This window comes from Coffea arabica, chromosome 6c (genome assembly GCF_036785885.1).
Source record: "Coffea arabica cultivar ET-39 chromosome 6c, Coffea Arabica ET-39 HiFi, whole genome shotgun sequence".
Taxonomy (NCBI): Eukaryota; Viridiplantae; Streptophyta; class Magnoliopsida; order Gentianales; family Rubiaceae; genus Coffea; species Coffea arabica.
Window position 1 is genome coordinate 61,927,624 of NC_092320.1, and position 72,089 is coordinate 61,999,712.

General features: G+C 33.1%; 2 protein-coding genes, 3 long non-coding RNA genes and 1 pseudogene across 7 annotated transcripts; 4 read left to right on the forward strand and 2 right to left on the reverse strand.

Moving 5' to 3' along the window:
• Nucleotides 1–17,317: 17,317 nt before the first annotated feature.
• LOC113692466 (cycloartenol Synthase) lies at nt 17,318–34,913 on the forward strand. Of its 2 annotated transcripts, XM_072053996.1 has the most exons (19): nt 17,318–17,445; nt 17,664–17,898; nt 21,126–21,311; nt 21,501–21,590; nt 21,771–21,965; nt 22,067–22,151; nt 22,795–22,961; nt 24,344–24,532; nt 24,890–25,003; nt 25,231–25,353; nt 25,476–25,598; nt 25,677–25,775; nt 27,757–27,813; nt 28,919–28,965; nt 29,170–29,313; nt 29,958–30,135; nt 30,967–31,047; nt 32,136–32,219; nt 34,607–34,913. In XM_072053996.1, exons 2-19 carry the CDS (start codon nt 17,698–17,700, stop codon nt 34,718–34,720), a joined length of 2,277 nt encoding a protein of 758 aa, XP_071910097.1. In that variant the 5' UTR covers nt 17,318–17,445; nt 17,664–17,697; the 3' UTR covers nt 34,721–34,913. The 2 variants fall into 2 exon arrangements, with proteins under 2 accessions (XP_071910097.1, XP_071910098.1); XM_072053997.1 differs by lacking the exon at nt 30,967–31,047.
• Nucleotides 33,674–34,005, forward strand: LOC140008943 (uncharacterized). The gene is made up of 2 exons (XR_011816282.1): nt 33,674–33,778; nt 33,911–34,005. It is a non-coding gene; the product is annotated as an uncharacterized lncRNA (long non-coding RNA).
• Nucleotides 34,914–39,716: 4,803 nt separating the features above from the next.
• LOC113692413 (beta-amyrin 28-monooxygenase-like) lies at nt 39,717–42,705 on the forward strand. The gene is made up of 3 exons (XM_027210826.2): nt 39,717–40,659; nt 40,768–40,955; nt 42,379–42,705. The coding sequence occupies exons 1-3, from the start codon at nt 39,717–39,719 to the stop codon at nt 42,670–42,672; spliced, it is 1,425 nt and encodes a 474-aa protein (XP_027066627.2). The 3' UTR covers nt 42,673–42,705.
• A 10,019-nt stretch (nt 42,706–52,724) lies between these two features.
• LOC113691733 (zeatin O-xylosyltransferase-like) lies at nt 52,725–54,198 on the reverse strand (annotated as a pseudogene).
• A 4,694-nt stretch (nt 54,199–58,892) lies between these two features.
• LOC140008161 (uncharacterized) lies at nt 58,893–61,667 on the forward strand. Of its 2 annotated transcripts, XR_011815563.1 has the most exons (4): nt 58,893–59,180; nt 59,403–59,449; nt 60,654–60,731; nt 61,478–61,667. It is a non-coding gene; the product is annotated as an uncharacterized lncRNA (long non-coding RNA). The 2 variants fall into 2 exon arrangements; XR_011815562.1 differs by lacking the exon at nt 59,403–59,449 and having other exon boundaries at nt 58,897–59,180.
• Nucleotides 61,668–67,019: 5,352 nt separating this feature from the next.
• LOC140008162 (uncharacterized) lies at nt 67,020–68,629 on the reverse strand. Its single transcript, XR_011815564.1, has 2 exons — nt 68,436–68,629; nt 67,020–67,237 (listed from the first exon to the last, which is right to left on the reverse strand). It is a non-coding gene; the product is annotated as an uncharacterized lncRNA (long non-coding RNA).
• Nucleotides 68,630–72,089: the final 3,460 nt, after the last annotated feature.

The window sequence follows — 72,089 nt, forward strand, 5'->3', positions numbered from 1 at the left end:
GTGTGCAGCTAATAGAAAAAATATTATATTATTTAATGTTTTGAATATATAGTTAGAGTTCCTAAGGAAAAGGATTTTCTTTAGAAGGTTTATTTGCACTAGCGTTCAAGGCACATACTAGTATATGTGCAACTAATAGGAAAAAAATTATTTAATGTTGTGAATATATTTGATGAATCCTTTTCAGCAGAATTGGTTTTATATATTTTGACAATATAAATAGGAAAAAATCCGCCAAAATAATGTATAAATTGATAGTTAATTGATAGTAATATATAAGACTATAATTATAATTGGTAGCTAACAATATAAATTATGATTTTTTTAAATAAGTTCAAAATTAAAATAACAAAAAAAATATGGTACTTGGAAAGAGGAAATATAATAGTGGGTGGTTACTAAAAGCAATTTAGGATGAACATAAAATGACACAAAATTGTTTACACCAAAATCCCTCTCCCCGCTTTATATCGTGACAAATTATAGTAAAACATGGTCGCCCAAAATCTCCCTTTAGATGTGTTCTCTCCACATCTTTATGCAAATTGTTGTAAAAAGTTTAGGCACAAACTTAGATAGACCTGATCATGTAGATCTAGTGGTCCAAATTTTGTTACATTTTCAATATTTGAATGGTGAGATGATGTGGCAAATTTTGAATCACTAGATCTATATAGATCGAATCTATTCAAGTCTTTGCAAAAAGTTTATTGCTGAAACAAACTTTAATCTTTTAAAAATTTTTAAATAATTTTATATTAATAATTAAATATTTAGGAGTAATAATGTTGAAAACACATGCTTAATAGTTAAAAGTAAAAATTGATCATGCATTTTTTTTTGAAATAGGCCATGGGTAGTTATCTTTTACAACATGTGTGTAGGTCTGAAACAAACTTTAATCTTTTAAATTTTTTTCATAAAATAATTTTATATTGGTAGTTATAATATTTAGGAGTGGTTATGCTGAAAACATGTGTACCTTTAAAACAGGTGTATAGGTAGTTAAAATAAAAGTAGTTTTCATGAAGACAAAAATGAAGTTTATAAAGTGACAAGTAATAACAAACGTTTACTCCAAACTCCACCCTCTTCCTTTATGTGTAGTATAGATAGATATCTAATTCTGTACTATATGTTAAAGGAAAGGGAGGGATTGGTGTAAACAATTTTGTACTCCGTCACATTCTTTCTAAACTACCATTGATAACTATCCAGTTCCAGCTTCCATTATATCCTTCTTCCAACTAATATTTATTTTTTATTATTTTGTTTTTCAACTTATTTAGTAAACCTTAATTTTTATTAGCAACTATCAATTATGATTATGAATTATTACCAAATAATTTTTTGTTTATAATTTTATTTACTGAATTTTCTACATATCTACTATTACAACATAAAACTAATTCTCTTGAAAATGATTTCAAATATACTCAAAAAATTTGGCACAAATTTCTTTTATCGGCTGCATATATATATATATATATATATATGTATTATATTCATATGCACTTTGAACACCACCACTAAATATAAAGGGATAGAGGAGGGGTTGGTGTAAACTTTTTATGTCATTTTTTATAATTTCTATTTTACTTTTCAAATAAATGGCAAAATGATACTGTTATCTCCCAAACAAAAAAAAAAAAACACATACACGCAACCCCATTTTTCTAGCCTAATATAACTACCAATAGAGCAATGACCACTAACAACTTTCCATCCAAACAAAAAAAATGGAAAAAGAAAAACACAATTCTTCCATCCATATTTCTAAAAAAAAATTCCTTTTAAAATTTTTTCCTTCTAGATTTGCACATACATAGGGTGTGCCATTCTCACTAGTATAGTATAGACATAGATGCTATCCCAATCACCATCTGAACCAATCTATCTCTTTCACACCCTCCCAACTTGTCTAGTCTTATCCATCTGGATATCTATAACTTGCAACTTCCCACTTCTATTTGGGTTTTGGATTCTATATACGATTGTTAGTGCACTTTTTTTTTTTTGTGTTACATCCATATTACATAATGTTAAGGCAGAAATTCGTGTTGATCATGAATCCACTAAATTTAGTAAAAGAATACGAGTGTTAACCTAGAATATGGTATAACATAAGTGTAACATCAAAAAGTATAACGGGATTTCAAAAACTCTTCAACAGTTTGAAACTTGGATGCAACCAGATTGGCATGTATAACAGGGAAGGTATAATAAACAGAGTGGGGACAATGGCAACCATTAGATTGGTGTCACACTTAAATTGCTCTCTTTCTGCCTAAAATTTGTGATCATCCAAAGTCCAAGTAAATTTATTGCATCATTCTATCTTAACCACTAAATTTGTGTCGGCACTAGAGGTGGCAAATCAACCCACTTAATTAAATTTACCCATACCCGCCCATAAATAGATGGGTATGGGTATCTTAAATTTTTGTATATGGGTATAAATGGGTTACCCAATAATACCCATTTATTAAATGGGTATTATTGGGTAACCCATCAAACCCAATTAACCCATTTAAAATTCTCTTCCCCCCAAGTCTCTTCTTTTCTCCCACCCATTTTTTTTCAAAATTTTCATTTTGTCATGTTGTTAACTACTTTTGTTTCATTATTATTATTATTATTATTATTATTGTTTGTTGGTATTATCTTATTATTTTATTTTCTCTTAGTTTGTTAACTTGCTTATTTTTCAGCATTACTGATTTATGATAAATTTTAGCCTATTTTCTTATCTTTCTAAAATGAAATTTTAAATTTATATATGAAAAAAATGTTAAGGGTTCAAAATTTTTGGATTAAGTTTTTATATTAATTTTTATAGTACTTAGTTCAAATTTTTATATTCTTATTATTCAATTATTAAATAATAGGTAATTTTGTGACATAGAGTATAAATGAAAAAAATTGGTAATTAAGTTTATTGAACATTATAAATAAATATTTAAAACTAATGATGGATACAAAGAGTGGTATAAATTGATAACTTAGTTTGCAAAAATGAATTTAAATGAGTTTACAAAAAGTTAAAATAAATGGGTTATAAATGGGTAATTGGGTTATCCAATTCACTTTTTGACTTACCCATTTATACCCATCTAATTAAATGGGTATAAATGAGTTGACTCACTTATACCCATTACCCATTTTACCCAACTCAAACCCGCCCAAGTCACCCATTTTGACACCTCTAGTCGGCACTATCAGTCAACCACTTTGTGTTAAGCGTGTTCAATCTGCAGTTGTTAGGATAAGTATGTTTGAGGTTCTTGTACTTTTGAACATGAGAAATTGAATTGGTTTAGCATCTCAAATATGCGTTTAGATTGTTAGTTTAAGTGTTAAAAATTAGGCATACCAACAAGAAGTGTCCATTGAGTATCCATTAAAAGATCATCCTTCACAGTATTCTCCTCGACTCTAGTATCATAGTCAATTAATTTTTGTAGATATTTGTTATATAGGTTTGAAAACCTTGCCCGGCAATTACTACATTTTTTTCTGATGACTAATTTCGCCATCAGAAAAGGGACCATGCAAAATTGGAATGAGTAATGCTCGCGGGATGTATGGACATTGGCAAAAGAGGCACCCTTTGGTCCTAGAATCTAGTACATACATAGTCAAGATTGGAGTCTAGGAGGGACTGGCGGGACTAAAGAGTCACCCTTTGGTCCTAAAATCTAGGGTAAAAAATAAAAAAGTCCTTTGTGATAAATCTAATACATAGAAAATCTCTCCATGATTTCAAAATATACTACACGATCTCTCATGTTTTGAATTAAACTGTAAAGGTGACGGAATCCGTTAAACTTAACGGAAATGGACGAAATGATCAAAATGCTCTGATATAATTAAGCAAAAGGTAACTCAAAAAATCATTTGTTTTATTCTCTAAATAGAGAAAATTGAGGGTTAAGGGATAGAATAGATATATTTGATAAAAATTAGGTATAAAATTTTTTTTTTAGATTCCAATAAGTCACGTCCGTTAAGTTTAACGGATTCCGTCACTTTTACAATTTAATTCAAAGTATGAAGTATCATATTATATATTTTGAAATCATATGAAACTTTTCTGTATATTAGACTTACCACATGAGATTTTTTTGTTTTTTACCCTAAAATCTAGTACATATAGGTTGACGTTGGCTTTTGAAGGCCAGGCCTACCCAATTTTGGCCGTACATATATAGTCAAGATTGGAGTCTAGGAGGGGACTACGGAGGAAAATGGATTAGCACTTAGCAGATATTAGACAGGGATAGATGAAAATGAGAAGATTCAATGCACACTACGAATATTATATGCATGTTTCGGAGCTTTGGACCCGACCAGTGGCTAGGCTAAACTGTCTTTCTTTTCTTGTGTCTGTTCAGATGATCTGAGAAGTACCCCTCAAATCAGCTGGCGCTGCCACTTGGGATCTTGTTTAAATAATGACGAAAACCTGGCATTTGAACATCACGTTCTGCATTTGCTGCCTATTAATGTCTCAGATTACAAATCTGAAACTTACAGGTATATTTGTCATCAGAAGCTAATTCTTTTTTTTTTTTTTACCAACATATTGTCCATCTCACCTACCATGCTTGTACAGGCCCGTCATGCGGACGGTATTGCTCTCTTAATATATTTCCCTTTAAGGGCTTAGGGAGGACAGAAGGGGAATCACAATTTGTTGAACTTCTGTTCTGAAAAAACAAAAAATACTTTCATAGGGATTTGAAGGGCACTCTCATATTCGCATGTTCATGGGATGGATTTGTTTTGGAACAATTGTAAATTAATCAATGGTTATGATAACTCATGATCTTGCCCCGGAAGCAAGTCTTTTTCTGAGGAAGTTCATACCTGTTCTAGTAGTGCTCAAACATAAACAATTTTTTATTTTTTTTTGTCGATGCGATAGCTTTTCTTATTCTATATTAAGAGGGAGTCGATAGACTCAAATGAGTCAAAAGAGAAAATTCGAAAGGAATTGAATAACTTTCGGATCAAATGAATACTTTTACACTTATTGATAAAATTTTTAAAAAATTCTGAAAATAAATACAAATAAAAAAATTGGATCCCTTGACCCGCACTTTAAGGAGAGCCTTTCTCTCAACCACTCTTAAGGTGGTAAACTTGTCTTGTTTTCTTGTATGGTGTGCAAGAAATGCATTGTTTTAGTACTACACTCCACTACTTGACGGCATCTTGTTCCCAAAATATGTTTTCTATTCCTTAGTGCCAGTCTTTCAGTTCAATCAAATGAACTGACTTGATGATGCGTGTACGACATTTGTTTGACCGCAATGAAAAAGTTGTTCTAATTTTTTTTTTTTTTTTGTTGAAACGATAGGTTTCCTATAACCTAAACTAGCCTATTCTAGGGGAAGGGGACTTAACGTGAGTAGAAACTCCATCGAAGAAGGCCAAAGAAGACCGTCACACATTGTGACAAATTTTTTAGGGAGGCAGAGTTCAAACCTATAACCTCTTTGCATCACCAAACCTTAGAAGATTTGGGATGATCACTGGACCAAAGGCCCAATCGCAGAAAAAGTTGTTCTAATCTGATTGGTAAGTTTCAAACATTTTGAAAAAGAGTGGACAGGGTAACAAATCTACCACACATGGATTGCGTAACTCTATGTCGTGGCAAAATGTGGAAGGTAATGGATGCAAGAGGTACATAGGAATTTAGTACTGCCTCAAATTCTTGAATTCAAAATTCTATTCTACATGTTCCTCGTAAATTCAAAAAATCCGTTTATACGTGATCCTCAAGTCTCACAAACATTTCATGCATTTGGTAACTACAAATAAGTCTTTTTTTAATTCCTTGGTTACCTGTTGAAAAAAATTCGAAATGTACATAGGAAAATGATGACCTTGTTACTTGAGCCAACCATCTGTTTCAGTATCAGAATTCTAAATTAAATTTATTTCTATTTCATAGGGACTAAGGACTGACGAGTGCGAACTCGAAAACTTCAAACGGGTACAGTTGGAAAATCTTTAATTTAAGGGCAAATTGCATTTTACCCTCCAATGATTTAGTATTTTTGTACATAACTCTCCTATGGTTTTAAAAGTCATACATAACTCTCTCATGATTTGAATTAAAGCGTCAAAATGAAAAAAATGATCATTCGTAATGGAACCTTTAAAAATGTCGAAATTACACTTATTTAAAAATTAAAATGGTTGAAATGACTAAAATATATAACTATAATATACATGACGCACTAATCCCGTATGATTTTATGTTTTACCATATAATCCCCTTATAATTTAATATTTTACCATATAACCCCCTTATAATTTTTAAAATATACACATAACCCTCTGTAGTTAATAAATAATTTTCAACTTTACAGAAGGGTATTTTTGATATTTTAGGTGACTCCATTATGGATTGCAAATTTTGTTATTTTGACACTTTAATTTAAATCATGAGAAGGTTATATATAGTTTTTAGAATCATAAGGGAGTTAAGTACAAACATATGAAACCACGAGGGGTAAAGTGTAATTTGCCCTAAATGTAAGTACTAGTGTTAAAGGTACACTCAATGTGTTACAATGAGTAAATAATTAAAATGAATCAATTTTGTATGTATTTTGTTTGTTACATGCAAAAAATTTATACTCCTGTCGTCCCATTCATTTGGTTATGTTTGGAGAGTCCAACTTTTTAAAAACAGTGGTTTGATTGTGATGTTTGTGCTTCTCTTTCCAGTTTTACCCCTCAAATTCAAATTTTAAATTTGAATGTATGATTAAAAAGAATGGTTATATTGGAAAGAGAGTGTAAAAGTTGTTTTGACTTTTCTAACATGACAATTGTTTTTGGACATCCCAAAATGGAAAGTATAACCAAATGAATGAGACGGAAGGAGTATAAAATTTTCATAAAAGAACTTTAGTTGATATGATTATACTAATTTGATAGTTGCAGTACTTAGTGTGGTTATGTATAGCTATATTGGCAAAATGAGTTGATTAAGGAAAAAATTAATTTTTATAAGGGCAAAACTACAAGTTCAAAAATGACAAAAAATGTTTATACCAACTGGCATTATTCAGACATTATACATTGTATACATAGCACGAAGATCTTAAAATTAGTGTGTAACTTGTGAGTTTTAAACCAATAGAATTGACATTCATAGTTGGTATTTTTGTTGAAAATTAATGACTCATCCTTGATTTAAACTTAAAGGGCCTGTTTGGCAAGTAAATTTTTTGCCAATTTTGTCTGCTATCAGTTTTTTAATAATTTTAACTATAGTAATCTCAAAAAAATTTTCAAAAATTTTAAACCATACACTTCAAAATATCCAAAAATTTACACACTTTAAAAATTTTTCTTACAACTTTTACAATAAATTACAGTAAAATTTTAGACAATCATTCAAAAAATTCATTACCAAACGGGCCTTTGTTAGCCAAGTTAATTAGTTTGAAGAGCCCTGTAGCTGTTTCCAAGATTCAACTTAGCTAAGTAAGAATAGTCGGGTGATGACCATGAGATTTTTGGTTCGATTTTTAAGTCCTCCCCTTTTCTCCTTTCCTCTTTGTTTTCATCACCTCCAATTTTCATAGTATATTTGTTATTTCCATACTCTATTTCATAATATGAACAGAGGTTTAAGCTTAATTTTTATTTATTTATTTATTTATTTATTATTATTAATTTTTTTTTTTAGTGTAAGCAGGAGGACACTCCCTCCCCCCGTATCACTCAACCCATCCCTCCCCCGAGATTTACACTTAATGTATTAGTCAAATTTATTATTAGTTATTGCACTTAATATATGTCATGACCTTTGGATTTATATCTAATTTGTCCTTTGGTTTATAAAGGTCCAAATAAATGCTTTTGAGCCTTTCGGAATTACTTTTATATCTTTTTTTTTCACACTTACATTTTATATTTTAATACTACATTTTGTATCCTTATTTGTTGACATTTACATTTTATATTTTAATACTAATAACATTTTGTCTAAATACAATGAGTTTATCTTTATAAAAGACATATTCTTTTTATTCATTTATTTCTTGTTAAATATCAGTCTTTAATAGTTGATTAATTAATTTTTATATCATTCTGATTAAATATATTGTTTTTATAATTAATATAGTAAATTTTTACTAATTTAACCTTTGAGAGAACTACTACTGGTATTAATTATTTTTTAAAAATAATAATGCCTTCGCTATTTAATTATTCGGTCCAAAAAAAAGACATTCCAAATTTATTTCAAAGCATTACCACTGCTGCGCTCGTATATCATCTACAACAACTATACTAAGTATTGATACTTATATGTTTCCTCCATGCGCTCGTACATCATCTGCAATATTGGCTATTAAAGATACTTTCATGCGCGGTTACCACTTCCATACGTCTTGCAATTATCCGAAGGAAAGGTAAATTCCTAGGTCGGTTACCACTTCCATACGTCTTGCAATTATCCGAAGGAAAGGTAAATTCCTAGGTTCTCTTGAAAGGGAATCAAGCATAGAAGCCCTCCATAGGCCTGTCAACGGGTCGGGTCTAGACCCGGATCCGGACCGAATCCGTGAAATTATTGCGGGTATGGATAGGGATTTAATTCCGTTTTCCGGATCCAGATCCGGATCCGTTTTGTCAAACAAAAAAACGGGTCGGATACGGAATATAGTATTCTGACCCGTATTAGACCCGGATCCGGATATAAATGAATTAATAATTTTAAAAATATATATTTATCAATATAATTTGATTAGAGTGATGTATTTTAATAAAGTTAATTTGATTTCTTTTCTTATTTGGTTTTTTCTTTGCATTAGTTAAAAATTAGTTTACAAATATACTTTTTTTTCATTTTTATTATAAATTTTGCTAAATTTGTTCGGGTAGACCCGGATCCGGATCCGGGACCCGCAGGATCCGGATCCGGAACATAGAATAAAAGACCCGTCGGATAAACGGGTCGGGTCCAGGTCCGGCATAGTAATTCGGGTCCGGAATAATGAATTCCGGCCCGGACCCGACCCGTTGACAGCCCTAGCCCTCCAACACCAGTAAGTGAAACACGATTAATTAACCCTAAAAGGATTCTCTTATTATTTAATAATCATGGGCACTATAATATATATGCAATAAAATCGTGCGTAGTTTACAGCCTCCTAGTATATATATAGTACTTGCTTTGTCTAATTTTGATAGTCTTGTTTTTTTTTTTTTACACAGTTTAAGAAAAAATAGTTAACTTTGTTGGAAAAATAAATTTAAATTGCTATTTTTCTAAAATACCCTTACATTAAATAAAGTTGGCTTTTCATATATCAATATGTTTTGGAAAATCTAAATGCATTAAATGGAGTGAGTTATATTCAATACTAACGATCTATATTACATAAGGTAGTTTATAGGAATAACAACTTACATTGAATAAGGGTATTATAGAGAAATTAAAAGACAACTACATTTTTCAATTGAAAAGTGGACTACGATTTGGGACAGATAAAAAATGAAAACATGACTATCAAAATGGAACGGTGAGGGTACATGGCTAGGGATAAAACAAAAATAAAAATGCAAGAAAAACGTTTAGCACAAACGGCTTGCGTGGTGTTTGTCTTGCCATAGACTGTATAGTACAGAGATCTAACGGCGGAGAGGGCATTGGTTTGAAAAATGAAGTAAAATGGAAGTTCCAAATTTGTCGTGTTTGAAGCATGCAATCGCGAAACGCATTTTCTACCACAATAATGACTATTTATAGCAATCAAGCGACAGGATTTGCATCCAAGACATTAATGACACTTGACCTAAAGAAGAACAGTTAGCCTAAAATTACTACAAATCTGTTAGTTCAAAGTCTGATTTTAACTCAAAACTGTTAGATCTGTTGCTACCAACTTCACTGGATAATGGATTGAAACACAACGGAAATTGCTTAAAAGAGGGAGGAAAAAAAAAAGGATTAATTTTTACTATGCGATAACTATGTAAAATTTGAATTTGAAATTTAATATTTACACATATGTCATGAATTAAACGGTGGTGATAGTGTATATACTGTCAGTGTATATAAGATTTACTAAAAAAAAAAGGCCAAATATCGAAGAAGATTAACGGTGGAGTAATTTTTAATTGATACGTTTATTTTTTTATGTTTTATTTGTTTTAATCTTGAGCTATAAAAATGTGACATCATTAGTTATCTTTAGGACTAAACCGACCAAATAGAAAGCCTCGGATTTTCCGAATAAACAAACAAAAATGTTCATTTTCTTCAAACTGAGTACGAAAAGGTTGTAAACCACTAACTTTTCTAAGAATCTTGATTAACCATTATTTTATGTTGAATCTTAATTTTTTTTGGGGGGGGGTGAATTTCTATTACTTGACGGGTTAGACTGAATTTTGTTGGTAATATTTTGCCCAATTTGGTCCCATCTTTATTCCGGCAAACCTATATAGTTAGCTAGTTAATTGTTTAAACGAAGCAGCCAATGCAAGAGAATTCACAGAAAATTAGTACAAGATAAAGGGAAATATCTTGCTATAAATGGACATGACCTATTAACATTTTTTAAAAATTCTAATATATCCTCCCCTAACTTGGAAGTTCTTTGTTCTTCGGTTCTCTTTTATTCAACTCGTGCTCAGTGCACACTCGATGTGTGTGCAATCCAAAAATACATAATATTTATAATTATATATTTTAAATAAAATTTTTGTTACTGAAGCAAACTTTAATCTTTTAAATATTTTTCATAAAATAATTTTATATTGGTAATTATAATGTTTAGAGGCAGTTATGTTGAAAACAGATACTTAAATAGTTAAAAATAAAATTAATCATGAATAATTACAAGTAGTTAAAGTAAAAGAAGTTTTCATTTTGAAATTAATGAGAGTTCTTAAAGTTGATCTCATGTAGCCCAATTGGAGCTGTTGATTGCGTGGTGCTTTTAGAGAGACACACTGAATTTTTTGACTGCAAACTAATGCCCAGTCCGTCCGGTAAGATTATTAGATTTTGTGACAATAGTATTGGGAGGAAAAAAAATCATCAACAACCATTTTAGACCAATGCTTGTATCAGATTGCACATTATATGTTCATAATCGCAAATCATCCATACAATATATAAAGCTAGAAGAGTGACACTTGGTACAAATAAATTTCCGTCATTTTTTGAACTTTCAGCTTCATCTTTATAAAAAAAAAATTTAATTTTTATCTTTATCACCTAATCATATTTTGCAATTATGACCATTCATAACCACCCTGTTCATAACTATCAAATTACTATAACATCATAAATTAAAGCTGATTACTGAATTATATCAGTTTAATTTATGTGTAAAACAAAATTTGTATAAAATTTAATCCATTTTAATTATTTTTGAATTGCATATATATATATATATATATATATATATATATATATATATATATATATATATTCGGTGTGCCCTTAACACTAGTATTCCATTATTTACATAGTAATATTTTATCAAAACCTATTAATAATGCAATCAATATTGTCCCTCTTTAGCTTGTGGAGTAGCATTTGTCACTAGAGAATATTTAGCATTTGAATTTTTTTAATCAGCCATTTGAGCTAAAGTTTGTGAAAAATTTTTTCTATTACTTATCATGGTGTTTTTGTAATGTATGAGAGTAATTGGAAAATGAGGTTAGGAATATTTGAATGTGTTTGAATAAGAGATTTTTTGAAATACTACTCTACTTCTTAAATCGTTAATTGAACGGACCCGCACATAATTTGTTGAAAGATTTTTTTAAAAAAAGGAAACCAATAAGTTGATCGAGAAAAAAAGATTCAATAGGGTACAACTAACACCAACATATATGATGCAAAAATTAATAAATTAATTGAAAGCTATTACAAATAAGGAAGTGAAAAAGAAAGTAAATTAATTGTTACAAAAAAAGGCAAAAAAATTTTAAAAAATAAAAAAAAACACCAAACATAAGATAGATAGTCCATTTGACATAGATATGTCAAATTTAACAACCTATTATGTATGGAACTGAATATCTATATCTATATGTATTGCACAGAGTGGGTTTTTAGGAGAGAGTCTTTCAATGGCTTCCAAACTTCTCATTCTTTTTTTTTTTCTGGATTTTTGTATTTATTTTAATACATAAAAAGTAGTGGGTTATAACCAACCCTATCACCAGTCAAATTTAAAATTTAAAACTTTCCCATTATCTATTTCATAAACCATTTATAGTTTGTTATTTATACTTTAAATTCTTTTTACTCCTTAATTAAAGACAAATGCTCATTCGTATGCTATTTTAATACAATTTTACATTTTTATAATTAAGACATATTTATCACTAAACTAATCCTATAACCACTCCTACAAATAAGCTTTGCAAATTACAATCACGTTTCAAAACAATCACAAATATGCAACTAAATGTAAAGTTGAGGGGGTAAAGTGCAACTAAATGTAAACTTAAGGGGTTTACTATATTTAACCCTAAAAAAAATAGCAAGAACAGAACAATTGTTTTTTTTTTTTCCTTTAGGATGGTCGGACATCCATGTGCAGTGACTAAAAAATTTTCCTTTTTTTAATGAACGTAAGATGGCCAATTTATTTATTTTTTAAAAAAATGAATAGAGCTGTTTCAGATCCAAAAAAAAAAAAAAAAAAAAAGAAACAAACCCAGGTTCCTCTATTGTTATGATTTTTTTCACCATTATTCTAAAAAATTTGCTAAATTGAGTTCTTTAGGGCAAAGAATGAGATGTGTGATCAATCCTTTTTTTTTTTATTTGCGTAACCAGCCTATTGTTGACAAAAGTTTTAAATTTTTAAAAAAGTATACAAAATTATGGGAAATAATATTAGGACTTTATAATAAATTTATCACACTTCTGGTGTAGTTTTCGCCTGTCCAATACCATGAAAGAATAGAATGAGCCATTATCAATTATTACACGTTAAGTAGAATTTGGAAGCATACAACATGATCAAAAAACAGTAGAACCAATTAGGACTAAATTTTGATCATAAAAAAAATTAGGATTAGATGCCACTGGCACGTTGTCGTAAATTGCAATGGCAATTAGGACTATTTAGCGTTTTTTTTTTTTTTTTGCAAGGAAATAGGACACTGTAAAACTTATTTAGGCAAACTTTATCTCATCGGTGATTTGAGTATACTATCAAGTTATTAACTACATTACAAATCCTATAATCGTGCTCACATTTCCCCCACGTTTTCCCACTCCAATTAAGAGTCCTCCAATTTAAGAAATGTTTATCTATTAACTAATCTTATAACCGCTTCTAAAAATCTTATAATCATGCTCATGTTTTCCCTACATTTCTCCCACTCTCTCACTCCAATTAAAAGTCCTTCAATTTAAGAATTCCACTCCAATTAAAAGTTCTCTAAAACATAACATGCTCATTCAACTTTCTTGCATGCTCACTCAAATTAAGAGATTTTTTTTTAATATTTTTTCCAAGAACTTATTATCTCCTTCAACATTTTTATGATATCCATCTTAACCCTTAACCTAATTTTACTATGGAACTTGCCCGCCTACAAGCATTTCAACAACAGCTAAATTTCAAACTCGCGAGATTGCAAAGGAGGAAACATTTGTTTAGAAAACGAAACGTACACCGCAACGATTCTACACAACAGTTCGAAAAGTTTCAGTAACTTTACGTTGACGAAAGAGAAATTTCACATCAAATTCGAAGGACAAAATCCCAACTACACCGATTAAAACGTCGTTCGCATCAAATTAGAAATTTTGGTACTGTTTATTCTTTAAACATTTGCATTTTCATTGTTTTTTTAATATTATTCCCAATAATGTAATATTTTCGATTGATTATTGCTGTTATTGCCTTTCGTCTTTAAAAAGAAGTGAAATGTTAGGTAATAGGTCATCATTTTAGACTCATTTTCTCATGATTCAATAACAACTTATTACGCAACAGTAAGTATAAAAATTTATTTTATGGTCAGAGCAATAGATGTCCATCACTGTTTTTATGTCATCTTTTTCCCTATGACACAAGTATTGGTATTTGACTTTTGATGGAACCAAGTTCCCTCCAGATACAAAAATGATGGAATTTGATATGAGAAATTTCTTACGATAGAAAATTTACATTTTCAGATTGTTTGCGATTTAGTTTGGATTCTTGGAATTCGATAACTATATATAGTATTTGATATTGTCATGATGACAATTTCCGTACCTTTAGGCCAAAAGAGTTAATGTTTCTTATCACAAAAAGATTGTCATTATCTAATTCTTTATCACTTTGGTCTGCATTATAATAACGTGGTCAACACTGTTGTTAGATAATTAATTTCATGTACTTTTAATTTTAACATATTTTTCTGTATTGTGTATAACATTTTATTTGTTAAACAGGTACAATATTAACATACAAATCAGAGATTCCAGTGGTAACATGCATCTTAATCTACAAGACAGACATGCACGATTCGTATTTGGTTGTGATGCTTTTTATCTCAGAGAATTACAAAGGAAGGTAAAATTTCTTGATATATATATATTTTTTATAATGCTATTTATAAATTATGTAAAAAATACACTAATTTTAAATTTCGTATGTACTTAATTCTCAAGAAAATGGTGATAGGTTGTTCAACCAATAAATTAATTCATGCAAAGATCGTGTATTTTCATTTGTAGTACGCACTACACAAAATTCAACAGAATTAATTAAATCACCAATTTTGCCTTTCGTACTAAAAGTTGATCGGTGTGAAGAGTGTTCGCACCTTCATGCAAGATTATCAAATCGAATACAAGATATTTGTAAGTATTTCATTTTAACAACATTCAATTACATTCATTTTTATTCATATATCATTCATTTTCTAAATAAATTTCTATTATTTTTTCAAGATCTATCTTCCGAAAAAAAGCAGTTCTTGAATGATATACACATTTTATCGTATTTCAAACTATTGTTAGACAGATATTACATATTAATTGTGTTGGTACAATTTTTTATTCACCATTTTATTTTCATTTTTTAAATAATGTCAGCACCATGCGTAGCACGGGTATTCACACTAGTTATATATATATATATATATATATGTGTGTGTGTGTGTGATATATATATATATATATATATATATATATATATATATATATATATGATTATTTAAAAGTGATTGGGTAAACAAAAAAGTTAATTGAAATTGTATTTGTAATGCAAGCAATATATTAATTGGAATAAGTTTGCTGTCGAAACACACTCAAAATTTGTTCCCAAATATATCATTCCTTTCCAAATACCAAGTGGCATACGATTATTTAAAAATGCACACAGAAAAGTAAGTACAAATAAAACCAAACTACTACAGACACAACACAAGTCCCCTGCTCTCTTGCCCTGGCATAATCTCATCAGACTCTACCCATAAACAAAAACTTAATAGTAAAAAAAAAGGGATAATTTCAGAAACCTCCCCTAAGGTTTCTAAAAATTTCACTAACCACTTCTGAAATTTAAAAAATTACACCTATCTCTCTTGATTTGATAGTTTTAGTATCAAAACCTTAAACTAATATTGATTTGGTCAACTTTTTTAATAAATACCGAAAAATACCCTTGTGTAATGAGTTTTAATTTATTTTCCTACACAATTATAGGATTATCTAATATAATTATAAGAAAAAGGTACCAAAATTTTCATGTCCATACCTACTATTTGATAAACAACTATAATAATAATTTTATCACTATAATAGGATACTTTTGATGATATTTTATCATGGATTTAGATTTGTAAGATAGAAAAGAAAATGTTGAAATAATTCATTTAAAATTTATGAATTTTTTGAGTAGTAGGATTATCACAATTTAGTAGTGGTTTTGAGCCATTTCTTTTTTATTTATTATTAATTTTAATAGCAAAAAATAGAAAATAAAGAACAGCAAAAACATTGAATTACATATAAGTTAACTCATAAAAAAATCACTAGTTCGATATTTGGTTATAATAGAAATTAGAGGTAATAGTACTAGTTACACAGTTTTATTGGTAAAAAATTATAAAAAAAGGAGTAATAAGGAAAAAGAATGAAAAAATAATTTTAAAAGTCATTCTAATTATAAGCATATCAAATAAGGGAATTTCGTTAAAATATTTAAGGGTAGTATTGTCACTTTAAATTATAAGGGAGGTATATATAATTTTTAGGATTAATCACATTTTATCCCCTTAAAGAATACCTCATTTCTCAGTTTACCCTCTAACCTTTAATTTTGCTCAATTAACCCCCTTTAGGACAAAATTACTCTTGCATTATTTTGACTTTCATTTGCCTTATTTTCCTTTCTTTTATTTCTTTTTCTCTTCCTTCTTTATTTAATTCTTCCTCTTTCCCACAAAAATTTTCACCTTAATGATTGAAATTAAAAAAGATGAATTGCAGAGATATATCTTCTCCTTAAATGATTAAAAAAATATTCAAATCACTTTCCTAAAATATAATTTTTTTAGCCTTTCAATTCTTTTAATTTTGAGTTTTTCACTTTCCTTTCTAGTTTCTCGTTTTATTCGCAAGAAAATATTTTAAGATGAAATTGTGACCTGATTAATAATCATCAATTGAAATTTGTGACACGTGGCATCATACAAAAAATCAAAATTAGTTTTTGATGCCTTTTAAACCTTTACCCAAAAATATGCAATTACAAAGTCAAAACAAAAATTTTCGTTGAAATGGAATTTCTATTAGGAAGGATGAAAGAGAGAAGAAAGAGAAAAAGAAATAAAAGAAAGGAAAACAATTTCATCTTATGATATTTTCTTGAGAATAAAATGAGAAACTAGAAAAGGAAAAGGAAAACCCAAAATTAAAAGAATTGAAAGGCTAAAAAAATTGTATTTTAGGAAAATGATTTGAATATTTTTTTAATCATTTAAGAAGAAGATAGATATCTGCAATTCCTCTTTTTTAATTTCAACCATTAAGGTGAAAATTTTTGTGGGAAAGAGGAAGAATTAAATAAAGAAAAAAGAGAAAAAGAAATAAAAGAAAGGAAAACAAGGTAAATGAAAAGTCAAAATAATGCAAGGGCAATTTTGTTCTAAAGGGAGTTAAGTGAGCAAAATTAAAGGTTAGGGGGTAAACTGATAAATAAGGTATTCTTTAAGGGGATAAAATGTGATTAACCCTAATTTTTAAAACTTTGAGGGAGCTAAATGAAGTTGTTAAAAACCTCAAGGGAGGTTTCTGAAATTATCCCTAAGAAAAATCCAACACAAAAATTTTAAAAAGCCAAATCCACTTTCTCCATTTTCTTTCCTTTTCAGTTTCCATCTCTCTCCCGAGTCACTATTTCTCTCTCTCTCTCTCTCCGTTCTTCTTGGCCGTTTCCGGTAAAGCTCCTTCTACTTCACTACTGCAACTTTCCATCTTCATCTTCTCCACAAGATCTCGCTCAAATCACCAAAACTGCATCGCGCACTTCACACACTGCTTTTCTACGCGCGTATCTGCATTTCCGTATAAGTACTTGTAACTGCATGTGAGTTGTCCTTTTTCTTTTTTGCTGGGTAATTTTGGTGTGTTTTGTGGTGAATCTGCTGAATTTTAGTGGAAGAGGAGATTTGTAAAGGAAAAGGAGGAAAATGTGGAAGCTGAAGATCGCGGAGGGAGGAAGTCCGTGGCTGCGGACGACTAACGGCCACGTCGGCAGGCAGTTTTGGGAGTTTGATCCAAACGCCGCCGTTTCGGAGGGAGAACTAGCCGCGATCGAGGAGGCTCGCGAGAATTTCCGCATTAATCGGTTCGAGAAAAAGCACAGCGCCGATCTTCTCATGCGTCTTCAGGTTTGTTTCTGTCTGTTTTTTTTAATGTTTATGATATTTGGTGGAAAATGTGGTGCTGATTTTTGTTGACTCACTTGTGCATGATGGATTAGTGATGTGTTACAGCAGCAGAATGTACTATTACAGCTGTGCAAAAGTCAGTATTAGGCCTTATGTTTTTCTTTTTCTTCGTTTTTTTAATGTTGGTTAAAAAAATTATATTCTAGTTGTATTTTTCTTTAAACGACTGGTTGATATCATTAATTTATTTTGTCCGATTTTATTAGTGGTACTCCTAGTATTTTTGTATTTCTTTTGTTTTGAAGATTTAAGTTCGTAATTTCATGGTTCATGGAGTCTTCAACTAATTACTGGGTCATAATGACATCTAATTTGCAAAAAAAGTAACAAATTTAGCAAGGGGAATATGGTGGAGGCATGATTGAAGAGTCGGAGGGGTTGGGAAGGATAGTGGCTTTGTAATGGTGTTTCATGAAATATGGTCCTTATTGTAGATTTATTTCATTTGTGAAGTTAGTTGAAAATTAATGGTTTTGTTGATTGTTTATTAAGGTGCGAAGCTGGTTAAGTTAATTTCAGATACCTAGAAAAGTTGGGGGAGGGGGGTTGGAGGGATGGGTTGGGTGGTATGGGGGAGGGAGTGTAAGTGAGAGATCCTTGTTTGAGATCTCCCACCTACACTTCAAAAAAAAAAAAAAGAAAAAAAGAAGATATTTAGAAAAGTATTTGTACTTGCGATGTACAAGTAGGAGAAAAGTGTAATCCCGTTTTGGTGAACTTTTTTTCCCTTTTGTTTGTTTATGAATTACCTCTGTCCATTCTGACGATGTTATTGTTTAAACTTGTAAGAGAGATGTTGTTCAATAGTGCAAGGCAAAATATAGGGTGCCTTTGAATCCTTTGATGGGAATGGAAAAGGTCAGGTGCACATGATTATGCTATCACGTTATGTCACATTATGATACGAGTTATAGATAAGTATGTAAGCATATGCATGTATGATGTGCAGTATTGCCAGTATACAACATGGGGTTTGCTGGAGCTTATATGACCGTGACAACAACAAAATTATTCTTGAGAAGTAGAAAGCGTACAAATAAGTTAAAAGGAAAAGTTCATGATAGTGATCTTTGGGTTGGATCTAATTTTTCTTCATTTGGAAAATGAATAGCTTCATGTATGGTTCTGGTAGAAATTAGAGTTTAATTTGAACTTGATCGGGAACTGGAACAAGTGAAGTCAGAACACAGATAGTTGTTTCGAAAAGTTAGAAGTAGTTGATAATGACAGTGGCTGTGGGTACAACAAAGTTGAAATTACACTTAATTATTCGCTGCATGAGGCAGTGTCCAAATAATTTATGTTTCTTATAGCTCTTTCTGATGATTACTCATGTGCTATTAGTTTCTTCCTGAGTTAGTTTGTAAATCAGAATAAGTTGATTAATAGGATGTAAAACAGATGGTCAATACTCATTCTTGTCTGGACAGGTAATTCCAATACTATTTCTCGGTTAATGGCTTCTCAACTTTTTGGCTCATTTATTGACCTTTATTGAAGCTGTCCATGTAATGAACTGAAAGGACAGAGGCATAGGAAAAAAGTTCTGTAGCTTTTCTAGAAGTGTGAGACTCTTGAAATTTGTATCAGCTGACTCAGACGTGAATTCCAATGTTAGGAGAACAGCTCATTTTTTATTTTGTCTGTCCAGGTTGGCCTCATCTTAGAAGCCATGAATTTTTTTTCCTCTGAATTTTAAAGGTCCTTTATTCTTCAGAAAAAGGTTGAAACCATATGAATGTTAATGAAAAATTAATTTCTGTATTCCAAAGAAACAGAAGGAGACAAATGCAAAAACTCTGATGAAAGCTTATTTCTCACTTTAAAAATAGTGTGAGAAAAAGAGTGGCATGATGCAGGGCATTGCTTTTTGCTTTCTGACAACAGAAGTAAAATGTGAACTGTTTGTTTCTAGTTACAAAATTAGGGAAGTATGAATAGTCCAACTTTCTTAAATTATGTCCCTGCTACTGGTAAAAGTTAGAAATGCGCTTGAAAATTGAGAAGACCCTTATGCAGCAAAAAGAATGCTGCTATCACTTGGACAAAAGAAGACTCGTCATGGTGTGGCAACATTTTAAGTAATTTCTTTAGCACTGTGGCTATGGGTGGTTACCTTCTGCTTGAATTCTTTAGAGATTTTTTCACTTACCTTACAGATGACTGGACCTGTTTTTACATCATTCTTTGAATCAACTTCTTAAATGTAGTTGGCAGTGAAGTTTGTGCATCTTTTTTCTAGGTCATAAGCTGGAAATGTAGAAAATAATACAAAAGTAGTATCTATATTGTTTGAAAAAGTAATCAAGTTTCAGACTTGATTGATATTTTGACCTTCTGAGCTTATAGTGTTCAAGAAGGTAAACTACATTTGCGTAATCCAAATTAGGTTCCTTTAAAGCCATGATATTGTCAACAAAGTAAGGGTTATTATTTTTCCCTGTCTGATAATGACTGTGACATATAGAATGAACAGCAGTAACTGAAATGTAGAAATGACACTGAGAAAATGACAACTAGTGGGAGACTCTTTTGGTTAATTTAACTCTCTAGATTCCCTGTTAGTACCATTTTGAGTAGCCAGTATGGCTGTGCTATAATTGAGTTGTCATCGTAAGAAAATTTAACTGCTTAAAGAAAGTGATCTTTTTCCTCAGAAGAGTAATATCCCACAATTTGAGTTTAGTGCTTTCAATTTCTTTTCTTTTACTAGATAACTACTCTTTTTGCTGTTGGGGAAGCAAAGTTTGTTTCCCACCTGCTTTTCGTTCATGAGTATGTTAATTTGTGATTTTGCATAAAATTAAACTTTGTTTTGTAACTTTGAATGTATCAAAAGCCATACAGAACATAAGCATCAGCCATTAGTTCTAATAATTAAAGTGTGCAATTTCTTTCCAGATATGTTTGAATTTTTTCTTTTCTGGTGAAGTACTGTGGTGGGGTTGAATTTAGGATAAATCTGTTACTCGTGTCAGTGTGGAATGTTCTGCAAAGTTCGTTGTAAAATATTTCTTAAGGCATGATTAAGTATAATTAACATCTGTAATGTAACCAAATAGGTTTCAGGAGAAACTGATATTGATGATGAAAGAGTGATATTTAATGTTAATTAGATTTTTTCTCTTTTTGGCATTTATCCACCTTTATCTCCTTGTGAATTTTAGTTTGCAAAGGAGAACACAAGTAATGCAGTTTTGCCCAAAATCAAAGTAAAGGAGATAGAAGATCTCACAGAAGATAATGTTGCCCAAACATTAAGAAGAGCCATCAGTTTCTATTCAACTCTACAAACTCATGATGGGCACTGGGCTGGAGATTATGGAGGTCCAATGTTTCTTATGCCAGGCCTGGTGAGTTGATTTTGTCCGTTGTGTTTCCTGTAGGCTTATATACTTTGCTCAAAATTTGGATTATTTGAAAACAATGTTGCAATTTCATTTTTGAAATTTATGACGTTATTGGATTTTTCTGACGACTTTAGACTCGTGTCTTTTGATTTTGATTTTTTGTTTTGAATCTTTGTTCATTTTGTTTTACAGATCATTACTCTATCTATCACTGGTGCATTGAATGCAGTATTATCCAAGGAACATAAGCTTGAGATGTGTCGTTACATTTACAACCACCAAGTAAGGACAGCATAACTTTGACATGCAACACTAGAATGTGACTTATGCCTGGACTATGCATCTGTCTCATTTCATTTTCTTGCGTAATCTTCAATCTTAAATTCTTCCAAATTAGGAGCTTCTCCATTTTGAATTCTCTGGTGGTTGGATGAGTGATTCTATGCTATAACATTAATGCAGAACCCAGATGGTGGGTGGGGATTGCATATTGAGGGACCAAGTACCATGTTTGGCTCAGCATTGAATTATGTTACCTTGAGATTGCTTGGTGAAGGGCCTAATGATGGAGATGGCGCAATGGAGAAAGGGCGAAAGTGGATTTTGGATCACGGTGGTGCCACTGCAATAACTTCTTGGGGGAAAATGTGGCTTTCGGTTTGACAATTCCCTGTCTTTTCTGGATTAGGGCATTCCATTTTTCCCCATGTGCTTGCTTGGTTTTAACCTTTTATTTCTGGTTTCTTGATGTTACCTAGGTACTTGGGGCATATGAGTGGTCTGGAAATAATCCTCTGCCACCTGAGATATGGCTTTTGCCTTATGCTCTTCCAGTCCATCCAGGTAGCTGCCTTTTTGTGCTTCCCTTGTGGACTGCTGCTTGATCATTTGTCTTTGCATTTTGGTCAGGTGTAGAGATAGCAATATATTCTTTTACACAAGAATCTTGCGTTCTCTATTAAATGCAACTAACTTTCAGTTTGGAAAATGCTTGATTGATGTATTTATACATTTAAATGGGTACACTCTTATTCTCTTGATTGAGGGATCAATTTTGTGAATCCTTCTTACGTGAATAGATCAGATTTAAAACTTCGGGTGCTTGAAGGTGCATAGGGTTTTTAAAGGATATACTTCAAATGAAATTGCTCTTGTTCTATTATTGTATGTTCTCATGTGTTTGATTTAGTATAGAGGTACTGATACATACATAATCCTTCACAAGAGAAGCGTAGCCTTATGGAGGAAGATTTATCGTTATGAAATGTCTTAAGCCGACTTCCTTGAAATGTCTAAGTTGAAGTAGGGCTGCATTTCGTAATTGATGTCTAGAGTTTTGTCCTGGCCTTGAATAAAATGTTTGTTGGTTTAATCAGAAAATGATGTTCTGGTTGGTCCTGACAAGCACTGGTTGTTTGTTCTTTTTCCGTAAGACTTGTGTTTGGAATATCTTTTCTTCTCATAGAAAAAATGAACATTGATGCAGGAAGAATGTGGTGCCACTGTCGGATGGTTTATCTACCAATGTCTTATTTGTATGGAAAGAGGTTTGTGGGTCCAATTACACCAACAGTTCTATCTTTGAGAAAGGAAATCTATGCAGTTCCTTACCATGAAATTGATTGGAATCTAGCTCGTAACCAATGTGCAAAGGTTGGTAAGGGTTGTACAACAGATATTGTATTTTGTAAAATGTGCAAATTTCTATCTGCAGTGTTGATTTATTCTTGAAGTTTAAATAGGAAGATTGACACATTTATATAAATAGTTTGGATCCTTCATTTTTTCAAATACTAGTTTTTGAAGAGTTCATAGTTAAATATGTTGTGGGCTGTAAGGCCATAGCATTTCATCCTTAGTATGTTTAGCTTTTGGTTTTCTCAAACGGATTTCTGGAAAAATTGCAATGCACCATATATTTTGCTAATGTCATTTTTGCACTGTGATGCTTTATTGTGTGCGGTTAATTAGACAAGGAGGCATGCCTTTTGTACCTTCGCATGCTTTTGTAAGAACTGATTGGTTTATTTTTGGATCATACTAAAAAAAATTGTGGAAGTCGACTTGTCTCTGTATGCAAATTACTGTGCTAATTATTGAAGCCCGTTTGGTTAAAAATCAAGTCATTTCTTTTGTGCTTGTTGATCTGCGCATTATGTCAGGCAATCCATCAAGTTGTGAATGGAAAGGCAACTAGGAACTGTGTTTGAGTGACTGAAATATGAATTTGACTGCTGTAATGCTGCCCGTCCTAGCATTTGGTGATGACACCCTTAGTTGCAAATTCAATTGACTTTTCTTTCCTAGAATTTCTACATGGTATCCACTTGCCATAGATAAGTGGTTTTCTTAATATTAGTGCCCTCTATCTGTGTGTGCATGGATGAAATTTCAACTGACTTTAATAGATGAACTTGGACTTGAAAGGATACCTTTTCGCATTGTGGAACATTTATCAGTCTCCTCTCTAGTTGCAGTTGTGCTCACATGTAAAAGATAAAGTACATGTAAGAAGGATGTAATCAATGCTCAAATATCATCACTTGTCGAACCAATAGATAAAGCCAGAATTATGGTCCAAGAAAGATTCCACTACAGGGAATTACCATTTGGGTAATTATGAGCTTATAGAACTTACTTTGAGGTGGAAGTTAAGTTTTCCCTCTGTCATTCCTCCTAGATCCATTTTTAACTTCCAACTGGGATTTTCATTCCATGGCGGATGCAAGTACGACTGTTTCAATCGCTAGAAATAAAACTTGGTCTTCCATTTTTATTTGGAACTATTGATTTTGTTGTTAGATATTCTTTGTTTCTTTGATATTGATATTGAATTGTTTGTCAGAAATCACCTCACTTTTCCTATTATTTATTTACCTTTGTTTTACTCTTTCACTTGCTTTTAAGTCTAGAAGTTTAGATGATAAAAATAACAGTTCAGTAGCCTATATACTCTTCTATCTTGCATTTCCACCCTGAGTGAAAACGATAATATTTGTCTTTAATTCATGTCTATCCATTTGGCTTTTTTGCAGGAAGATCTATACTATCCACACCCTCTAGTGCAGGATATACTTTGGGCATCTCTTCATAAAGTTTTGGAACCAATTTTGATGCATTGGCCTGGGAAAAAGCTAAGAGAGAAAGCTGTTAGTGTTGCAATGGAACACGTACATTATGAAGATGAAAATACTCGCTATCTGTGCATAGGTCCTGTGAACAAGGTGTGCAAAATTATTTAATTATTAACATAAATGTGAGAAAAGTTGACAATGTCCAGACTTGTTCCTTCTTAACTTGTGCAAAGAAACATCTTTTGCATGGTATAGATATGTGAAAAGGTACTCTGTTACACATTGGGGTGAAGTCTGACTTCTGAGAATTTTGAAGACTTCTGTCAAACTCTTATTTATTGGTTTATTGTCTAGGATTATTGTGTTTTTTTCATATTATTCTAAGATTCTTCTTCAATAATATAAGTTGAATTTGGTTGTATAATAAAGTAAGAAGAGTTTTGAATCTTCAAAAAATGTTTGACTCCTGTATTCCTATTCTTTTTGAGACTGATCCTTTGTTTCTAGGTCTTGAACATGCTTTGCTGTTGGGTGGAAGATCCAAACTCTGAAGCTTTCAAGTTGCATCTACCAAGAATCTATGACTACCTCTGGATTGCTGAAGATGGCATGAAAATGCAGGTGTGAGAAAATTTATTACCTACACTTGATGTTTCTTTTTTCTTCATCTTTAATTTTTTACTCGTGGCAAATATGCATATATTGTAATGTGCATTTCCACTAGTATTGATTACACACACAATGCTTCTAGGTTGCTTTGTAGTCATAGTCCCTCCTACCCATTCTGGAAATATTGTTCTCTTTTCTTTGAAACAAGAATGACCTATATTGGACTTCTTATACTTAAGGGATATAATGGAAGTCAATTGTGGGACACTGCATTTGCTGTTCAAGCAATCATTTCCACAAACCTTGCTGAAGAATATGGTCCAACTTTAAGAAAAGCATATACATTCATTAAAAATTCGCAGGTGAGATATTTTTTTCTTTATTTGGTTTTGGCTGTGATTTTATTTCTGTTTGTTTACTCTCTGCTATCCATACCCATTTTCCTTTGATTAGTTTCTCCTTTAATATGTTTTTATCTTTAAAGGTTCTGGATGATTGCCCAGGAGATCTTGATTCGTGGTATCGTCACATTTCAAAAGGTGCTTGGCCCTTCTCAACTGCAGACCATGGTTGGCCAATTTCAGATTGCACTGCAGAGGGATTAAAAGTAATAATCACTTTGAGAATAGACATCCCTCAAGTGTGATTTTCTATTTGCAGACTTATTTCATTTTTCCTGTATCAGGCATATTTCTCTTTGTCAAAATTACCATCAGAGCTTGTTGGTGAAACAATAGATGTCAAGAGATTATATGATTCAGTTAATGTTATCCTTTCATTACAGGTATTTGCTCACATTAATTATGTTGGACCTTTTTGTATCTATGTTTGCATGTTAATACACAGCCACTACATGATTAACTAAATCACTTTGCTTTGTCTAAAATTGGAACTTGTTGGAGGAAGATGCATACATAGAACTAGGCTTCCCTCTCAGTTTTCCAATAATTTTAATAATTTTTTATGTCTCGCTTTATTTGCTTTTGAAGTAACTACTACTAAGGTTCTCAATTTTGAAGCATGTGGAAAAACCTTATTACTAAAGAAACAGAGGTTTCTGACTGGTAAAGTTGCTAAGGTTAAGTTAGATCAAGTGTACTGCAGTATAGGTCATCCCATATCTTTGTATTTTCTATTGCCCTTGAATGCTTGAACATCAGGGCAGATACATATGCAAATGGCAACCAATAAGGGGGTCCCTTCAATTAGCTTTAGCTGAGCATGACTGTTATTGAGTTGGACATGAGGGCACCGATTTGATCGAGGATATAAATCGTTTTATCCTTTGTGGATTGATAGTTTGAGTGACAGTATGCCAGACAGGAATTCTATTTCACCTGTAAATCAGGGTTTCAAGTCTGCCAAATATCCAAATATGACTGTAATTCTAGCAAATTCATGAATGAGGTGAATTATTTGAATAAATGAGTATTAAAATTGGATAATTCCGATCTTTGCGGTTCACCCATTACTAGTTCTTTGTGTTCAAATCTGATGATAATGTCTGTGTACTTTCCAGTATATTTGCTTTTCTGATTCTTTGTCTTGATTTCATTTATTCCCTTCAGTAATGCCCAATGTCCCAAAACTCCTCCAGACACCCCCAGAAAGTTGGGGGGGGGGGGGGAGAACACGAAAGTTGAATGTCTGGAAGATTATGTAGTCTCTAGGATTTTTCTATTCTAATAGGTTAAAAGTGTGTTGATGTCTGAATGAGAGGAGATGGGTGTATTTCAACATATGCATAGGATGTTTGGCATTCAGAACCAATGGAAATGGGTGAAAGGGAGGATAAAAAGCTCAATTAGTATTGGACATCCATATGGGTCTTGAGTAAGGTCTTTGGAAGTTTTTGAGTAGAAGGGATGAGACTCTGCTAGAAAGATAAAGTTGCCTTGTGATTTGAAAAGGTTTCTGCACCAATAAAATGGAAATGCTAGGGTACAGAGGTGTTAGGGAACACAAGTTGCTTCTGATTACAGGAAGGATAATGTTTATGATTTTTTTTTTTTCGAAGTTGTAATCATAGATTAATGCTGCTCTTGTTTGTAAGGAATTGAATCCCTTATTTGGTTGAGTTGGATGACAAGGAGTTAATATTGTTGTGCAAAGTTAGTTGGCTAAATAGATAAGGACTTTGTGATTCTTAACTTGCTTGATCCTTGCTTCAAATTCTGGTTTGGTTTGGATCTGTAATCAATTAAGCTTCTAAGAATATAACACTGTTTATGGTGAGAGATGTTTGAGTTGAGTAAATTTAGAAAAAATGCAATTACTCTTGAACTCTTTGAAGAATGCGTAGTTGTCTGGAATTGGAAGTGAATCTTGTAACCAAGAAATGCTTGGAAGTCATAAGAATTTCTTGTCGATGGTTCCATGGGACCTGACAAATACTGAACTTGTTAGCCTTTTCTATTAGTGCCTACAGGAAATTAGATGCATAAGTTTTAAGAGCTTGATACACCCTGAAGGCAACAAGAGATTATAGAAGAGAAATTCTGGGGCGTGGCGATCATTTTTTAATGTTGTGGTACATTAACATAATTAATTTAAAATACATTAAAGTTTTGGAAGTTCTTTAGTTGAGACTCATTCGGAAAGTTACCTCTCCTAGACGGAATGTACTTTATATCATATTGACATACGTTATCAAGAGATCTTTTTTCTGAAATACCGTATATGTTCTTAATGCAATTATGGTCCTCTATGCTTAGTATAGTGAGATGATCTCACAGCATCTAAGAAAACAATTTTCCTTGTCTCAGAACAGTGATGGTGGCTTTGCAACATATGAACTCACAAGATCCTATGCTTGGCTGGAGGTACACTTCTTTTTTAAATGTGTTACCAGCAAGCCCATGTGAAGCAGTAATCACAACAAGCAATTTTAAGTGTGTGAGACTTTTTGGATATGTAATCCTATCATTAGTGTTTTCATATGATTTTCTCTCTTCTGGTACACAAATATTTAGTTACCATAATTGTGTTCATTTTCATTACTTCATTTTCTGTGTACTTGTAGTATTAGTTGTCTATTTGAAAGACACTATATATTTGCAAATATGTTGTAGAAATTACAACACATTGTATCTCTCAACTCCGTTTGAGCCATCTTATAACAGAAATAGACACTGTGTGCTAAATAATGTATTAAGTCTAGATTTTTTTGGACTTGCTGATGGCATTCAAGAATACTGTTGTTCTCTTTCATTGGTGCATTTTTCTTGTTATAGCATTCATTCTGATGCTTCCTAAGGCTTCCCTTCGCATGGTACTCAAATATGACCTTCAGATTCTGATTTTCTGCTTAGATTGCCTCATAATGAAAAAAAAATCAAAACTTTCCCTTGGGAGTTTACTTGTTCAACTGTAGCTCTCTTAAACATGCTATAAGGTGAATGCAGATTTTTTTTTCTTAATTGGTTCTCCACCTGGTTTCGTTCACTACAGCTGATTTTCTGCTCACTTGGACTAATCTTGATAGATATATTTCGCGGTCAATATCATTGTCTAAGTGTTTTTCCCCTATAATCACTCGTATAGTCATATCATCATCTAAGTTGTGGTAAATGGGTTCAGAAACTGACAGCTTGACCAAAATTGGTACACTGTCTCACAGTTAGAATTAGTAGCACTACTTTTCCCTTTAAGTTTAGGAATCTCTTGGAAGTAAGATTTAGCTATAGCTAACCCATAAGCACTACATAATGGTTGCAATTAGGCCTCTTATGAAGAACTTTAGGGTAACATTAAGCATTTGAGACTTCCACAACTATTTTTGGGACAACTGCATTGAATTGGTTCCAATTTCTTCGCTGCATGCACTTCAATGCCATTTCTCTACCTTTGCCATGTTTGCTACTGCAAAGACTTGTGCTAGAATTCTGCCTCTCCATACTTTATTCTTCATTTTTTTCCTTTGGGCAGACGATCAACCCTGCTGAAACTTTTGGTGACATAGTCATTGACTATCCGTAAGATTTCTGCACCCTTGCTTTAATTGTGTAACTTGACCTATTTTTATTTCTGTTAATAATATGTGGATAAAAAGACTAAGTTATCCATAGATTAGATGATTGCTATGCAAGGAGTTTGCTTATAAAGTTCATTGCTTGTATTTGCCATGGTGGTGATTGATTCTGATTTATGATTATTTATGAACTATGGTGGATATCTAGTTATGTTGAATGTACCTCGGCAGCAATTCAAGCCCTGACTGCATTTAAGAAATTATACCCTGGGCATAGAAGAGAAGAAGTACAGCGTTGTATTGAGAGAGCTGCTTTGTTTATCGAAAAGATACAAGCGACAGATGGCTCTTGGTGAGTATTGCTGCAAATGCCTCTCTTCATACTTTTTGAAGGAAAGACTTGATATTCTTTTTTCCTTTTCATTTTAGCCCTATCACTGCCTCACCCTTGGCGTGCTAGGTCTGAAAGCCTAAGCAAGCCACTTGATGCTCTAATCGAGCTAGGCTCAAGAAGAGCTTGTTTGAGATTGGTTCATCAATCATTCAAATTAGACCTGAAAAAGAGTTCATGTTCCTTATCGTTTTAAGCTTGGCTTAGTAAATATAAACTTGAGTTCTATGCATAAATAAAGAGGGGTGTTAAAAAGAAGTTGCTCGAGGTTCTTTTGGGCTTGGTATTATAAGATTTTATCTGAGCTCTGCTAGATTAATAATCAAGCCAAGGTTGACCAAAATTTGAAGGGTGTTAAAAGTAAAAAAATCGAAGTGTAATACTGGAGGTGGAGTGTTTAGCTTGATTTAGGCCTGTTTGCATCCTTAGGCCCTGCATATGTCTGTGGGTTGTGTGAATCCTGGAAATTGTAACGCAGCAATGCATATCTTGTCTGTGTTTCTGATTTCTAATAATATTCTTGCTACATTAACTTTCAGATTCAAAATTTTCATTTGGTTATATCTTTATAGAATTGATATCATGTCCTTCTTTCTTTGTCTCAGGTATGGCTCTTGGGGAGTTTGCTTTACTTATGGCTTATGGTTTGGTGTAAAAGGTTTGGTGGCGTCTGGAAGGAACTTCAACAATTGTTCTGCCATCCGCAAGGCCTGTGACTTCCTTTTGTCCAAACAGCTCCCTTCTGGTGGTTGGGGGGAGAGTTATCTATCTTGTCAAAACAAGGTTAGTGTTTATTAGATACTTATTTTTTTTCTGTTGGTTGGTGGTTTTGATTCCATTTTACACTTAAACTGAGGAAAATGACATAGTAAATATAATTTCAACCTACTAATCACAAAATGTCCACATACTTTGGTTAAGTGAAGGAAGAAGCTCTTCATTTATTCATTCAAAAAGAGAAATAACACTATCAATCATTTTGAAAGGAGAAAGGAAAAAAATAAAAAAAATAAAAAATGACAACCTTGACATCCGGTTCAGTAATTCTTTCAACATTCCTTCTCCTATGATGCGTAAAGGAGTACTGAACGTTCAATTTTTGGTTCACTAATTCGAGTACTGAACGTTCAATTTTTGGTTCACTAATTCAACATTCCTTCTCTTATAATGTGTAACGAAGTATTGCTATTAATACTGTAATTCCTTCGTGACTATATTAACTAGGTAACCAACGTTATCAGCTATTAGACTGAGGCATGTTTTTGTTTTTTGTGTATTTAAAGACATTATAAATTACCCAGAATTGCACCTGCAAAAAGTTAGTTGCAAGCTCGACTATTTCACCTTTTGTTCTTTCACCCCAAAAAAAAAAAAAAAGGAGCCAGATAACATTCAAAAAACTTGTCATGCTGCTCAGGAATTCAATCAAACTTCCAAGATTAAGCAAGTTACTGGATAAATATTTATCAATAGTAGTACATCCATCTTTACATGTTGAGTCCTCTGTCTTTTGAACGCTTTGCTTTGTTCTAAATACTATTCAATTTGTTGTGAAAGTGGGACTAAACCTCTAAACAACTCTTGTAAAATACTTGACAAATGCTTTTGGTCTAGGTATATTCGAATTTAGAAGGTAACAGGTCCCACATGGTAAACACTGCATGGGCAATGCTGGCTCTTATCGATGCCGGACAGGTAACGTCAGTTTCCCGTAAGACCCAAATTGATCATAGCACTGAGTCAGTATGGTTATTTTCGTTAAAGCACGAAATTGATTGATGTGATAGCTTAGTTTCTATGGCTGGTTCTTGTCGCTTCCTGAACGCTCAGACGAATCTATCCAAGCAAAAGAGGGTCCAATTACGAAACAAATTCAACCTCACATAGCCTTTTCTTTATGTCATTTTAACTTGAAGGGTTTCTATTCAGTAATGTTTCTTCATGAGGTTTAAGTAACATGGAGAAACTCCAGATTGTACTGCTATTTAATTAGTGTTGTAAAACTACAATTTTGGCACAACTACTCCTTTCAGAAACATACATAGGATGGGTTTGGGTTTTTTGGCACCTTAACAAATTTGCCTCACTCTCCTATGTTTATGTGATCAAAAGGCAGGTTAAGCCCTATATGACCATTCAAAAGGTTGGACTGACAGTGGCATTTAGGAATCTGCGCAAAAACAGTGGGTTGATCTGTATCAAGTGCTCATGGGTATTTTAGGAGTGCACTATAAGAGAAGAAATATATCCAAAACATTCTTGTTAATACTGAACACGTTGATCACTTGATGGTGGCATTAGAGGGTATTTACCTTGTATTTAGAACTATTCTCAACAAAATCTTGCTAACAATGAAATGTTTCCAATCACTTAATGGTTGCCATTTGAAAGTTTGTGCCTTCATCCTGCTATAAGTCATCTGTTTTCCGGGCTTCTGGTCATACTGGCTTATTTTGGAGCTTGATTTTTTTCATTTCTTTCTTTTTTTTCGAAAAAATTAAAGTTTCTCCATTGTATTCTCTAATATAGTTCATTTGTGATTCCCAAATAACAATAAGTGAATGTTTAAGTTTTGATAGAAAATTGCTTGACCGAACAGAGTTAAAGATGAGAAGTTTGTTGGACTGAGAGAGCACTTGTTGAAAAATCCATTTCGAATTTGTAAAGACAAATCTATTGAGTACATTTTGGATCAAGTTGCTACAGATTTGACTTAGATCACCTGGTTGTAAATTACTGAAGTTTTAAACTTGTACTTCTTTGCCTAATGCCTTGATTTTCAGACTCAGAGAGATCCAACACCGTTGCATATTGCAGCAAAGGTATTGATAAATGCTCAATTTGAGAATGGAGATTTTCCGCAAGAGGTATGTCTGTTGCTCTGTTGCCTGTAGCCTATCGTATTTAGCTGGAGAAAAGTTAGCCTATCGTATTTAGCTGGAGAAAAGTTTATCTCTTTCCTAAAATTCTTTGTTATTAGATTGATGGTTTGGCAAATTCATAGTCAAAAAGTAGTTGTGTCTGAATTTCATATGCATTTTAGGTTTTCTGCATCGAAATTTTTTAAACCATTAAAAATAAAATTAGATCTGATTAATGGTTCCTACCATATAAACTGTTTCAGAAGGCACCATTCTCAGTTCATCCAGTGGGAATATATTTGACCAACCTTGACCTTTTACATCTATCACATAGATAACTGTTGACAGATACATGGTTTTGTTGTATGCTGTTAATATTGCATCACTTCCTAGTTTTGTCAAATTGACTTCTACAAAGTAGTTTCAAAATGATAGTTTGGCAATCCTGCAGCTTTCTGTTTTTAGTTGCCTTTTCAGGAGAGAGCAATCACATCTATTTCCATTTGGCCAATCTTCCTTAATATCTGTAGGCATAAAACTTTGCAAGGATAGACATATTTATTCATATTTTGACATCAAAATACCAGTATATTAGAATAGAGGTGTAAATGTCTATGGACACAAACCAAAGGACCAGCATGCTGAAATACCTATGATTGTATGCTTTGAGGTGTTTGGTAGTTTGATAATCTCATGTGATTGTTTAGCTGCAAAATCAACTTGTTTTACTGCTGCTTCAATGCATCTTAGTACTGTTGAGGAACAGTGATACTATTGTCAGTTGGCATACTTACCAACCAGGTTGATTGAATGCAATTTGAAGGTTAGAAACCAAAGTGGATTGTTTGGACTAGTCTAGATTTGGTCTTTGCTTGACCTAATCTTTTGTCGTTAACTTTTGAATCTGTATGCTTATTTTTCTTATGTTATTACACACTGAAGGCAACTGTTTAGTGTATTATATTTAACTATTGAAGGCAAGTGCATTAAAACATCTACTGATTTTTTATCCAACTATAAAGACAATCAAGAGCTGAACAAAAATTTGTTCCGAGTAAAATTTATTCTGAACTGAACTAGCAAGGTTAGGTTAATGCGAAGCTGAACTGGCCCAATTTTTAGAGTCCCAAATCCTTAGGGTGTACATGTTGAGGATGAGGAGAAATCTGTTCATTTTCATTCTTATTTTGGTGTGATGATTAGCTCCAGAGCTTAAGCTCTGGCCTTTCAGTTTCTTTTGATATTTCTACACCAAATACGACACTTCCCAGCATGATAGTAACAAATGAATCAATGTGGTTCTCAATCTGTTTCATCTGTAGAGTGAAGAAATGTCAATCTGTAGTCAGCTTAATGTTAATTGCTCAATTAGAGCTTTTGTTTTTTTCCGCCAATCAAACGACAACATTGGCGGGAGGGAGAGGAACCCATTTCCAGTCAAGCTATGTGCACTACTACCCCTGATGGATTTAACTGCAGGATTTTTTTTTTGGGGGGGGGGGTTCTGAAACCCCAACCTCAGCTGAAGGAGAGACTTGTGAAAGCTGGTGTGATTATGTTAGCAGGTAGAGTATCAATGTTGAGTGGCTAAATGTATTTAGGTGATGGCATAGTGTAATCAAGTCGAATTACATGTTCAGATAGGTAGAAATATTTAAGATGGTAAGATGATGAATAGACCAATCTTTCTCTGGCAGGAAATGTCTAGTGATTATTATAACATTACGGCGTTACGGCCTAAGAGAAACTAGGGAATGACGAGGATGAGCAGGTGATGGACAATGCATGGTAACTATAGTTGCTTTGAACGTAGACATAATAAGTTTCCTTTAAAGTATGAAAATGGAAAGGAGCATTGGTGAATTTTTCTGAATATGCTACTAGTGTTTTTAGCAATCATGAGTTTGATTGCATTTCAATCAGGAGATATGGAGGTTTGGCTTTGTGTTTCTTGGGTTGGATGTTGAACAGTGGGAGCAGCTATTATGACAATTTTGGGTGGAATCCTTGCTAAAATCTTATTGGCTTGTTTTTCTAGATGTGAATGTCTTTTTAAACTTGTTATTAATCTCGACTACAAAGTTTCTACCGAGTTTCAGTTAAGCATATATTAGTAGTAAATGATGTTACGTTATATGACCAAAATGGCTTCTTGATTCTTAAGTTAAAATTAAGAGTCATGTAAGATGGTTTTCAATAGACTATATGCCAACGTGCCAAACTTTATGGTAGTCAAGTTTATGGTGAAGATGGCTGTGGACTCTTGAGGTTTTTCATTATGTTTGACACAACTTTTTGTCTTGTAAAATTGAAGGAATGTTTCAGTTTTCTGTTTGTCAGCAATTCTATTTTTTTTTAAGCATGTATTTTTTTGGTCTTATTTTGACTTCCAGGAAATAATGGGGGTTTTCAACAAGAACTGCATGATCACCTATGCTGCATATAGGAACATTTTCCCCATTTGGGCTTTGGGAGAATATCGAACTCGGGTGCTGAAATCCACTTGAATTACTACTACTCCCTTCGCAAGAATCTGGAAGTCAGTTTTCTCCAACTTCTTGATTTGTAGTTTCTCTTCATTGAGGGTTTCCCTTTTTGTATAAATCACGTCTGCAGTTATGGATTCAACTTTCGAAAACTATAACAACCAGTGATATTATTAGCTAATGAATTGCTCCTCTTGTCGTTTGACCTTTGTAATCTTTTTCATTATTTCTTTCCTTTAATCAGTTATAGAAAGTCTACCATCACCAAGCTGTCATCTGGGTTTCACTCTTAATAAATGGTCTTTTTGGGGGGAGGTTGAGTGCAATTAATTGGCTAATTTCAAGTGCATGTTTATATTTGTACTCGGGAACTTTCTTGTAGAACTAATGCTAAGTGGTTAATTTGAGCAGCACTTAAACGAAAAGGAGAGAATCAATAAACCAAAGCTGCAAGAAGTGTTGAACAAAAAAAATCAGTTTGGAGGAAAATGAAAATAGTATCTAGACATTCATTGAAAGTGTAATGTGTGGCAAATCAATTGCTAACCTTCCTTGATGGTGCAACATGTAGCAAATCAATTGTTAACAGTTGAGATGTCAATTAAGGGATTTTTGTATCGATGCTCGATCGGCACTTGTTAAAACACCCAAATCAAACATAATTTACTCTTTGAATGCACATTTTAATAATTATTATCATGCCTTGCATTTAGTGGCAGAAGCAGTGACTTCAAAGAGATGCTTTCACTTTGGCAAAGGCCTTGATGATTTCAGATTTTATACTTGAAGGTGATGCATCTAGGATTTGTCCAATTTATCGATAGTAAAGATGACGATCTCTCTGCCATCGGCCTAATCATTGAAAATTTGTGGGAAGCTTTGCATGATCCTTGTTTGATTAATGTAAATTGGGTTCCTAGTGTCACAGGCTATTTAAATTCTTATAAGTCAACATGCCGTGCACCATTAGCGATTGTTCGAGACTTAAACTATAAATGGTTTGCTAGTTCAGCCTAAACACTAAGTGCGCAGAATTGTGTGGAAGCTAAAGTAGTGAGCAAAGAAGGAAAAGTTGGAGACTAAAGAAATCTTGTATTGTACTTATGAACCCTTGTATAAAATTGGTTACACATGAGGGGGATTGGCCTATTTATAGGCAAGTTAAGAAGTTATACAAGTCTCTAAAGAATTTTACACTAAGCCCTCTCTTTGGAACTTTCTATACAAGACAAATCTTATGTACAAAACTCTAAACTATTCCATAAGACTCGAGAACAATTTAGAACATTTTGGAGGCCTCTCGGGTTTACTACATACTTCTACCAACATTTGGCGTAGCTTCCGCTTTAGACAAGCCTCCAAGCTTTGGTGCTTTTTTGGGTGAATGGAGTGCGGGTCTATTAACTGTCATGATTTTTCTGTTAGAACATTACGTATAGTAGCGCATGACGTGGACGGGCACAATTGCGCGTAGACACAGCCCGATCCATGTCACTAGGAAAGCCAACAAAGTAGCTCATAAATTAGCGTATTTTGTTAAAATATCTCACTCTGTTGAATCTAGTGAAACTCTCCTCCTACCTTTGTTGAGCAATTTGTGTTGGACGATTTCTAGTAAATTTAATGATAAAATCTTCAAAAAAAAAAACTTTTATTTAATTTTATATCTTTCAAATATTAACGCTCGAACTATATCTTCGCAAGTGGGCACTTGTTAGATAGACCTGTAAATTGTTGTCAATTTTGGCATTCATCTACTGATCACCAATTTCCATTTCCTAGTAAGTTCGCAGTTGAAGAGTTGATTTCAAAATAAATGAAACAAAAAAAATCATTATTTGATTTAGGTTCCTAAACACACCCTAGTAAAGTACAAAATTAAATATAACTATGAAGATTGGATGACAACTTACAGACTGAGTGAATTCCTACATGCTTGTGATCAAAGAGCCCCATATGGCCATATCCCATTTTGTTTTGGTCTGTATTTCACATAACCTTTGCTTGCGCCATCAAGCAAAGCCCCATATGCAATGCAAGTGATTCAAAAGCTATTACAAGGTCATCAAGAAATGATGTACCTTGGGATGCTTTTTATTAAATTGATGTTTACGTCTAGGGATGGCAACGGGGTGGGCAGGTGGGGGACCCTTACCCCGCCCCCATCCCGCTGCCTATTAATTTCCCCTACCCTGTCCCCTGCCTGCCCCGCTCCCCCTGCTTCCCCCGCTTCACCTCGCTTCCCTGGCAGGGGCTAGTAAAAATTTGTTATATGATTTTATTATAGTTAAAATTTAGCAAATTATCAAGTACTAAAATATCAATACATCATTAAGTTATTATTCATTATAATTTCACAATTGAAACTCCTAAAAATAATCAAACAAAAGTTATTTGAATACAATTCAATACGATGAAATAAATACAACTAAAATAGTCAAGTTTTTACTTTTGGCACAAATACAATCACTAATTCATTATTGTGCTTGTGTTTTTTTTTTTTTTGGAGAAAAAAATGTATTACTGTATTAAGTGTAATTAGGAATTTAGTATAAATGTATTAGTAAATTTAGTATAACTAATTAATAAATTTTATTAGTAGACATATATAATTATTAGTATAATCGATAATATCAATTATATTATATATACTAATATACATTATATAATACAGATAACTAATAATATCATTATCATAAGTTTGTAACTAATTAAATTAAATATTATATATAATTATATACATATATATTTATATATTTATTTTTTTAGTGGGTGGCGAGGTGGGGGTATACTCCCCCGCCCCCCACCCCATTTCTAAACAGGGGAAAAAAATCCCCCGCCGCACCCCAACCCCTACTCTATTAATCCCCCCGTGAGGCGGGTGGCTGCGCATTGTCATCCCTCTTTACGTCACTGGTTAAGAACTAAAAAAGGCAATGGCATGACTACTACAATAATACTAACGAAACAAACTTTGTGCTCTAAATTGTAGGTGTCAATCACAATTAAATTATGTTTCATCCACCCAAACCTTTCCACTAATAACTTGTTCAAATTCACCCATTAACTTTAAATGGGTCTAAATGGGTATTCAATTAAATCCATTTAATTAGTGGATAGTGGGTTGATTCGACTCACTCATTTATATCAATTTAAAAATAATTATACATTTTAACTTAATTTTTAGTGTGTGTTAAGGAGATAAAATTGAATTTTCTACCAATCTAATAACAGTAAAATGTTGTTATTTCTTGTCAAACAACATATGAATTTTTTTTTAAATTAGAATTTCAAATGAGTCATAAATGGGTATAATTAGATGTACCATTAAATGATATAAATGAGTATCCATTTACACCCATTTATATAAATTGGTATGAATGGATTGACCAAATTATACCTATTATCCAATTACGATCCGTCCAAGTCGTCCATTTTGACACCTCTCCTTCAAAGCATTATTCGAGAAATGGAAAATTCACACCGTTCCCTTCTCTATGCACACACCCAAGCGACATATTGCCTCGATATAGTGTGGTTTTTACAATTCTGTATTAATTTGCTTTTTACATTTTTCCGACGGACTGTACTTTTCTGCTTCTCGTCATCGAAGTGTATTTCCTACTCTTTTGGCTGACATATTAATACTTCTAACAAGGAACTGTATTTAATAAGCAAACCTATTAAATTAGTTGTTTTTGGAATGCGAAATAAAACAACTTGAGACTTGGTATTAGAAACCAAATTTGATTTTCTGTGCAATGAAATTTTACTTAAGCAAATTTAGTTAAATTTCAATCAAATTTAGTTGCACAATAAAATCAAATTCGATTAAAACAGGGAATAGAACAAATTGAGACTTTATCTTACAAATTATATTTTTTTGCATATAATATTAAGTCTCAAGTTTTTTTTTAAATCTTCCCCACTATTAGGTTCGGGGTTCCAATCGGCATTTGGGGATGGGAAGTGTATAGGGAGGGGTGCGAGGATACAAAGAAAAAAGTCTCAAGTTTTAGTTGACATTGATAGCCTTAATTAGCAATCATAAAAACGCATTCAACTTAATATGGTAGCAATCCATATACGCTGTATTGTTGTACAGTTGCTTGATATACGCTATATGTATAGTGGACTGGAAAACAAGACATTCACAGTCCAATGTTGTTAAACTCGAATCAGATAGCAACTTGGCTAAACTATTGGATTAGGGGTCAATTGGTTGGATTGGTTGAATTGTTTTAAAAAACATGCTGATATTAGCATGATTTTATAATTATTTTATACTTTTATAAGTTTTAGAAATATTGAAATTAAGTTCTTGATTATATTTCGGGAAACTCTACAAAATGTTCTAAAAATATTAGGCTTGTAATCAAATATACACCTAAAAATTATATATAAATATGTGAATTCAAGTAAAAAATATGTCTATTCTCCAAAATTACTTGAAAAATTAAATTGAAATAAATCATACCTAATTCGAGATATTTTTCATTAGAATATGGTTTTCTAATGCAAGTTGGAATCATTGATAATAAATTGATAAGATGATAGGGATAAAAACTTCTTGGTTTAGAGATCGTTTAGGGGTGTGAGTAATTTTGGTGTTCATACTAAATGGTGGCTTTTTTTTAATTACTATTAATAAATGAAAGTTTTATAATTTAGAAAACTCAAATTATGTTTGAGAAAAACAAGAAAGAAAAGTTTGAGAACTGGGTTAAGCAATCGAGTCGAGTCACTGGTTTGATCGATTTTTGATGGTTTTGACTTATTTTTGACAAAAACGATTTTGTGCTACTAAACAGTTCGGGAAGAATGCCGGTTCATGGTCAAACCGGGTCTAGCAATACTGATTCACACCCTTCCCTATTCTAGATTGTGGAATCTATGGCCAGCCAATTGATATATATAATCCATATTACTAGATTTTCGTACGAATATTTTCCACGTTTTGTCATCAAATCTCATTTTAGAAGATCAAATCTCTTCCTGCAAGAATTAAAACGTTTGCATGGAGCTTTTTCTTCTGTTTTTGTTCTTCCTCCTTATGGTTTTCTTCTGTTTTTTCCTATATTCATTTCCATTATCATTCAAACTTAAAGAACCAATCTCCAAACTACAACTCCCTCCGGGGAAAACAGGTTGGCCGATTGTTGGGGAAACCCTTGAGTTTGCTGCCATGGGGAGAAATGGAACACCGGAGAAATTTTTCAAGGACAGAATGAGCAAATACTCACAAGAAGTGTTCAAAACCTCATTACTTTGCGAACAGATTGCTGTTTTTTGTGGACCTGCAGCAAACAAATTTGTGTTCTCAAATGAGAACAAGCTTGTAGCCCTTTCTTGGCCTAGTAGCGCCAAGAAAATCTTCCCATCTTCCAATTCCTCAACAAAACTTCGTGCTGTGGCTTTAACGCTTCTAAAACCTGATAATCTTCACAAATATGTTTCGATTGTCGACTCCATTGCAAAAAGCCACTTAGAAACTCAATGGAATTTTCAGAAAGAAGTTAATGTTTTATCACTTGTGAGGCAATTCGATTTCACTGCAGCATGTCGACTGTTTTTGAGCATTAATGATCCACATCAAATCGAAGATTGTGCCAAGCCATTTGAAGTCATGGCTGCTGGAATTTTTACCCTTCCTATAAATCTACCGGGAAGCTCATATAATCGTGGTATTAAAGCTGCGAATTCAGTAAGACAGAAGCTGTTAGGAATTATAAAGCAAAGGAAGGGTGAGGTGATGGATAAACAACTAGTACATGACGAGGATCTTTTATCACTATTCTTAACCAAGCCAGATGAGAATGGAAAATTCATGAGTGAACCAGAAATTGCTGATCACTTGCTTGCTGCACTTCTTGCCAGCCAGGATTCCACCACTGCATCCATCACTTTTACAATGAAATATCTTGCTGAATTTCCTGATATCTATGATGAAGTCCTCAAAGGTACAAGTGTTTTCTTTTTTTCATTTACATTTTCTTTATCAGATAGAGTATTTGTTACAATTGCAAAAATGAATTGGACTCATCAAATTATTGTTTCAATTTACCAAGAACAAAGAAGCATTGCGCAAGAGAAAATCCCCGGGGAGCCACTGAATTGGAAAGACTTACAGAAGATGAGGTATGCCTGGAATGTGGTCAGCGAAGTACTAAGACTCGTCCCTCCTGTTCAAGGGAACTTCCGGGAGGTCTTAACGGACTTCACATATTCTACTTTCTTCATTCCCAAAGGATGGAAGGTATGGGACCTAATTTTGCATGTTTTAGAAATGTTGATCAATGATTAAGGCAAAGATGAAGCACTAGAACGTGTAAAAAGAACTGGAAGCCATGTAATGCTGCATTAATTATGCAACCTGGTCCTTACTCTCTACTTATATTTTGTGACTCTCAATGCCATCTTCTATCAATCTCTCTCCATTTGTTCTATTAAAAGTATTATGTTTTTTATTTATTTTTATTTTTGCATGTCCCAAAATACTTGTTATCTTAAAAAATCAAGCATGATCACCACCCTTTTTCTAATCTTAGCATTCAACTTTTGAATTTTGCAAGGTAAAATTTGAAAAGATCTATATACACTATCACTATTAAACATACTACTTCTAGGATTTTTTTGAATAAAAAAATTGATAAGTAACAGAACTTTTAGAAATAGAGATGGTCCATTTAGCATGGTTGGATTCAGTGATAGAGCCACATGTAAGCAAAAGGTGGCAATTGCCCCTGCTTAACTTTAGAAAAATTAGTTTTTTAAAAAACTTAAGAAATTTAGAAAATTTTAAAGTTGCATCTTATTTGTCCATACTAAATTTTAATAAATTCTCTTTTCTATCTATATTGACCCCCAGATAATTAAAAAAGTCATAAAAATTTTGGATTTACTTAAAGTTAATTATGGAAGTTATTTCAAGAATAATCTCTTTCTCTGTTTTTGAGTTAAATTAACCCCCAAATAATTAAAAATCCTTGTTACCATCAAAGGATATAAGGATTTTGGAGCTACTTAAAGTGAATTACAGAAATTATTTCAAGAATAATTTCTTTGAAAGTTTTCCACATTCAAATGGAGAAAATAATTGTCACATTTAAATTTAAGCATAATATGAACTTCCAAGCATATTAAATTTAGAAAAACATAAATTTAACATAAATATCCATTTATTTTAGCTATACTATTACTTCATAAATGAAGCTAATCATGTTAAACATCTTAATGTTCAAGTTTGTTTGATTATTTTAACAAGTATGAATTTGTATTCAAGTTTGATTTTTTTTTTTTATTTGTCAAGCTGAGGTCAAGCAAGTATTTATTGAGGTGTGCTCAAATAGATTGAATATTTACCTATACATTTCAATTTTATGCCAAACAAGCCAAGTTTGAGTCGAGTTTAAAATTTATCGAACACAAAATAATATTTAAATTTGGTTTGATTAATTCGTGAACTAAACTTGAACGAACACTTATTGAACTCAACTAAATTTGAGTATTAAATAGTTTGGTTGGTCTTTTTGCCTTAACTTTATTTCATGTGCCGTCACGGATTGATCCCTTTATATATCTTAGGGTCTTGACTCCACCACTGGTTGGATTGATTCATGTTTAGTAAATCTAACCCGGATTTCTAATTATTTTTAAAAAAACATCTTATTTTCATCCAGATATATTGGACTCCCAATTCAACACACAAGAATCCACAGTATTTCTCTGATCCTGAAAAGTTTGATCCATCAAGATTTGAAGGATCAGGACCTATGCCTCACACATTCGTTCCTTTTGGCGGAGGATCTCGGATATGCCCGGGTAAAGACTTTGCTAGAGTGGTTATACTTGTTTTCATGTACAACGTGATAGGGAAGTTCAGATGGGAAAAGCTCCTTCCTGTTGAGAAAACCGTGGTCCTCCCTATTCCTCTGCCCGCCAAGGGACTCCCTGTTGTCCTCCATCCTCATTGAACATGAACCGCAATATTTATGGCAATAGCCATTGGCCCATTGATGTACTGCACAATTTTTATACAGGAGTTGACACAAAACATCACTTCTAACGCAAATAAGAAGTCCACTACTGAATAAATTATAGTAAAGGTTTTCATCGTTCACAAGAAAAGAGCTGCAACCTTGTCATGTCAAGGGAATTCAACAAGAAAGCAATTTGCTCATTTTACTTACGTATGATGGAGTCTAATGTTTACTAACGCAGCAAGAAAAACGAAAAGTCATGCTATTAGTTGACAAATAAAGTTTGAATCATATGCTCATATATATGACACATAAGCAATGGCTATATACAGTAGTAGAATGTGATTCTATTAATTAGGCAGCAAATATGTTGGACTCGAAAAATTCCCTGTACTTTTTTTTTCAATGGTTCTACACTTCAACTTTGCCGAAAACTCGGTACGAAGGAAAATTATCAACTAAACTAGGATGCAACTTAAGTTTGTGCAATGCTTCTTCCATTGGTATAATGGAAAATATGAATTTGAAGCAAAGAACAAAGTAAGTGTAGAACCATGAGAAAAAGAAGAAGAAGAAGAAGAAGTGTAGTCTATATTCTATATTTGCTTCTACATTTTAATATTGCAGCAAACTTCGTAGAAAGTAAAACTATCAACTAAAATAACGTGCTACTTGAGTTTGTAATTTAAGGAATGAAGTTCCGCTAGCAATCAAGTTAAATTTGTTATTTGAGGTAGACGTTTTGCTTTTTATTTTGAAAATTTTCTTCCTTGTTAGATATTTCGCTTTTGAATTATCATAATGATTAGAGCTCTTGATCGACAAGACTACAAGTTGTCAAGAAAAAAAAAAAGAGTAATTACTGTAAGAAAACAGTTTGTAAACGGCCATTGGTCATGTAGTAAGACAATAGCGCAAATTTTATTAATGCATTCTTGATATTTCGACCAGCAAATGCTCTATTTGCATACTGACCAGCGCGACATATACACACAATAATTAGTTCATACACAGTCAAGTTTTACATTTATAAATTCTAAATACCCCACACATGATTTTTTTTGCAAGTATACAAGTCGTGAGTGAGTATAGGGTATTAAGGATTGAATCCACAAGAAAAATTTTCAATTACCGGTGATTTTCGAATTCCTTTATTATTTAGATTATCATAGTGGAAGAAATTAACTCTACACTATAAAAGTAATAAAAATAATCCTATAAAGCTCCTAGAGGTATGGAATTCCTTATAACTCTTGCAAATGAGATTACCGATTAAGTGAATGCTATTATCTTGGCTAGTTATAGGGTAATTTCCTTATGTATGTGAAACCCACTCTCATAGTGAATCAACTATACTTGTAACTAAGCCATACCTACTCTTGTGGTCATGAATTAATTACAAGCTCATTTCTTCTATAAAATTACATGAAACAAGTCACTAAAGCCACAAAGATGCTCCTTTACTCTCGTGAGTGAACTTCCTAAGTTTATCACTTCCTTGAACTAGTGTTAAATTCCAATTCTCATTGCACACTTAACACCTTAAAATTATCACAATTAATGACCGATTAATCATTATTAGAAAAGCAAAAGTGGTAAATAACTTGCTCAAAATAATATCATCAAATAACCAAGTAAACTTTACTAACAAGATATAGCAAGTTCATCCATATTCTAAACATAAACTTTAACTGAACATGAAGAAAAACGAATCCCAACTTCTATTATAGTTAAACATGAATTCAAATATAAAAGTGAAAGTGATAGGAGAGAGGTCACCCTTGTCACACGAGTTCCAACTCTGCATCTTTGCTCCTCCAATTTTCATGCAAATCTAACTACAAATACAAGAAAGATAAACTATACTAACTACTCTATACTATCCTAACAAATGAACTAAGGAAATTCTAGTGAATACCATATTTTTGTGGAGTTTCTCTAGCCTTCCAAAGTTTTTCAAAATGTTCCTCCAAGGCAATTTATAGAGGATTCAAGAACCAAATGAGTTGTTTCTAGTTGTCATTTTTGACTCTTGAAACTCCCATGAGTTGTTTCTCCAACTTTCCACACATTTTTTTGATAAGGCACAGCCGAAATTGTTAGCTAAAATTGAGCTAAAAAAGTTATGTGAAAGCAGGCAAGTTGCAAAAAATAGAAGAGAATACGTGACCTCAAGAATACGCGGCTATTGGAGGTCGCGTTTTCACTTCGGCACCATTTTAACTGATATTTTTTTGATGATGGAGGCCGAACTAGCTCTTGTGCAAAACATGAAAACTGTAGTCCTTTGAGTTACTTTCCAATGCCTCAAGAATCATCCAATTTAGAGCTCTGTGAACTGAGATATGACCAAAATACTTTCGAATGGTCAGAGCTCTGTTTCAACTTTCGACAACAGAGTTTCACTTCTGTATTCCGACATTTTGACAATGAAAATGACTGAACTGGATTTCGATGTCTTCATACCAAATGTAGATCTATCTTTTAATTTCAAAATGGTATAAAAATCACTTTAATCCAATCATTTTAGATCAAGATATTGCCAAATGCCACAAGGTGTTAAAGCTGTAAAACTTGTGTTTCTTTAGAACTTAATTGCATTTCATCTCTTGCACTTCATATTCTCTTTTTATTTCTTTAAATCATCATCAATAATCCAATTCTCTTCTTAATTCATGTCATTTGATGATTGAATCATTAAACTCACAAAAACATGAAGTTTTCACTATTAAAATCCATAGAAATGCAATTTTTACCACTTTAACCACAAAATATATATTTTCACTAGAATCTTAGTCAATTAGTTATAAAAGTGACTAAAACACACCAAAACTAACTGATAAAACACACTAAAAACATGTAAAAAATACACTTATCACATACATATTAATATGTCAATTAGCTAGTCTGATAGGTGGAAAAATCTATATCTTTAGCTCCATAAGTTTGGCAATAGTTCAACTAATCCCTACATCATGGTTTGAAATTAACAATTGTATGAGCCCCTTTTTCATGTCAAGTTCGTTGTACTGCAATGAAAAGAATTAAAATCTATAGTATAGCTTTTAATTGCGTGCTTGAGAATATTCCAACTAGCTGGTTTGGCTAACCGGAGATTTATAGCTTTGGCTCCAATGTAATGGTTTAGGGTAGTGATTAAATGTAAACCATACAATAAATAATTGTGTGCGCCCCTTTTGCATGCCATGTATATGTACTGCATTAAAACGAAATAAGCCAGTACCATAGTTTTATAGCTTTAGCCCCACAGGCATGCACTAATTCACCAATTAATCCCTACTTTATTATTTCAAATAAGTTCATGGTAAAACTAGGGGTGGGCAAAAATACCGCAAACCTGAAAATGCGATATATCCTGTTAAGAGAATATAAGTATTCTTGTAGATAATAAATTAGTAAGGGTATTCTTGTAAATAGTTTATTAGGTTTGTACTCCTATAAATACTAATTGGTCACTCATAATACAGTGACTAGATATTTTCCTCCCAAGATACCTGTTAACATGGTATCAGAGCAAAAGTCCTAGGGTTAGGGTTAAACATCTAGCAAAAGTCTTGACGCGATACTGTTCATCGCGCACTGTTCACGCGATACTATTCACGCGTACTGTTCACGCGGTACTGTTCATCGCGCGTACTGTTCATCACGCACTGTTCACACCGGTACTATTCACGCGCACTGTTCACGCGCATTGTTCATAGCGAATTTTGATTGCTGTTTTGTTTGAAGTGCTATTCACTATGGTTGAAAGTTTTGCTAATGGGGTTACCATTGATCAAATTGAATCAAGTTCTTCAGTACATGGGTCCCAGAAAACTGTTACTATATCCGAGGAAGATTATGTTAAATTCTTACAGTACCAAGCTACAAGTCATGCATCTCTTCCCTCTGCTTCTTTAGCACAAAAAGGTAATGACTCATGGATTATTGACTCCGGGGCTACTGATCATATGTCAGGCTCCTCTAAATTTTTTTCTAATTTTCAAGAGTCTACTCCCTTTCCTCATGTTACTTTAGCTGATGGATCTACTACTAAAGTTAAAGGACTAGGCACTGTAGAAATTAATCCATCACTTCCGCTGTCTTCTATTCTTTACGTACCCAATTTGCCATTTAATCTAATGTCTGTTAGTAAGCTCACTAAATTTCTACAGTGTACAGTTATTTTTTCTCCTGATTCCGTTGTCATTTAGGATTTGAAGACAAAGAGGATGATTTGTGGAGGGCATGAGCATAATGTTTCTTCTCTTGAAATTCACTGTCGTTTAGGTCATCCGTCTTTACAAAATTTGAAAAAGTTGGTTCCTACTTTGAATCAATTATCTTCGTTAGAATGTGAGTCTTGTCAGTTAGGAAAGCATCATCGTGTTTCTTTTGCTCCTAAAGTCAATAAACGGGTTTCTGAACCCTTTTTGTTAGTTCATTCTGATGTTTGGGGTCCTAGTCGAGTCACTTCAAAGTTAGGTTTTAAATATTTTGTAGTCTTTGTTGATGATTTTTTCAGAGTTACATGGCTTTATTTAATGAAAGATCGTTCAGAATTATATTCCATTTTTTGTGCATTTGTTACAGAAATAAAGAATCAATTTGGTGTGCCTGTACGTATACTTCGCAGTGATAATGCAAAAGAATATTTTTTCACTCTTTTTAATACCTTTATGACTAAGTCTGGTATTATTCATCAGTTCTCTTGTCCTCACACTTCACAACAGAATGGAGTTGCTGAAAGGAAAATTGGAAATTTAATCGAAATTGCTCGAACACTGTTGTTGCACATGAATGTGCCCAAACAATTTTGGAGTGATGCAGTTCTAACTGCATGTTATTTAATTAATCGCATGCCATCTAATATTCTTGAAGGTCAATTACCTCACTTCATTCTTTTTCCTCATGAAAACTTTGTTTAAATTGCCTCATCGTATTTTTGGATGTGTGTGCTTTGTTCATCAGCTTGTTCTCGGGGTGGATAAATTAGATTCTCGTGCTATTAAGTGTATTTTCTTAGGATATGCACGAGCGCAAAAGGGTATAGATGTTACAGTTCAGTTTCAAATCGATTTTTTACTTGTGCTGATGTTACTTTCTTTGAATCCACTCCGTATTTTATCAAACAAAGTATGTCTTGTGAGTTAGACCAGTGTCCCTTTTTTTCCTCTCCTGTTTTACCAGTCCCTTCCCCTTTATTACCTGAGTTATCTAGTCCACCAGATTCCATAGCTCGATTATCTCGTCCTCATCTTCAAGTTTACTCTCGTCGTTTCATGGTTGAGAAAGTTCCTGATATGCCACACACTTCACCAATTAACTCTCAATCTTTCAATCCAGGTATGACGCCCTCCTCTGAGTTAGATCTTCCTATTGCTTTACGCAAAGGTAAGAGACATTGTACTTCCCATCCTATTTCTAATTTTGTTTCTTATTCTCGTCTCTCTATGTCATATTCTTCTTTTGTTCCTTCCCTTGATTCTATCTCCATTCCTAAGTCTATTACCTATGCTCTTAATCATCCTTGTTGGAGATTAACTATGCAAGAAAAGATGTCTGCTTTGGAACAAAATGGTACTTGGGATCTTGTCCCTCGTCCTTCAGGTAAGTCTGTTGTTGGTTGTAAATGGGTGTACACTATAAAAGTGCAGCCTAATGGTTCTATTGATAGATTGAAGGCTCGGCTGGTAGTTAGAGGATTTATTCAGGTGTATGGAGTAGATTACTTAGAAACATTTTCTCCTGTTGCAAAGATTACCTCTATTCGTCTTCTTATCTCTTTGGCAGCAACTTATAATTGGCCATTGCATCAGTTGGATGTGAAAAATGCATTTCTGCATGGAGATTTGAAAGAAGAGGTATATATGGAACAACCTCCTGGATTTGTTGTTCAGGGGGAGAATCCGCGGTTGGTTTGTCATTTGAAAAAATCCTTATATGGATTGAAACAGTCTCCGAGGGCTTGGTTTGGCCGGTTTAGTAGTGTTGTCATGGAGTTCGGTCTGACAAGATGTGGAGTAGATCACTCTGTATTTTATCGGCATTCTAATGCTGGTAAAATTTTATTAGTTGTTTATGTGGATGACATTGTGATTACAGGTGATGATGTTGTGGGGATCCAGAAATTTAAATCCAATCTGCAGGCTAACTTTCAGACAAAGGATTTAGGTCATCTACAGTATTTTCTGGGTATTGAGGTAGCTCAGTCTAAATATGGGATTTATTTATGTCAAAAAAAAATATGTACTCGATATGTTGAGTGAAGTTGGGATGTTAGGTTGCCGACCTGTAGATACTCCTATGGATCCCAATGTGAAATTAGCAAGAGATCAAGGTGCATTACTTGATGATTCTAAGCAATATCGAAGACTTGTGGGTAAATTAAATTATCTCACTGTAACGAGACCTGACATTTCGTTTGCAGTGAGTGTTGTGAGTCAATTTCTTGATATCCCTCGAACTAGTCATTGGGATGCTGTTATACGGATTCTCAGGTATCTTAAGAGTACTCCTGGAAAAGGGTTGCTGTATCAAAATCATGGACACATTGATATTGAAGGATATAGTGATGCAGATTGGGCTGGTTCTGCCTCAGATCGAAGATCGACTACAGGATATTGTGTGTTTGTTGGTGGTAATTTAGTGTCGTGGAAAAGTAAGAAACAAACAGTTGTATCCAGATCAAGTGCAGAATCTGAATACCGCGCTATGGCTCACACTGTGTATGAGTTGGTTTGGTTAAAGAGCATGTTACTGGAACTTGGGTTTGAGCATAAACAGCCTATGAATTTAGTGTGTGATAATCAGACTGCTGTTCATATTGCGTCTAATCTAGTGTTCCATGAAAGGACAAAACATATTGAAGTTGATTGTCATTTCATTCGAGAGAAATTGCTTGACGGGGTCATCAAGACATCTCATGTATCGTCTGTAGATCAATTGGTTGATGTGTTTACCAAGAGTTTAGGGGGCTCTAGGGTGAAATACATTTGTAACAAGTTGGGTGCTTATGATATATATGCTCCAATTTGAGGGGGAGTGTTAAGAGAATATAAGTATTCTTGTAGATAATAAATTAGTAAGGGTATTCTTGTAAATAGTTTATTAGGTTTGTACTCCTATAAATACTAATTGGTCACTCATAATACAGTGACTAGATGTTTTTCTCTCAAGATACCTGTTAACATATCCGATCCGATTTGAAAATTAGGATATCCAATCCATATTATTTGATCGGATCAAAAGAGGGTCGGGTACCCAATTAGATACGGGATGGGTTAGGGTCATATAATTGAAAATCCGCAGATACCCCGCACACACACACACACACACACATATATATATATTTATTTATTTTTATACACATACTATAAAATATTATTTTTAGAGCTAAATAAGCAATTTCATTGAACAAATTACATTAAAAATATGGAAGACTATAGTTTGTTTATAAGATTCAGTTGTAGAGGTCATGAACTTATATTTTTTAGAAAAGAGTTTAATTAATGTGGAATATATACTTAAAAGGAATGCCCCTTATTTCAAATTTTTATTGACTTTGAATTCTTTTAATTTTTTCCTTTTTCTTGTATTCTCTTTGCTTGTTTGTTTCTTGGTGGGAGACTTTTTTTGAGAAAAATCCTTTATTAAATCTTAGATGAATATGCAGAATATAAAATAAATTAGTATAAATTATTTTTTAAAAAAAATTAAATGATAAGCGGGATGGGACGGTCCCCGTTGATCCGACCCTATTTCAACGGTTATCCGATAATCGGGTACTCGTTGATATGCGGGGCGAATAAGGGTAAAAAAAAGCTTGACCCACAAGATGCAGGTTGGGTCCGCAAAATGGTGAACAAGGTGGGTACCCGACTCGTTCCCACTCCTAAGTAAAACAATGAAATAAATAACCATTAACATAGGTTTTTATTTTTAAATTAGAAATTAACATAGGTTTCATTTACATATGCTGATATGCATATTTAATATTTCAACTAACTAGTTAATTTCCTGGATGGGAGAGATCCAGCTTTAGCTCCTTAAGTTTGGCATTGGCTCTATTAATCTTTGCATAATGATTTTTAATAAATAATTATGATACTACATTCAAATGAATTAGACCAAGTGGGTAGTTTTTATTTGAGTACTTGATATTTAATTTCAACAAGCTATTTTGTCAGTAGGAGATTTAATTTATATATAACTTTAGCTCCATATTTTTTGGACTAGTTTCAATCAAAACTTTTCAAAATTTTAAGCCTATTTTGTAACTTTACTAAAGGTCACTCCCTCAACTATATCCGGCCCCATCACTGATTTGAATGCCTCCACCTTTATTTTTTTCCTTTCAAATGAAAAAAGTCTAGCTTTTCTTGTTTCCGAGTGTCGTTAATCCTTCCCTAGTGGCACAATTGTTCAAGAATGTGAGACAGGAACTAAAGTTGGATGATGTTTTGAAGATCATTTGCGTGATTCTCTTTTTAAATTCAAAGCTTTCATGAAACCATGCAATAATTTATATCCATGACTTCAAATAGGATATGTAATTCAAATAAAATTTTCAATGCCTTTTTCCTATTAAAAAAACTTTGTTGCACCAGATCCTGCCACCTAGAGGTTGTAAGGAAATGAATTTGTTGCACCAGATCCATAGCAAAAGCCTTTGGTATAAATGAAAATAATTAAGTAAATCTCATGAGCAGAGGTATGTGTTTAATTAGTTGATCGCAATAAAATTAAAGAACTTATCAAGCAGCAGTATTATTGAGAATTTATTGCAATTGGTTTTAACTTCATATCGTACGTTCCTTGTTAGTTAATTGCGCTCCTGATTCATAAACATAAGTACACTAGTAATAGTTCACGTGGTTATATTAATCCAAATATAGTATCTCTTAGATATAAATTTTTAATTTTTTTGGTGAAATTTGATTGTTTACCTGATAACAGAATGTTTATAGTTTTAATTTTTTAACTAATTATAGCTACAAAGACTATCTAATTATGAACTCTATGATCTATTAATTTTGAATTTACTTTGATTTTTGGAATTTATTTTGTGCTTTTTGGTAAATTATGGATTCAACTTTGATAAACAATTCTTAGTACAGTTATGTTTCACCAAAGTTGTTATATACTCACAATATTTTATAATTAAATCATAATATTATTTTTAATATTGTAGAAAAGATAAAGTTAAATCGAAAATACATGTATACATGTCAAGTGTGAGCAAGTACATAAAATTCATAATTATTAGCAAAATAAAGACTTAAACCATAAAATCAATTTCTGAAGGGTATTAGAGTAAATAAATTGGCTTGTTAGATTTTGTTATTCTAATTATTTTCACCACACTCACCCTTCCTTTACCCCTTGGAAAGCTTGTTGACTAGCGGTAGTCTAGATGTGCCTTTTTTTTTTACTTAAAAATAAAACCCATGGTTAAGTTTTTGATAAAATCAATGAATTGTAATAGTTGAAAAATTTTGTATCAACATTTTGAATGTTATTTTTTCATTGCTAAGACAAACGAAATGTAATTGTATAATTAGAATGAATTAATTATTTAAGAATAAAATATATGAACCATGCTATTATCTAACTTTGCATGAACATTTAATTTTTCTACCTTATATTTTTGTAGTTGGACTTGCCAATTTTTTTTTTAAAATTTGAATTGAATAATGTGAGATGCGTTGTTGAATTTGGATTATTTACATTTTTCTAAGTGTTAATCAAGAGGCTAGTAAAGAATGTAAATGATTTATATAGCTTAATCATCTTAGATTGGCTAAGTAGTTGTCAATTGACATTTAATTGACAGAAATAGTTAGATTCTTTTGTTTTTGCTTTTCTTTCAGTATTTATTCAAATTGATAAAAAGCACAAAATTATATATCTATGTCGTGATATTCATATCAAGATTTTCCAAATGAATGTGAGCTTTTCTTCTTATATATTTCTCTTTTATTCCAAGAGCATCTATTTAGTAACAGATATTAATAGATAGATAGATAGGTAGATAACCAATCTACCAATCTATCTACGAATATGAGCAATGAAAGAATCCGTCTCCAAGCGACTAACACCACCTTCCGTAACAGACCCCTTAATAGTTTTGCTCAACTCTTTAGCCCTTTGCCTCATCTCCTCTCCTTCTGCAGAATTCATCAATCTTCTCACAGCATTTTCAATAGTAACAGAAGTCACAGGTTCATCTCGCCGCGACCAGTCCTTTACTGGTAGGGCAATCTTCAGCAGCTTTTCCATCAGGACAGCGTTCCACGGCTGGTCAGTATGCATAGGCCATGCTGCCACTGGCACTCCCATGCTAATGCTTTCCATGCACGAGTTCCAGCCGCAATGACTCATGAAACCACCAGTTGATGAATGTGCAAGAACCTCCAACTGCGGTGCCCACTCCCTCACAACTATACCTCTCCCTTCAATGCTCTCTTCAAAGCCTTCAGGCAACTCAGCCCTTCTAACCTCCCCTTCAAAAATATCTCCTTTATCTGCATCCCTGAGTACCCATATGAACTTCTGCCGGCTTTTCTCCAATCCAATAGCGATCTCCTTGGCTTCTTCATCTGATAATGAAGTTGTTGAACCAAAAGAGACAAAAATGACAGTGTCCTGGGCTTGCTTGTCAAGCCACTCCAAGCAATAGTGTCTCTTGTTGGAGTTTTTCATCCCATCTATTATTACAACTGGATTGAGGGGACCAACAGCCCATTGCTTGTCATTATCAATTCTACTGGTTTTTTTCAAGAGATCGAGGTAGGGACCCTCTATCTCTCTGCACGTATTCAGCAGGTATCCAGAGATAATTGGTTTGGAATCCAGTTGCAATTTTATAAATTCCATCATCTCTGGAGGCATGCAACCTTCATTGGACGGAAGATCTTTGAGTAGTTAGAGTAGTTCAGGCTCGGCGAGTCTAGGTTTCCCTTCTAGTTCCCAAATGAATGCGTAGCCATAGAAGGCCGATAAGATACTAAAGCAGTAGGACTCCACATTTGGAATCAAATGCGCATCCTGGATGACATATGGCATGGCAGAGTCATAAATAACTACCAATCTTTTTGTTTTTCTTGAAAGTTGCTCCAAAAGTGCATAAACTGGCTCGCGAAGTTTGATCGATGCATTAAACAATGGCACGAGTTGAACGGGGAATTTTGTCCGGGCGTTTGGATTGGGCGGAGGAGTTTCGTAACAAGGGATAGAAAATTCGTGAAAATTGATGTTAGAAATGACAAGAGGATCCCAACCTTGGACGCGAACCTTTGCCTGGCGGATATGGGTGGCCAGGCCAATGTAGTAAACGGGTATGTTATGGGAGGAAATGAGGCAGGAGAGATGGAGGAGTGGATTGAGATGGCCTTGTGCTGGAAGCGGAACCATGACCACAGTCACTGGAGTTTGTTGAATACTCCTAGTATTATGGCCTTGGTTTGGGTTTTGGCTTTGGACAAGGGCCATTTCCTCGGAAAGATTTGGGAACTGGCAGTTGTGGACAGCTCTTGACTGTCAGCTGGCTGAGATTTCTTTTGGTCTTTGTGGAGTCATGGTAGGATTTTTTTGGTCTTATAGAGATGAAAGATGAAAGCTAGGGACGTAGGATTCCTAGTTGAAGTAGGATATCTTTTTCCACTCTGACCCCTTGGGTTTGTGAATGGCATGCAAAATTTGAATTTTGAATTTTGGATGGCAAAATTGAAAAGTTAATCCAATTATTCATATCAACATTCGTTTTGAATTTTTAAAGCAATTCAACCACATATGGGATCCTCTGTTTGGATCTTAGTGTTTTTCAAATACTATACAAATTTTTAAAAAGTACTCTAAAAGGTACTTTAAAAAGTATTTTAAATTTTTTTAATGTTTAAAAAATATTCCAAAATATATTTTAAAAACTCTACTACTCTTATATGACAAAATATTTTCTAAAAATATGCCAAAATATATCATAAAAACTTTGCTACAGTAAAATTTTTCAAAAATACCTTCAAAAACAGCTAATCTTAGTTTCACTTACTAATACTACTAATGTGACACATAACATTGAATGCATATTTAGGAGAAGTTTGGTAAATGTTTGGACAGGAAAGTGGAACTACGTAGTTTTGCATTGTAGATTGTATGTAATAATTAGGCACGAAGACAAAAGTTTCAAACCAAGATTTAGAAGCTTTTTTCCAACTCTGTGCCTTAGACCAAAGACACGGATCAAGAGTCTCAGCAATCACCAATCGCAATTGTATGGTACAATGCAGACAACAAGACAAGGGATATAAACACTAATACAACAAATATAGATACTAAGCCAATAATATGCAAAAACACGACAAATTTTAGCACTCCCTCAAAATTGGGTCCCTAAATTAATCTCATCCATCTAATTTGAAATTGAACACATTCCTATCACTAAATGCACCATACAATCCAACCTGCAATTGCATGAACTCTATCCCCAAAGACACCTTTACTAAAATTTGCCTTGAATGGGCTTCCATCGATTTTGGATCAATTGGTTTCGATTATGCGCACTCCAATCGCGAGTGCAATAAGCAGACTGGGAAAACCTCCTCTATTTCCTTCAGCTATACATTTTAAGATAGCTGAAAACTAGGTAAAAAAAAAAAAGTATATCAACTAAACTAGAATGCTACATAAAATCGTAATATTCATTCAAGGAATGAAGTTTCAGTAGCAATTGATTTAAAGTAATTAAGTTAGGTGTACAGCGTTTTAATTTTATCTCTGTTCCCCTTCCTTTTAGATGTTTAGTTTTGAATTCTCATGATTGACAAGCCTAATAATTATCAAGACAAAAAAAAAATAAAAATAGTGAAAGGAAAATGATAAATAGTTGTTGGTAATGCTATAAACCAATAGTGCAAGTTTTTTTTTTTTTTTAGTGTAAGCGGAATGACTCGAACCCGAGACCTCTTGCTTACACTCCCTCCTCCCAATAGTGCAAGTTCAGTTTGTATACTTGATATTTTAATTAGCAAATGTATTATTTGCGTGCAAGATGTTTCAACCAGCTATTTTGTTAGATGGGAGATTTATAACTTTGCCTCCATAACTTAGCTCTAGTTAATTTCAATCAGTTCCTCTAAAACGGCTGCAAATAAACTATTCTGTAAGCCCTTCTTTCGTGTCAAGATCAGGGTACTAAAATGAGATGAATTAAATTAAGCTAGGTTTTATTTGCCTACTTGAGGAATTTTACAAGTAGCTAGTTTGGCAGGTCCGAGCTAGATTTATAGATTTAGCTCCATACATAATGGTTTATGGTGGCGCTGCATTAAATGAAATAAATAAATATTAATTGTGTGCCCCCTCTTTCATGTCATTTTTGTAGTACTCCATTAAAAATGAAATAAGCCAGTACCACAAGTTGCTAGACCTGGAGATATATAGCTTTAGCTCCGTAGGCATGTAAAGTTCCAATTAATTCCTATTTTATCATTTCGAATAAGTTTATGGTGCTACATGGAAATGACAAACCATCAATAATGGTTTCATTTGCACATACTAATATGCGTACGTAATATTTCATCTAACTAGTTATTTCCCAGATAAGCGATTGATAGCTTTAACTCCATAAGTTTTGCATTTGTTTCAATTAGCCTGGATAGAATGTTTAGGAATAAGTTATTTTGTGAGCTCTTCTTTCATGTCAACCTTATGGTACTGCATGCAATGAAATGGATTAAAACCAATAGTATATATTTTGTTTGCATACTTGAAAGTATTTCATCTAGCTAGTTTGGCAGATTTGAAAATTATAGTTTTAGCTCTATATCTGATGGTCCAAGGCACTGCATTAAATGAACAAGTAATAAATAATTGTATACGCCCCTCTTGCATGTCATGTTTATAATACTGCATTAAAATGAAATTAGGCAATACCAATGGGAGATTGATAGTTTTAGGTTCATAAATTTGGCACTAGTTTCAATCTGTCCTTTTAGAATGCTCTAAAATAAATTACAATAGGTAGGGATATGAATCGGAATCGAAATCGGTAATTCGAAACTTTGAAATTAAAATTTTGGCATCAAAATTTTCAATCGAATTCAATTTCGAATTCACCAACTCCAAATTTGAATTCGTTCCGAATTCAATTCAGAATTCGATAAATTCCGAATTCAGGAATATAAAAATTATCATTATATAAATGTTATATTACATATATATAAATATTATATATATATGAAAAACGAATTTGAAATCGAAATAGGAAATCCGAATTCTGAAATCGGAATTTCCTATTTGAAAATTTTCACTATTGAATTCGAACCAAATTCGCATAATTTGAAATCGAAAAACCTGATTTCAGTTCTGAATTCCAAATTACCAATTTCGAAAATTTTGAATTCAGTCGGTAAATCAAAATTTTTCGATTTTGCACACTCCTAACAATAGGAGTGTCAAACTTATGGCATCGCAATGACATGAATTAAAACCAATAATATAAGTTTTATTTGCATACTTGAAGCATTTCAACTAGCTAGCTTGGCAGATTTTAAAGATTATAGCTTTAGCACCATATATGATGGATATGGTACTGCTATCAATGAAATAAGTAATAAATAATTGTGAACGCCCCTCTTGCACGGCATGTTATGGTACTGCATTAAAACAAAATAAGCCAATACCATAGGTTACTAGTTTCGAGTAATCCCTTTGTTATGGTTTCAAATAAGTTAAAAAGTTACAACATTGAAATGAAAAACCATTACCCTAAAAAAAAAATGAAAAACCATTTACATAGGCTTCATTTGCATATGCTGATATGCGTACTGTATTTCATCTAACTAGTTATTTTGCTTGATGGGAGAATGACAGATTTAGCTCCACAAGTTTGGCACTAGATTTTGTTAACCCTGTCATAATAATAGTTATGGTACTACGTTGAAATTAGGCGTGTCAATAAGTGGAGTATGGATCGTATTCATTTGATATAGATTCAAACCCATTAAACAAATTCATACCCAGACCTAGAATCTTATAGGTCTGAAAAAGTAAATGCAAACCCGAACCCTTATGGATTTAGATATCCAATGTATATCCATGAATATTTTTCAGAACTTATAGTAAAGAACTAAACGAAAATTATTTTGAAAATATATAGAGTTCAAAAATAACATAAATACCATCTGATTTTAATTTTCAAATAATAAAATTACATTCAAGATGTTGAATGCAATATTATAAACTCAAAGAAATAACTATTATCAACTAAAACTATTTATTTTCAAATTTTCGTTTGCATCTACATTCAATCTTTCATTTGTTTACTTTTACTTTTTCACCTTTTCCTCAACGGTTTGTATCAATTACAATGACTTAGAATATTATATTATTTTATAAATTTATTGATATATATATATATATATATATATATATATATATATATATATATATATAATGTTTATGCGTGGGTTTGGTTAATGTCAGATATGGATCTATATTTGGGTTTGGGTTATAGAAAATTAAATCATACCCGAACCCATGACTCTCTTATAGGGTCTGAATTTGAGTAAACTCTAGGTTTGACAAATTAAACCAAACCCTTTCACATATGTTAGGTCTGTATTGAATTTAAATAAGATCTGACCCATTGACATGCCTAATTGAAATGAAACAAATTAGTAGGTAGACGATACTGTCACAGCAAAAATTTTCGTGTCAAAGCAAACTGCCTTAAATGTGAGGACTCATAATTTTATTATTTTAAAATATTATTAAATTGGTCATTTTAAAAATATTTCATACTCGAGTTACCCCAAAAAAAAAAAATTTAGTAAAGTACATGAATTTCTCTAAAATAAAATTTACCGATTGGTTCTTTAAGCGCATATTATTTTAATGCCCAAATTTATGCAAGATGAATTGCTTATCATGATTTTTATTGTTATATATACTTGGGTTATCATATTGTAGAGTTTTAGAATCGAATAAGCTGAATTTCCAAGTTCAAACGAGAAAACCCTTAAGTTTGACCTTTATACGCGAGCGTGCCGAAAATGCCCCGACAGGCACATTAATTTGATTAATTGAAGATTTTAAGAACATGAGACTACTAGTAATGTACTAGGGAAATTACCTCAGAGGTTTAATGCACAAAAGTTGCAAACGAGCGCGAAAATTGGACACGCGAAGACCTTAAACGGACCTAGCATGAGTTGACACTTAGACTTAACCATTAAGTCACCAATTCTCTCCACTTTCATTACGAAATCTGATTTCACTCTCTCTCCTCTCTTCACTCTCTATTTGGCCGAAACTAGGAAGAAAAAAAGGGAAGAAAAAAAACCTAGCCAAAATCCTCACAACCTTGCTTCAATCCACTTCCAAATTTCATCATCCATTAGAGGGCTTTGATCCTAGCTTGGAAAAGGGGGCTGTTCATCGGTTTTCTTGGAGGAATTTCGGTCAAAATTTCTGCCCTAAAGCTGTCCAACTAAGTTCTTGAGGTAACTCACTCACCCACACTTCAATCTTGCAAAATTGTAGCTCAAATGGAGCAAAGGTAGCATGGGTTTGCAACCTATGGTAGAATTTGGGTTGATTGGTTGAGTAATTATTTTCTTGCAATTTCATGACATGCGTGAGGGCTTGAGGATGCTTATTGGTGGCTGATTTGATGAATTAACATGTTTTGGTTGCTGATATTGTGCTATGTTACATGTATATAGAATGATTGATGGAATGAAGTTGGAAGAAAGTTAGAAATTTGGAGAAGGTATTGTCCGAAATTTCAAGGACTTGCTGCCCTGTTTTGCTTTGATATTTTCGTGCATAATTTGGCTACAAATGTGAGTGATATATGTTATGTTATGTGTGTGGTGGTTGTCTACATAAAAAAATTAGCCAATTTGGTTGGATAAATTTTGAATTATGAGCAAAGAGGCAAAACTGGACTAGGTCCAGAAATTTTCTGACCAGTGATCTTGTGGAGATCATAACGTTTTTCTCGATGATCAAAATTGAGTTCCGTTTGTGGTATTTGAAAGTAGACTCTTAGAGCTTTAAAATGGTACTAAGCCCATTTTCTAGTTCGTCCCGAGCGATTCGTGACGAGTCTTGAAAGTTGACTGCCTGTTTATTACTATTCATCCGAGACTGTCCAGAAAATCCATTTTGTTGCTTGATTTTGAACCACTTATGTCTGGATTTTGGAAATGATTTCTTCTACACAAATATAGCCTTGTAAACCTAGTTTCTAAAGCCACCAACCATTTTCAATTTCACTGAGAATCGAGTGAGATACAGCCTAATTAGCGAAGGGCATTAAATCTGGAAAATTCCTGGAAAGGCCAACAGTCCAGGAATTTTAGCGAAACTTCAACTTTTATTTCTTGAGCTAGGAACATCAGAACCGAGTTCCATTTTTTTGATTTGAAACCTGGATTGGAACTTTACCTGCATATCAAATTTCAAAGGCTGGTTTTGATTCTATGATTTTGGCAAAATTCCAAAGTTATTGGAAAAACTTGGACTGTTTTGACCTATCTTCAATGAATAATAAACTTTCTTGGAGAAATTGACTTGTTTCTGATTTGATTCTTGGAAAGTAACCTTCTACAAAGTTGTTATGCTTTGAATGAAGTTTCTGACGGTGTAAAATTTTCTATTTTTAGACTTTCCAAACTTCCGGACTGATTTTTTCCAAGAATAACTCGAAAAGTGAAAATTTCCAATTTGGACCTAAATGTTCTTTTAAGGGCCTAGGTTACATTTTTACAACTCTTAGAGCATTTCAAACCTATTTTCATGGTGAACTTGAGTTCACCTATCACTTGAGACCTCATTTGAAAGTCGGTTCCTTATGAATTGAAATACTTTGGAAACTTGAATTTTGGAGTCAAAATTGACTATTTCTTTTCTTTACACGAATACTGTATGGCCTGGAATTTGATATACAATGCCTTATTGCATACCTTCAGGATCTCAAGAGGATTTCGAGGGAACTCCCGGTGAAGCGTCTTAGAGCTAATTTCTCAAACTTTGACTTTTGATACTTGGTGAGTGTCAAGTGCATGTTTACTTGTACTTCACTTGAGATTTGTTGCCTACATGAACTCTACTTGAACTTGTTGTTACATGAACTATACTTGTTGAGGGAAGTGTGTACTTTACCGCACTTTATCTCCTTTACTGGGATCAATATATGACTTGCTACATGAATTACATGAAACTACTAGATTTTACATGTACGTGACCTGAAGTCGAATGCAGAGAAAGTCTCATCGACTAAAACTTGATCTGTTTTTGAAAACCTGACCTGTGGAGACACCTAAACCCAATGGTTAAACCTTGTAATCTCGCAGCCAATCGTGAGGTCTTGGTCGGGAAAACTTGGTAAACCCTGGGACCTGAAACTTGATCTTTTGAGATCTTGCTTGGCATACTTGTATAGTATCGCCTTTACATGCCTGTTGGTTACGGATCCGAGAGGGTGAAATGATGGATGGATGGAAGTAAGTAGAGATCTACAGATTGGATATTTATTCCGTTGACGGAGTGTCAACCCCTGATTCGTGGATCGGGACTATGGCAAATAATCTGGAAATGAGCTCCGGAGAGGTCCAATATTCTTGAATTGTTTGTATTTATGAGTACTTGCCGATACTTGAAACTACATGACAATTACTTTTGATCACTTGATCATATTACTTGAACTACATGCGCATGTTATATATATGTATTTTGTTTTTTTTCCTGGCCTCACTGAGCGATTGCTCACCCCATTAGTTGTTTTCCTTAACAGGAATCTGGATCGGAGATGTTTTGAAGAGATCGACTTGTTTTTGATATTTTAGAACTTTGGAAATGAAATTTAAGGGCTGGTTATGGACTTGTATTTTGGAAATCTGAATGTATATATTGGATTCTTGTGTTGTAAGTTTGAATATATCGACGGAAACGAATTTTATTTAATTTGTCCTTTTAGCCATTAATTGCTCGTTAGTTTAAGTATAAATGGACCTGAGTCCTGGCGAGAGCTAGGCAGGCGCCCCGCCGATATCCTTGGGTACGCCTTTGGGAGAAGTGGGGGCGTCACATTAAAAGTCCCAAATGCCCTTCACTACATGTAGTCAAAATTTCTAGTCAACGTTTTACGACCCACCAAAACACACACTTCCTCGCTCTCTCCTCCCTTGTTAGGGAACCTAGGGGTGCAAATGAGCGGCTCGAGTCGAGTTCGAACTGGCCACAAAATATTAAACTTGAGCTCGAGTATATATATATATATATTTTTTATTTTTTTAATAATAAAATTACATATATATCCTTAATATTTTATTATTTATTAAAAAAAATTTTATTTTATTTATTTTTTAAAAAATAAAATAATTATTTTTATTTTTTTTGATCTCGAGCTCGAACTTCAAAATTGTCAGCTCATCGAGCTCGAGCTCGAATTCGAATTCGATAAAACTAAGTCAAGACTTGGCTCGATTAGACCAAAATTCGACTTGATTCGATTCGTTTGCAGCCCTAGGGGAACCTCTCCTCCTTTAGTATCATCTTCCTTTCTTCTCCACTTAATTTACACAATAAAGAACCCTAGACTCTCTCCATTGCAAAATTGCAGCGAGGTTCATAAATAATTTCCAATACCCAAACTTTCGTGAAACCCCAAAATTTTTTGCTCGAAAACGAAATAGTAGTCCAAGGTACGCTTACATTCTTCTTACAACCCCAGCCCAAATCTTAGATGCATCAAAAATTCGTAATTTGTCATCATCAAATAATTTCTGGATCCAACACTCAAATACTTTAATTCATCATCAAATAATTTCTGGATCCAACACTCACATACTTTAATTGCAGTACAAGAGATTCTGTTCGCAATCTTATTTTATCTCCAAGAACCCACAACAATTGCTGAGAATATGGATGCCAAGGATGACAAATGGCTAAACTAATCTGGATACATGGCATTCTGGATAGAGAAGGATGACTGATGGAGGAATTAGTGTCTTGGTAATGCAAGTGTTTGGGTGTATCTAGTAGGGCTACACACAAGTCAAGCCGCTTGCAAGAAATTCGAGTCAAAACTTGATTCGATTTCTATCAACATCGAGCTCGAACTCGAGATCAAAGATTTCAATTCTTTAGCTTGCAAACCAACTTGATTATATGTATATTGTCGTGCCTTGTTTTTGAAATAAAATAGAAAGTGTTTAAAAAATGAGTTTTTGATTTTTAAAAATAAAGAAGAAAGGCCTAAAATGGGACTTAGAGAATGCGACGGTTTGGACCCAAAATATTAGTCTAAAGAGGGTTTTTAGAGAAAGAAAATTAGAGTCGTCACTTGGTATCGAGTTTAGGTGTACCAAATTACTCAAAAAATATTTTTAATGAAAAAACAAATAAACCCTTTTTAGACGACTCCAAATCTTTGAAAACAAGAAAATGAGTTTGGAAATCACAGTTGAAAAAAGGGAAGACAAAGATTTAATCGACTCAAATCTAAGGCACCTTTCAATCTAGTCAAGACTAGTTGCAAGATTTAGTAAAAAATTTTCCTAGTCTAACATATAAAACTTATTACATTTGAATGCTTCTGTATGCATGCAAACCTAGATCTAGAGATAGGGCTGCAAATGAACCAAACCGCTCGCAAGCAGCTCGAGTAGAGCTCGAGCTCAAAATATTAAGCTCGTTAGGCTTGCGAGCTCGAGTATATATATATATATATATTATTTTTATTTTTTTAATAGTATATATTTTTTATTTTTTATTTTAATAGTAAAATTACATATATATCTTTAATATTTTATTATTTATGGAGAAAAATATTATTTTATTTATTTTTTAAAAATAAAATATTATTTTTTATTTTTTTGAGCTCGAGCTGGAGTTTTAAATTGCCAACTCGTCGAGTTCGAGTTCAATAAAAATAAGTTAAGATTCGGTTCGATTAGGCCAAAACTCGACTCAGGAGGGATGAAATGTCTCTTTAAAACTTAATTGGTATCAATCACATTAATTGCGAAACCTAAGAATGATTTTTTGAAGAGGTCACAAGAAATGCAAAATATGAGACTCGAAAAAAGAAAATTATGATATATATATATATATATATATATATACATGTCCTAGAAGGGACGTATGCAACATAATTGGTGCGGAAAGCTAAAATTCGTAAACAATTTTCCTTCTTACAGAGGGGGATAACAGCGTGCTAAGTCTAAAGAACCATACTCACTTATTCTCCATATTCGGAGAGTGACTCTCAGTCTAATCAAGCAAATAGACTAAATGATCTAAATGAAATGCAAGTCTAAATGGTATGATTTGCACATATAAGGATAAAAGGATTAATATAGAGGATATTCAATGCAAATGGAAATAACTTTAAAATGAAAAAAATGCATAAAATGCAATAAATGTCATACAAAGTGTGAATCTAGCACGCGAATGGCCTAAAAGGACTAGCAAATGGTATGATTTGCACATATAAGGATAAAGGGATTAATATAGAGGATATTCAATGCAAATGGAAATAACTTAAAAATGAAAAAAATGCATAAAATGTAATAAATGTCATAGCGCGCGAATGGCCTAAAAGGACTAGCATTAAATCAGTCCATTTCTACAAATTTTCACTAGCCTTGGACTAGTGAGAAATCGGAAGAAAAAATCATAACTAGCATTTGACTAGTATGGTGACATCATACACTCATTATAAATAAACAAATAAATAAAGCAAATAACACATAAAGCATAGATAGCACATAACACGTAAGTATAATATTTAGATGCAAAACCCTAAGAAAGCAAAAAATTATATAAGCACACAAACACACAAGTATGCTAGCAAATAAAACCTAACTATTACATTTGGAAACCCTAGCTATATAATCTAAAAGGGGGATTTTGAAAATAATACACCCGTCTATTACATTTATCTAACTAATTACATTTTTAGCAAAATTAAAATCTATCTATTACATGGCCTATCTAAATACATTTTCTTGGGCAAAAGGGTGAAACCTATCTATTACAATTTGGCATTCAAATGCCTCCCAAATAAGCATCTAAATTAAATAAATGAAAATTTAAAATGAGTAAATAAAAGAAAAAGTACTTAAAACATGCAATCACACATAAAAACACATAGGAGCACATGAAAAAAGATTAAACAAATAATAGAAGGTACCTTCCTTGAAGTAGTGGCTAAATGAGGTAGAGTTTGCCTTATTTATGCTCCAAAATCAACAAAATGATCAAGGTACTAATTTAATTGATAACACTTTAAAAGAAAATGTAAACATATAGCAAATTCACCTTATTATTTTTAAGAAATGTGAATAAACATAAAATCCCTAAAAAAAATACAAATTTTGTAAATGAAGCATGATTTGCAATTTAAAGAAGATAAGCAATTGTAATTAAGAAATAATAAAAATTAAGGATCTAATTGCAAAATTGAGAAGTTTTTGAGGTCAACTTATAATTCTCAAAAATAGCGTCAAAATTGAATACAAAGTAAAATTTAGGGATCAAAATATAATTAAATTAAGGGCCTAAGTGAAAGAAATTCAAAATTTAGGGACACAATGAAATTACTCAAAAGAACAGGGTTTGTTTCTGATTTCACTTAGAAAAACAACCTTGGGCCATATTTTTGGGCAAAACTCTTCAGCCCAATACAAATGACCGGATTATTTTGTTTAAAAGAAAGGATCAACCCAACTTATTTTTTACTTCTTAAAACCAAATAAAAAATGTTGGGCTTGAATCTCAAAACCCATGCACAAACCCAAAATAAAAAAAATTCTTGGCTCAATTCTTTAGTCTAGGAACATGTTCCATTAAACATTTACAACTCAAATGGATCTAACATTACAAAACAAAACATGTTGTAAAACTAATAAAATAACAAGACGTAGGATAAAATAAAATAGAGAGAAGTAGACAAAGGTAATAAACCCTTCTTTCTTATTCGCCCCAAAGATGATAAAAAACTCACCTCTATTTATAGATACACTTAATATAATGAAACTAGAGAGGTTACAAAATTAATTGTATAAGGAGATCAAACCGTCATCCATACTCTTTTATCTTTGGGTGGATTCAATAGATATTTTAATGGGCATTCATTACCATTTAATTGTTTCATAACAAAACAAAAATAAAAGGAACATAAATAAAGAGAAAATTGGCAAGAATTTTCTGACGGGTATGAAGAAATTCCGGCCAAGTTGGCCTGAATCTCGCCAGAACACCTTTTTTCAAACTCTCGAGGCCAGATCTTTTCATTCCGACCAGGCCCTTTTGCTGGCTCGAATAGTCCGTTGAACAAAGGGATTTGGGGCCCAGTTCAGCTTGTGTGGTAAAGTACACACACAACTTACAGTCATACATACTTACAATAACACTTGATCAATTATCAATCTTCAAACTCAAACTAAGTCGAGTGTGATAAAGTACACTCCCGACTTAGAAGGCGAGGGACAATTGAAAACAATTTACAATAAAGCACTAGCATAATCACTTAAACGTCATTTAAGTAACACATAGGTAATGTAAACACACAATGTGGAAACACTCACCGTTAAAGATCGACTAAGCTTCGCTTTCTGGGTTAAACCCTTGATCACTCTCAATTCCTGAGGTAAAATATAACTGCAATCATTTAGGTATTCTTAATGTGAATTCTAATAAGTTTATTTAGAAGTTTAGGATTCTCTAAACAAAGTTCAACTAATCCAAGCAGTCTAGTACTCTTAAAACTTCCATTTGATTCACACTTTTAAGGTTAGGAGTTTTATGTGCAGCCCCAAACATAAGTTCTAAAGTGTAAGGAGAGAAGTTTTAAGCATCAAAATCTCACCAATTTAAGGTTTAAATCACTAGAAACCAAGTTCCTTAGCTTATCAAACAAGATGAAAAATTCGAGCAACCTATCTCTCATTTCTCTTCAAGATTCATCTAATTTATCACTCAAACAAGGGAAATATACATGTACTCCAAATTTAAGGTCTTGTGAGGTGTTTAAACTAGGGTTAAACTATTTTCAACCCAAATTTAGAGATTAAGGCTAGTGAACTTTTCATTTCTTTCCTTTTGAGCTAAACCAGATTCTAGTTTGCTCGTTGTTTAAATTTGCTCTAATTCACCAGCTTTTTAAGTGTTAAAAATCCATAAGACGCACATGAAACTAGGACAAGATGTTATAAGATGTTTCACTTAAGATTACAGCCAATTATCATGGAATTTTTGGAATTAACATGAGAGTTTCAGCCTTCACTCTCTCGGCCAGCAAAACAGATTTTTCCAGCAAAGTTACTTCAAGATTTTCAACAGGGTTTCCATCTTTTACTTGCTTAAATCACCAATCACACAACATACATTCTATCCAACATGAAATAAAACAAACAACAAGTAATTCCAGCATGGTATTCCACCAAGAAACCACCATAAATCTGTCATCAGCTAAGGTATAATCTTCCAACAATTTGGCAGGTTTAAATGTGAAACTTTCTCCACAATTGCTTCATTTTTCCACTCCAACCTAACATGCAGAGAGTAGTTATCATGCTACAGGGTATCTTAAGCAGTAATATGAAATTTGCAGCCAAAGAATCGAAGGGAAAAGCTGGTTAAAGTTCTATTTTTCCTCTCTCGGCTATTGGAAAAAAAATTTAGCAGCAACCAGTTTGAAGCTTATATTTCCTCCAAACATCACTTCAGTTTATACTTGTTTCTGGCATACTTGAGGAAGTTAAGATGCTTTACAAAACATTACAGCTTAAATACGAAATTTAAACCAAAATTTGCAGATGACAGCTAAAGTTTCTTCCCTTCCTTTCTCTTGGATGAAGCTGGAAAATTTCCAGCAGCCTCCCTTCAACATTTCCAACTAAAACTACTTATATACCATTACTTTCACAACTAGTAATCTTATATAACTTGAAGTAGATATATTTCATACTTCTGCTAACATGAATCTTCAAGAAATTTCTAGTTACAAGCGTTAAAATTCCAGCTCCTTAGCCTCGGTCATCTCAGAAATTTTCCAGCACCTAATCAGCCTTTAATCTAAATTTTCTTCAGCTAAGCCTCATGTAAACTCAAGTTAAATATATACGGTATGCCTCTCTTGACATTATTCTCTAAGAAATATCGATAGCAAGCTGAAAATTTCAATTCTTCACTCTCGGTTTCTGCAATTTTCTTCTTGGTTTGGTGTCTTGAAATTCCAGATTTGGTGTTGATTTAAAAGTTCATCTTTTCTTGCTTTTAACACTTCAAACATCATATGCATGATCAGATTAAAGCTATAGGTGTTGCTTAAAGTAAATCCTTACCAGGTTCAACAAAAACTCTTAGCAAAAAAAAACTGAAATTTTCTAGCTTTACTCTGCCGGCAATCATTCTTCACTGTATGAAGAATTCCAGCCAGCATTTCATTATAATCTCATCTTAACAGGTTTCATCTGAAGGTAGAAGCTGCATGCATGTCAAGAAATGTAAACTAGAGAATATACATAAGACATGCAACGAAATTTTAGCAAGTTTTTGGAAGAAACAGGTAGGAATTTGCAGCTTAGTTCATCAGGTAGCTTGTAGCAGCTTTAAACGAATTTTTTTTTTCCAGCTTTGTTGAACTTTGTCTTCCCAAATTTCTTTCTTCTTTTCTTGGTTCTAACTTAGTCTAAAAGACTGCTAGCTAAACGCAACAGAAAAGAGGAGGAAATTCAGTAGTTTACCTCAAGTGCTCAATGGCTTTAAGCTAGGAGAAATTTCTGATCTCTCTCTCCCCGAATCTTAGCTAGATAAACTGAAATCCTTCTTGATTCTTGGCTGGTTCTCACGGTTGAAGGAGGGTAGAATGAATTCCTGGTTGTTGTTGCTTCTTTTCTTTTGGTCTTTCTCTCCTTTTTCCTCTTAATATCTCTCGGGTAGCTAGACTAAAGAATGAACTACAGCCAGCTTCTACTTGTTGCCTCTTAACCGATCAAAATTACATTTGCATGCTACTTGGCTAGCTAATGAGGACAAGTGTCCTCCAAATTGCATGCTGTCTTGTTTGCGGTTGTTTGTGTTGGATCCTTAATCCAACATTGGACTTATATGTGAATAATTATGTATTGCAAACTGTCAATTAAGGTTAAACCCAATTAAAGTGATCAAATATAGTTTGGATTTAATGTATCTAATAGGATGTGGCCTCTTTTATGTGTAGAAACTTATGGACTCCTATTTCAATGATGGGCTGAAATAGGGCTCCAAAGGTAACAGGAATGTTACCTATAAATAGGGTTATGGTCCCCAGGTCACAGGTATCGTTTTAGTTGTCGTATTTCCTAATACCACAAAATACCCCTTTCCTGATATCCCATCGTCAGGAAAGATACCAGAGAGAAACTAAAGGCCTCTCTCAAAGGATCGGTGAATACCTGTTGACCTGGAAGGCCACCCCAAATCTCTAGGGATTCAAGTATCAAGTTTATCAATATGGATTCAGGTACGCTTCCGCTATTTTACAGTTAATATATTTCTTAATAATCGCCATACAGATTTTGGGTTTAAAGGTGATGATTTTCACCAGTGGTTAGATTTAGATAACCACCCTAACAAGTGGTATCAGAGCCCATATGGTTGATTATTAGGAAATATTTTTGTTTTGGTAATTCATAGTTTTTTTGTTGTACGGCTAAGTGTTTCGGATTTCATGTTCTGGCTTTGCCGTTTACTTTTTGCAAGTCTTGGTAATTTGCTGTGTATATTCGGTCATAGTAAATTCGCACGGTTGATTAGTAATTTGCAAGCCTTGGTTGCTGATGGCTTTATAATTGCATGCCTTTTGTTTTCGGCCTCTGCCTCACACAAGAAAAAAAAAAAAAAATGGGGATTCATGGTGCTTTTGGTCTTCGGCCAATTGATTTCGTCTGACTGTACATGCTTATGTTTGGTGGTCAATTGGTCTTCTGTCAGAACTATGAGTCTAGGTTTCGTGTGACTATACATGCTATTGGTTCATTGTTTTGGTTTCATATGGATTCAGTGGGATCCGCATGCTTTGATGATGTAAGCTAACTTGTCTTTCGGCTTCGGGATGTCATTCGTTATTTCCTCTCTTTAAGATTAAATTTTGACTTGTTTATTCGTTTAAGAGCCAATATGTATATTTATTTATGTTAAAGAAATTAGGATTTATTTAATTTAAGTAAACTCTAATAAAGTTAAATAGAACATTTAAGTCCTATAAAATTCATATGTGTGGCCCATTAAATATGTAGTTTTTATAAAGGACTTATGAATTTCAAGAAAATTTTGGGCTTAAATGTTAATTATGGGTCAAATTATGGATATGGACCTTTGGTCCAATAAGTCATGATTTAATTTGATTGATTTGACCATGTTTGATCACGTTTTGACCAAAGTTGATCAATGTCAAAATTTTTTATTTAATTTGGATAATCTTAAATTTGAATATTGGTATGATTATATATATTTTGGAATAAATTAATTGAAATAATATGCCACCAAAGTGACCTCTATTATGGAAATTAATTTATTTTAAAATATAATTAGTTGGGCACTAGTAATTTTATGAATATTGATCGGCCCAAAGGAAGGTCAATATTTAATGAAATTACATGTGTACTTGTGGTAATAAATACGTGATAATTATTTGGATTTTACATGTGATTTATAAATTGGCCCAAAGGAAAATTTATTTTTGACATGTTATTATTATCAGCATTTATTACTGCACCAAGATATCACTCAGAAGTTAATATTTTTGTCCAAAGACGAAATATTAATGGAATATCGGTATCTTGAGATGGGACTACCATTATTTGAATTTATTATTGTTTTGATTTATGTGAGCTTGTTTTAATTATATTATGTTTTCTGTTCAGTTGCGAATGATTTTACAAATATTACTTCCAACATCAATAATATTCCTATGCTGAATGGCACAAACTTCAAGTCCTGGAAAGAAAATCTCTTGATAGTACTTGGAGTAATGGATCTCGACCTTGCGTTAAGGGTTGATTCTCCCCCACCTCTTACAGATCAGAGTACCTCTGATGAAAAGAGAAATAATGAGAGGTGGGAGAGATCAAATCGCTTGTGTCTGATGATCATTAAAAAGGCCGTTCCAGAAGCATTCAGGGGAACAATGTCAGAAACGACTGTAACCGCTAAAGAGTTCCTTCAGGACATTGAAAAAATGTTTATCAAGAACGAAAAGGCTGAAGTTAGTACGCTCTTGACACGCCTAGTTTCAATGAAATATAGTGGTAAAGACAATATCAGAGAGTATATCATGGAGATGTCTCATCTTGCTTCGAAATTAAATGCACTTAAGTTAAAACTCTCTAAAGAGTTACTAGTGCATTTGATTTTAATATCTCTTCCTACACAGTTTAACCAATTTAAGGTGAGTTACAACTGTCAAAAGGAGACTTGGTCTCTAAATGAACTCATCTCACACTGTGTAGAGGAAGAGGAAAGGTTGAAGCAAGAGCAAACAGAAAGTACCCATCTGGTGTCAACCACTAATAATAAAAATAAGGGACTTAAAAGGAAGAAGGAAAAAGGAGCTGCAGGTACAGCGCCACAAAAGAAACAACAAAAGAAATCAAATAATCAGGGAAAAAATAGTTGTTTCTTCTGTGGAGCTGAAGGGCATCAAAAGAAGCATTGCACCAACTATCACGCTTGGCGTGCTAAGAAAGGTATGCTTCTTAATTTGGTTTGTTCTGAGGTTAATTTAACTTCGGTACCTAGACACACATGGTGGTTAGATTCTGGTGCAACAACTCACATCAGTGTGTCTATGCAGGGTTGCCTGAATTGCCGAAAGCCTAATGATAATGAAAGATATATCTACGTGGGCGATGGCAAAACATTATTTAATGATAAAATCTTCAAAAAAAATTTTTTTATTTATTTTTATATCTTTCAAATATTAACGTTCGAACTATATCTTCGCAAGTGGGCACTTGTTAGATAGACCTGTAAATTGTTGTCAATTTTGGCATTCATCTGCTGATCAGCAATTTCCATTTCCTAGTAAGTTCGCAGTTGAAGAGTTGATTTCAAAATAAATGAAACAAAAAAATCATTATTTGATTTAGGTTCCTAAACACACCCTAGTAAAGTACAAAATTAAAAATAACTATGAAGATTGGATGACAACTTACAGACTGAGTGAATTCCTACATGCTTGTGATCAAAGAGCCCCATATGGCCATATCCCATTTTGTTTTGGTCTGTATTTCACATAACCTTTGCTTGCGCCATCAAGCAAAGCCCCATATGCAATGCAAGTGATTCAAAAGCTATTACAAGGTCGTCAAGAAATGATGTACATTGGGATGCTTTTTATTAAATTGATGTTTACGTCT

What these genes read in the sequence shown, in the direction of transcription:
- LOC113692466 (XM_072053996.1), top strand. Translation starts at nt 17,698, where the DNA reads ATGTGGAAGCTGAAGATCGCGGAGGGAGGAAGTCCGTGGCTGCGGACG. An exon ending in GGGGGAAAATGTGGCTTTCG is followed by an intron (nt 21,966 to 22,066) that starts GTTTGACAATTC and finishes GATGTTACCTAG; the next exon opens with GTACTTGGGGCATATGAGTG. An exon ending in CTCGTAACCAATGTGCAAAG is followed by an intron (nt 22,962 to 24,343) that starts GTTGGTAAGGGT and finishes GCTTTTTTGCAG; the next exon opens with GAAGATCTATACTATCCACA.
- LOC113692413 (XM_027210826.2), top strand. Translation starts at nt 39,717, where the DNA reads ATGGAGCTTTTTCTTCTGTTTTTGTTCTTCCTCCTTATGGTTTTCTTC. An exon ending in CTATGATGAAGTCCTCAAAG is followed by an intron (nt 40,660 to 40,767) that starts GTACAAGTGTTT and finishes CAATTTACCAAG; the next exon opens with AACAAAGAAGCATTGCGCAA. An exon ending in TCATTCCCAAAGGATGGAAG is followed by an intron (nt 40,956 to 42,378) that starts GTATGGGACCTA and finishes ATTTTCATCCAG; the next exon opens with ATATATTGGACTCCCAATTC.